This window comes from Camelina sativa, chromosome 2, assembly GCF_000633955.1.
Source record: "Camelina sativa cultivar DH55 chromosome 2, Cs, whole genome shotgun sequence".
Taxonomy (NCBI): Eukaryota; Viridiplantae; Streptophyta; class Magnoliopsida; order Brassicales; family Brassicaceae; genus Camelina; species Camelina sativa.
This window is the reverse complement of record NC_025686.1, coordinates 10,591,302-10,643,626: the sequence shown is the minus strand read 5'-3', so window position 1 is coordinate 10,643,626 and position 52,325 is coordinate 10,591,302. Positions and strand designations below refer to the sequence as shown.

The 52,325-nt window shown below is 34.0% G+C and overlaps 9 protein-coding genes across 11 annotated transcripts in view; 3 read left to right on the top strand and 6 right to left on the bottom strand.

The window, feature by feature from the left end:
• LOC109128426 (mitotic-spindle organizing protein 1B) overlaps positions 1 to 192 on the top strand; it is a 1,738-nt gene extending 1,546 nt beyond the window's left edge. Inside the window, exon 3 of one of the 2 annotated variants that reach the window (XM_019234700.1) lies at positions 118 to 192. The gene's annotated coding sequence lies outside the window, so the exon portion shown is untranslated. Of the gene's footprint in view, positions 1 to 114 lie in introns of both variants that reach the window. The other variant, XM_019234701.1, reaches the window with a different exon arrangement.
• LOC104721967 (receptor homology region, transmembrane domain- and RING domain-containing protein 4-like) lies at positions 948 to 3,354 on the bottom strand. The gene is made up of 4 exons (XM_010440053.2): positions 3,018 to 3,354; positions 2,550 to 2,795; positions 2,061 to 2,465; positions 948 to 1,979 (listed from the first exon to the last, which is right to left on the bottom strand). The coding sequence occupies exons 1-4, from the start codon at positions 3,142 to 3,144 to the stop codon at positions 1,417 to 1,419; spliced, it is 1,341 nt and encodes a 446-aa protein (XP_010438355.1). The 5' UTR covers positions 3,145 to 3,354; the 3' UTR covers positions 948 to 1,416.
• Positions 11,412 to 14,389, top strand: LOC104721938 (calcium-dependent protein kinase 4). Its single transcript, XM_010440018.2, has 7 exons — positions 11,412 to 12,062; positions 12,691 to 12,834; positions 12,917 to 13,069; positions 13,169 to 13,284; positions 13,486 to 13,653; positions 13,751 to 13,975; positions 14,065 to 14,389. The coding sequence occupies exons 1-7, from the start codon at positions 11,525 to 11,527 to the stop codon at positions 14,224 to 14,226; spliced, it is 1,506 nt and encodes a 501-aa protein (XP_010438320.1). The 5' UTR covers positions 11,412 to 11,524; the 3' UTR covers positions 14,227 to 14,389.
• LOC104721948 (uncharacterized membrane protein At4g09580-like) lies at positions 14,526 to 16,490 on the bottom strand. Its single transcript, XM_010440030.1, has 4 exons — positions 16,030 to 16,490; positions 15,343 to 15,613; positions 15,085 to 15,255; positions 14,526 to 15,014 (listed from the first exon to the last, which is right to left on the bottom strand). Exons 1-4 carry the CDS (start codon positions 16,326 to 16,328, stop codon positions 14,883 to 14,885), a joined length of 873 nt encoding a protein of 290 aa, XP_010438332.1. The 5' UTR covers positions 16,329 to 16,490; the 3' UTR covers positions 14,526 to 14,882.
• LOC104721960 (gibberellin-regulated protein 3-like) lies at positions 27,527 to 28,321 on the bottom strand. Its single transcript, XM_010440040.2, has 3 exons — positions 28,079 to 28,321; positions 27,888 to 27,942; positions 27,527 to 27,797 (listed from the first exon to the last, which is right to left on the bottom strand). The coding sequence occupies exons 1-3, from the start codon at positions 28,139 to 28,141 to the stop codon at positions 27,616 to 27,618; spliced, it is 300 nt and encodes a 99-aa protein (XP_010438342.1). The 5' UTR covers positions 28,142 to 28,321; the 3' UTR covers positions 27,527 to 27,615.
• On the bottom strand, positions 30,696 to 31,589 carry LOC104721927 (gibberellin-regulated protein 2). 2 transcript variants are annotated; one of them, XM_010440007.2, is made up of 3 exons: positions 31,437 to 31,580; positions 31,260 to 31,314; positions 30,696 to 30,980 (listed from the first exon to the last, which is right to left on the bottom strand). In XM_010440007.2, exons 1-3 carry the CDS (start codon positions 31,497 to 31,499, stop codon positions 30,799 to 30,801), a joined length of 300 nt encoding a protein of 99 aa, XP_010438309.1. In that variant the 5' UTR covers positions 31,500 to 31,580; the 3' UTR covers positions 30,696 to 30,798. The 2 variants fall into 2 exon arrangements, with proteins under 2 accessions (XP_010438309.1, XP_019087434.1); XM_019231889.1 differs by lacking the exon at positions 30,696 to 30,980 and adding an exon at positions 30,987 to 31,186 and having other exon boundaries at positions 31,437 to 31,589.
• On the bottom strand, positions 32,312 to 34,100 carry LOC104721917. Its single transcript, XM_010439997.2, has 3 exons — positions 33,878 to 34,100; positions 33,088 to 33,165; positions 32,312 to 33,001 (listed from the first exon to the last, which is right to left on the bottom strand). Exons 2-3 carry the CDS (start codon positions 33,160 to 33,162, stop codon positions 32,435 to 32,437), a joined length of 642 nt encoding a protein of 213 aa, XP_010438299.1. The 5' UTR covers positions 33,163 to 33,165; positions 33,878 to 34,100; the 3' UTR covers positions 32,312 to 32,434.
• LOC104721907 lies at positions 36,203 to 41,787 on the top strand. The gene is made up of 7 exons (XM_010439986.2): positions 36,203 to 36,803; positions 36,945 to 37,658; positions 37,742 to 38,097; positions 38,739 to 38,950; positions 39,281 to 39,537; positions 40,713 to 40,891; positions 41,301 to 41,787. The coding sequence occupies exons 1-7, from the start codon at positions 36,494 to 36,496 to the stop codon at positions 41,382 to 41,384; spliced, it is 2,112 nt and encodes a 703-aa protein (XP_010438288.1). The 5' UTR covers positions 36,203 to 36,493; the 3' UTR covers positions 41,385 to 41,787.
• LOC104721896 (probable magnesium transporter NIPA5) lies at positions 41,943 to 44,890 on the bottom strand. Its single transcript, XM_010439976.2, has 9 exons — positions 44,322 to 44,890; positions 43,880 to 43,936; positions 43,646 to 43,736; positions 43,327 to 43,487; positions 43,070 to 43,197; positions 42,856 to 42,993; positions 42,657 to 42,749; positions 42,417 to 42,537; positions 41,943 to 42,322 (listed from the first exon to the last, which is right to left on the bottom strand). The coding sequence occupies exons 1-9, from the start codon at positions 44,482 to 44,484 to the stop codon at positions 42,117 to 42,119; spliced, it is 1,158 nt and encodes a 385-aa protein (XP_010438278.1). The 5' UTR covers positions 44,485 to 44,890; the 3' UTR covers positions 41,943 to 42,116.

The following is a 52,325-nucleotide window of genomic DNA, read 5'->3' as shown; positions in this document are numbered from 1 at the left end:
TTTTTTTTTTTTTTTTTTTTTTTTTTTTTTTTTTTTTTTTTTTTTTTTTTTTTTATGCTACAACTCTTTGTGATTGGTATGTTAATGTTGTTACTACTTTTTTTGTGTGATTAGCAGAAATTTGTTTGGAGGAATTGTAATTTGTTTTATTTGTATGATTTAGCTTTGTGGATTAATTATAACTTCTTTTTATATGCATGAACCGTTCAAAAACGCCATAACAAAAAAAAAAAAAAAAAAAAAAAAAAGCTCTTAAAACCGTTTAGAAACACAAGCATGTACCACCACAGACTAGCTTACCAGTTTTGGAAAGCCTCGCCCTGAACCATATGTCATTCTCTCTACCTCTAACAAGCAAACAGTCGAGCTCAAACCAAAACCTCATTTTATCGCGATAAACATGTCCACCCACCACCCACCACCCCCTTGGGAATTGGGATGCCCAGTTTTTGTCTTTGGGTAGTAAACTTCTCCATAATTCTCGGTAACATAGTGCTTGCTGCTGCAGCCTCCAAACACAGATCTTACCGTAGATAACATTAACATCTGCGTCTTTTCGAAAAAAACACCCATCTTGGGGAGCTCTCCTGCTTCTTCTCTTTTCCTTTGCGTATCCGCCTAAATAAATCTCTGAACCAACTGAGACAACATTTGAGGAACTGGGATGTTGGTGAGGAAAGTTAAGTAATGAAGGGATTGGTATCAGTTTCGGTTTGCAAGCTAGGGAATGTTCGAACCAGGCAGGTTTAAGCAAACATAGAGACACTTCTCCCTTTTTCCTATGAAGGATCGTGCGGCCTCGAGGTCAGGGAATGCAAGGACTGATCGAAAAGTCTTGGAGACCAGAGATAGAGTTGGACAATGGGTTCTTGAGATACGAACCAGCGAGTATAGAACGACGTCACTGTGTTTTAGATTCAGAATCCTAGGCTCCTAGCCAATACAGATACTCGAGTGTTTGATTTGTTCTATTACTTGTGTTTCTTCAGTTTTTAACACTTACATACACTTGACCTTTGTGTCAAATCAGTCTGTGGTACATCAGTAGAAAGAAAGAAAAAATCACATGTTTAAACTTGTGAAAGAGAAGCGGAAGTATATATAGACAACGAACCAAAATGATATGCTAGTTATATATACCCACACTCAATGGTTGTTAGTTTATTGACTCACCAAAAAACACGCTTTACTCTTTCAAACTCACTCATCTCACATTCATCAATCTCCACAACTGTACAGCTGAAGAATACCACTCACACTGAACACTCTTTCAACTCTATTAGTTTACCAAAATCAGCATGGTCACGAATTAGAGCCGAGGAACATCCTCATTCCTCGAGGAGTCAACTGCTTCTTCAAAGCAGTGAGCACCGACGATGTAGCTTTTGGTTAGTACGGTGTTACCTTTTTACCTGTTTAGCAACCTGGTAGAGAGCTCGCAGACGAAAAGTGAGCAAAACCCCTGCGTGAGTCGTTTTGAAGAAATGAATGCTCGCGCTGGCTTGTTAACGACCCAACAACCCAGCTCCTTGATGCATTTCCTGGGCTAAGTATGTGTGTATATCTCGAGTGGAGGGAACGAGGCAAAGAACCCTGGCGGGGTGAGTTGTAAGATCTTCTGAGATCTGCTGAACTTCGGCTGACTGGTATATGCGGGGAACGCCAGTACGACCCATTTTGGAAGCTTGTGTGGGAGCGAGAGTGAGAGAGATACATAGGCACTGTGTGTGGCTGCATTGAGGTAGATGGTGAAGAAGATTCTACTCTGATAGATATTGGCAGCTCATAAGACGACTGTAACGGGGTTGTGGAGGATGATGATAAGAGAAACGATGAGGTTGGAGTCACACTAGGAGAAAGCAAAGGTGTGTGCTCTGACGCAGGCATATCGATGCTGTTGCTTCTTGCATCACGTTTACAAACCGGACAAAAGGATCTCCTTTGGCCAAGCCACAAGTCTACACATCCAACATGAAACTCTGCCCAAGACAACAACCACCATTCAGTAAAAGATTACGCATGAATTCTTTATACTTCAAAGTGAGTCTCAAAACACTTACTGTGATTGCAAGGCAGGACCCTTAACTTGTCACCTATGCGATAATCCTCAATGCATATAGCACAAGAAACAGAAGTAGATGCTTCATCGCAAACACCGTTAAATATTGTAATAGGCATACGTCTTAGCAAGTTTTTAGCCATACGAGGAAAGTCACTGCCACTAAGAGACATTATACGCCGCCGCCTAACTCGATGTCTACGGACGAAGAAGCAAGTAGCGAGCACAGCAGACATAGCGAGGAGAGATATGAAAGAGATAGCCATGATTGACCACGCTGAAGTCTCAAAGCTTGGCATAAGCCACACTTCAAAATCAGTACGACCAGCATACTTTTTAAGTACTTCCCCGGTTGCTTTGGAGACAAAGGTACCATAGATAAGTACACCAGCGGGGTTTCCTGCCACTACAATTAGGTTCACAAGATCATTAGTCAAATCAAAAACAAGAAAACAATACAAAAGCGTGAGGAGGAGAGAGATGTGATTACTTGAGACTAAGAAACCATAATCTTCATAATCATAAACAATAGCAGCTTTATAACCAGCCTTCTGAGCATTTCTAATCTTATCTTCGAAACTACAACCACCGCGAATAATTAACACATACGGAGGACGAGGAGAAACACTTGATCCATTTACAACAACAGTCACCGTATTAACCAAATCACAACAAGCATCAAGCGGCTCTGCTACGTACAACACACCACCTTGATCCGATCTCTTAATCATCGGAGCTGGAAAAAAAAAACCCAAATTTGAAAGATTCAAAATAAAACATAACTTGAAAAAGACAACAAAGTTTCACACTTCCAATACATACGATCAAAACCCTAATCAGCTAATTCCATAAATTTCATTTTCATTACATAATCTATGACTTTTCATGTTTTTTATTACAGTGATTGAAAAAACAGGACAGAAGTGGGGGATTGAATGGAACAGTAACAAGAACTTACTGAAATTGGATTCGATATCGTCAAAGGAGAGAGATTTGTTTTTCCCGATCAACAAAATTTTCGCAGAAGCCAAGTGTGAAATCAGTAACAGAGATAAGATTGTTGCAATCGAAGCGTGGCGACTCATCCTATAAGCTTTAGACGAAATCGAAGTAAAACCCCAAAAAAAAAAACGAATCGAGAAAGAAGGAATCGGAAGAAGAAACTGAAGAAAAGTAATTAGGGTTTTAATGGATGATGATGATGAACACTTGAGCTTCTTCTTCCATAGAAGAGCGAGAGAGGGTAAGACCAAAGACTTCTCAGAATAATATCTAGAATTGTTCCGAGTATACCATTTTTTAATTTTGTTTTAATTTTTTATTTTTATAAGAGTGTAACTGTTAATTTTGGAATTATTCGGAAAGGTACTTAAAGTATTCGTTTTTACAAAAAGTCCTAATTACAAAATTAAAAAAATATATCTCCAAGGTTGTAGATGTTACAAGTATTTTGCTAATTTTGTGATAAATATCTAAATGAGGATGTGGCGAGGATGTATAAATTAAAAACAAGACCTAGAAGAATGGTCTCTATTGACTACAACATCTAAAATCTTTATATGAGTTTTGAGTTTTCTATATCACTTGGGGTGGGGGACATCTTTTGGATTCTTCTCCGATATGCTAAAATAGTACAATTCAATGAAACCATTTTTTTGAGAACTATCCTAGTTATAGTTATAGTACTTTTAAGTTTTAAGTTACTTTTGTATTCAGTTTTGCACCATAATCTTTTAACTTTCATTAGTGAATTGCAAGTACCTTTTATAGTGGCTTACATAAATTAAAACTGACTCAACCAGAAAATAGAAAACAACTAAGACCACTAACCCAATTTAAGCCACTTGACTCTAACAAAACATTGACTCAGTAAACAACATGACTGAAGTAAATAAAATGCAAAAGCAGAACATAACGCAAAAACAGAACACAACAACAAAACAACTTAACTGACTCCAACAAACCCTCCCTTGAGCTTAACTCTCCGAGAGATTAAGTTCACTCAAAGTGATCATCCCAAATGCTGCTCTAGCCTTCTGAAACAAAACCAGCTTCAATGATTTCCTCATTGCATCTACAAGCTGCGACTCCGTGTTGCAGTAGACGAGTTTGATGACTCCTTGCTTAGTTAACTCTCTCAGGAAATGATAACACACCCGTATATGCTTGGACCTTCCGTGCATGACTGCATTCTTGGACAGTTTGATGGTTGAAGTGTTGTCGCAGAGAACCACCATTTTGTTAGCTTGTTCATGACCGATCTCTTCTAGTATTCTCCTCATCCAAATAGCCTGACAAGCACAAGCTACAGCGGCGACATACTCAGCCTCAGTAGTAGAGAGTGTCACAATGGGTTGTTTCCGTGAAAACCATGCCACAGCTCCTCCACTCATCATAAACACATACCCTGATGACTCTTGCTGTCATTTATATCACCTGCATAGTCGCTGTCTGTGTACGCCACCAAGTCACTCATTGTTCCCCGCTTGAACCAAATGCCACACTCTAACGTTCCTTTGAGATAGCGCAGAACTCTCTTTGCTACAACAAGATGCAGTTGAGTAGGTGAAGCCATAAAGCGACTGAGTAGACATACCACAAACATAAGATCAGGGCGTGATGCAGTTAGATACATCAGACTCCCCACCATTTGCTTGTACAAAGTTGAATCAACCTTCTCACCAGTTTCATCTCGACCAATCTTTTGACCAGGAACAATCGGATTGCAGACCGGATTGTGATGTTGCATTCCAAACCTGTCAATAACCTCAGCAGCATATTTTCTTTGGCAAATAAAGATACCTTTCTCTGATTGTATCACCTCTATGCCGAGAAAATATCTCATCTTCCCCAGATCTGTCATGTCAAACTCTTTCTTCATGGAACACTTGAACTCTTCTAGCAGCTCATCATTGTTCCCCGTGAAACAGCAAATCATCAACATAAACGCTAACAATCAAAATGTTACGTCCAACTCGTTTGATGAACAAGGTCTGTTCATTTGGACTGTTAGTGAAGCATTCTTGGACAAAGTACGCTTCTATGCGGCTAAACCAAGCTCGTGGTGCTTGTTTTAGCCCATAGAGAGCCTTGTGCAGCTTGTAGAACATTTCTTCCTTTTCTAGAACTTCATAACCTTGAGGTTGCTCCACATATACCTCCTCTTCTAGCTCGCCATGTAAAAATGCAGATTTGACATCTAACTGATAAACTCCCCATCCTCTATGAGCTGCTTCAGCAAGAATCATTATCACAGTGTCCATTCGAGCTACATGAACAAATACTTCAGTGTAGTCCACTCCATACTCCTGTGCATAGCCTTTCACGACTAATCTCGCTTTGAACTTATCCACCTCTCCTAACTCATTTAGTTTGGTCTTGTAAATCCACTTAACTTTGATTGCTTTAGCTCCATCTGGTAGTGCAGTGAGGGACCATGTTTGATTTTTCTCGATGGAACTCATCTCTGCATCCATCGCTTCATTCCACTTTTGATGTTGAGCTGCTTCTTGAAACTGTGTGGGATCTGAGATGGTCATGAAGGCAAGATAATCAGCATTGAAAACATTGACCTTTGCCATGTTGATTTCTTCCTCCGTGTCAGACAGTTACTCTCCAGAGGTATAGTCTGCAGCCTATACTGGTGGTCTTCGAACTCTGGTTTCTCCAACTTGAGGTGCTGCAACTTCGATGTTTTCATCCTCTGCATCATTCTGCTCAGCTTCTTCATTCTCATCACCTTCTTCATTCATCTCCTCTCTTTCATTGTTCTCCCACTCAAGTTCAGTATCCGGTTCAGCTGAATGAATCTGTTTCCAAATCCACTTCTTCTTCCAAATCCACTTCTTCTCTTCTTCGAATATCACATCTCGGCTGATGTGAATTCTTTTCTCCACTGGATCGTACATCTTGAAAGCTTTCGATTCACTACTGTAGCCTAGCAAGACACACTTCACGCTTTTGTCATCAAGTTTGGTTCGTTTGACATCAGAAATGTGCACATGCCCCAAACACCCAAATATCTTGAAATACTCCACTGATGGCTTCTTGTCACTCCATGCTTCCTTCGGAGTTTTGTCTTTCATAGCCACTGTAGGTGATCTGTTGAGAACATGAGTTGCCCATGCTACAGCTTCAGGCCAGAACGAACGTGGGATCTCTTTCTCTCGCATAACTGTTCTCACCATGTTCATGATGGTTTGATTTTTCCTCTCAGCAACTCCATTTTGTTGAGGAGTGTATGCAGTAGTCAGCTGCCTCATGATTCCATGCTTGTCGCAAAACTCCTTGAATTCTCCAGAATTATATTCTCCACCATGATATGTTCTTAAGCATTTGATGAACATCCCAATTTGTTTTTCAACAAATGCTTTGAACACCTTGAAATGATACAGAGCTTCTGATTTCTCTAAGGCAAAGTAGATCCATGTTTTCCTAGAGAAATCATCAATGAAACTGATCAAATACCTCTTCTGGCTGTTTGATGAAAGAGTGATCGGACCACACAAGTCGGAATGAATGAGTTGCAGCTTCTCGGTTGCTCTCCATGTGCTTTGCTTAGGGAAAAGCACTCGATGTTGCTTCCCTTTCACAAAAATTTCACAGGTTGCTTTGACTTGTTGAATCTCTGGCAAGCCCTTGACCATCTTCTTGTTATGCAGAGTGAGTAAACCACTGTAGCTTAAGTTACCATAGCGATGGTGCCATAGTTCGGTATTGTCAGGAGCATCAACTTGCAGACATTGCAACGCTTCTCCTTCACCCTTACTTCCACTTTTTTCAGCAATCAACACATACATCCTATTTGCAGTCATGACAGATTCGGCTATCTTCCCTCTTGTCGGATGAAAAATGCTACACGTCTTTTGTTCTCCTCCCTTGAATAGCAGATCCATCCCCTTTTCTTGAAGCTGTCCAACACTCAGCAAGTTGTTCCTTAACTCAGGAACATAGTAGACATCATTTACAGCATACGTTACTCCCCCCAAGAACAAATTTCACCATACCGACTCCAGCAACCTCCAGCTTGTGGTTGTTACCAAGTTTTACATGATGAGTGAAATTTGTGAACAGCTCCGAGAACATCTTCTTGTCTCCACACATGTGGTTTGAGCACCCAAAGTCCACAAAACACACATCACTTCGTTGTGCTCCAAGAAGCTCCACATACGCCATTAGTAAGACTTCTTCTTTCTCACCAATCTCAGCATAGTGTGCCTCGTTGTTCCACTTTGGACATTCGTATTGAAAATGTCCCAGACCATGACACTTGTAAAACTCAACCGTTGCTTTGTTGAAAACACGACCTCTTCCTCCTCTTCCCTTGCCTCGGCCTCTAAATGATCTTCTGCCCCTTCCTTGGACATTCACATTTAGAGCCTGCATTTCTTCTTCAAGAGGTGTCTTCTTGAACTTCTTTTCATGAACCGATAGTGAACTCTGCAATTCATCAATGGACATGCTTCCTGTGTCTTTGGACTCCTCGATCGACACCACCACGTAAGTGAATTTTTCAGTTAAGGTTCGAAGAATCCTCATTTTGTTTGAAACCGCCATGACTCTCTCAAAGTAATCATCGACAGTCTCATCCATCTTCATTGATAAGACCTCAAACTCTCTTCTCAAAGTGTTGAGAAGAGATCGCTTCACTCTCTCATTACCTCCAAACTTCTTCTTCATTGAATCCCAGATGATCTTGGACGTCCTCCGATCCAAGATCTGTTCAAACACCGTTCGATCGATCGCTTGAAACAGAAAATGCTTCACCTGGTGATCCTTCATCTTCAGATCCTCCTGATCTCTCATTTGTGCGGCGGTTGCTTCAGCCTCTGCTGCCATCTCGGTGTAACCGTCTGCTACCAAACTCCATAAACCCTTTGCTCTCAAAAGGTTCTCCATCAGCTCGCTCCAATGATCATAGTGACCATCAAAGTGAGGAATCTTTGTCAATGTCTTCTCGTCGCTCATCTTTCTCTCTCTCTCTCTCGCTGGGATTAACAGTTTGCTCAGCTACCAAATGTGAAATACAGTTTTGCACCAGAATCCCTTAACTTTCATTAGTGAACTGCAAGTGCCTTTTATAGTGGCTTACATAAACAAGAACTGACTCAACGAGAAAATAGGAAACAACTAAGACCACTAACCCAACTTAAGCCACTTGACTCTAACATAACATTGACTCGGTAAACAACATGACTGAAGCAAATAAAACGCAAAAACAGAACACAACACAAAAACAGAACACAACAACAAAACAACTTAACTGACTCCAACAACTTTTAATTTCTATACTAAATCGTTAGACGTTTCATCTGTACCTAGTAATTGATTGAAAAAATTAGAGATTACCTAAAGTCTAGTTCTTTTTTAAAAAAGATTTTAATAGTTTTTTTATTTGGGTTTGCCAAGAAAAAAAAAAGCAGGAATGGTGTTTTGGTATTTAACATATACTTCTCATTGGATGGTAGTACATATATGAGACTGTAGATACATTGTTCCTAATTCTTTGAAATTTCAAAGGAGAAAAGATTCAAATAATCCGTTAGAAATTAACAATTTGAGTGAGTAATAATATGCTCATACCTCATAGTAAAGAAAATCAGAAAGATTTACAAAATGTAGTCCTCTTACAAAATAATCCTACAAATTGCAATAATTAAATAAAATTTTGGGCCCTTTTGTTTTTGGGCCTATATAATCACATTAGCTTTACCCCTCCAAAATTGGGCTCTTTTGTTCCTATGCAAAATTTATTTTGTTTGTCTCCTGTTACAATTTTTTTAGAAATGCTATCATGCCACAAATTGAGTAATCTAACGAGTCTCTTGTTTTGTCGCGGTTCTGATTGTTTGTTTGATTCAAAAGTTCAAATTTGGTTTCGTATGTTGCAAGCATATTATAATGTATATGCATTATAAAGATTCAAGTTTGGATAATAAAGTGATACTAGTAAAACTTAATAGACTAATTGTCAAGGTCACGTTTGTGATATAAATCTTCGTTTATAATATTTAATGAGCATGATGATTTAACTGAATACAAGATAAATTTTATTTGAATGATATCATAGGCAACAAATACATAGTACTAGACTACTGGTAGGTTTTCTAATAATCGTCTCATTTGAAGAAATTAAATAATTCCACGTTTGAGTTTAATATTTCCTTTTAAATAAATAGATACATGATGCTTAGTTTGAAATGTTTAGATAGTATATGTTACGAGTGTAAATTATATTATATGGGACTTGTATGCATATACATAAAAAAAAAATTTGTGTTTTTTTCTCCTTTTGGCCTTTATTGGAAATAAATAAATGTTTGATAATTACTTCAAGTCTATTTTAAAAAGAAACCAAAATTAAGAGTGGTGTTCACGACGATGAAGTTTGCAACTTGCGGTCGTGCAGTGCAAAGCTGCCAAAGCCGTGTGAACTCAACCCAACTTAATATGATGAAAACTGGTTCTTGTGCCATTCGCTGGCACGTTTGCATGCATGTCGGTGAATTGTTTATATAGATTTCGATTTACGACCCTTCGATCTAAGTCTATCTCTGACGTTTTTTTTTCCTTTTCTTGGTAATATATCTCTGACATTTTCTAAATAGAATAACGAGAGAAAATTCATGTTCTTCAGTTAAAGACAATATATATTTGGTTTTATTTAATGTTAAACCCAGAAAAAAATAGTTCAACAATGTAAAAGATATATATACGGATATTTTTAAAAACAGATTATTGGTGTCTGGTACATTGCATGTTCTGATTAGTGAAGTAGTCAACACGTTATTCCTAGTATTCATAAATCTTTGTCTTTTTCTTTCTCTTTAGATTTTTTGTTTGATAAGTTAAATTCTTCGGGAACTACTTTATTGTATCGACACAATAATGTTTTTGATTGGTACTATAGCGGTGTATATCGCTTATTAAATTATCAATCATATTAAAAAGTAAACAACAATAGAAAAATGACATTTCCAAATTTTATACTGTTGTACCGCTATTTTATCGTATTTAACTATTTAATTTTATATACTTTTGTCATTTTTTTTTCTAGTTTATATTGTCTAAATTGTAAGATTTTTATCGAATTCATGGATTAATCTAACCTAATGTTATTGGCCTGTTTTCTTAAATCCGGCCATTTCCAATTTGTCTCTTCATTCTTTATTTGTTTATCACTCTTGCAAATGAGCTGATGACGTCTCCGATGGGACGACGAGGTTTCGTTTTAACTTCGAGTTTTCTTCTTATAGTTGTTTTTATATGTCAAATAAAATACCAAACGACGTGTTTTCCACTTGCCACATTGCTTAGTGTTTTAATCAAAAAAAAAAAAAAACTTTTGTTTTAAGTCTCGTGAAATTTTGCATGACCGATATAAGAACTCTAGACCAATAGATGATGAGTTATACTTAGTATAGATTTTAAACTAGTTACCTGCAGTTCTAGTTAACCCCGTAAACTAATATTGATTAGACACGTGAATGGAGGAGAAGTACTTGAATTGAAGAATAATTTTGGCTGGCTGATGCATCATGCATGTACGATCGATCCTTACTTTAAACGCTTTTAATTGTTTTGTGATTTATTCCACGCGTTTTCGTGTTTAGTTATTTTGAAACTTTATATGTCCTATGAGATATTGTTATTTTGTTTATAATTTTGTGAAAATGGCGTAGAATTGTGAATAAAAAGACTCACAAAATACTACTATTCGAGTGAGACTATACTTCATGTAATTTTGTGGGCCGCTAAGTCGAAGACAATCCCACTTTTGTGAGTCTTTCGGTTTGGTCTTTTATCCACACAAGACACACCCAATGTATATTATTGTTTATTTTGTTAAACTAATACTCAATTTTTACATCCAAATATTAGAGTCATTTTAGATCTCCAAATTTAGCCAATCCAACTAAGTTTATACAGTTTTTTTTGTTGTCATTTTCTGCATTACATATAAAAAAAACATCAAATCAGCTAGGATTTGCAATGAAATTATATTAGTACTTGTCTCATACTTTGGATCCAATTTGGTAGTATAGTGAATAAATTATTAGATAAATAGTATAAAGAAAAAACTGAAATTTTTTAAAATTGTAGCTCACAAATTATATCACAACAAAATTGTATAGTAAAATCCATAAATGGCTTGTCCCTTTCAAGTTTCAATTTTTTCTCTTTTCTCATCCGATTCAATAATTGAAATCTTTTCAGTAGATTTTTTTTTTTTTCTTCAATTCAATTTATTGTGATAGTATAGTTGGTAAAAACAAAATTAAATGTTGATGGTCACGGGATAATAAAAGAGCAATAATAATAAAATAATAATTGCATAAGACGAGTCAAACAACAACATAAAACAATGGAAGAAGACGAAGAAGAAAGGGTTCGTAAACTTCGTATCCATCTTCCTCCTCATTTGATTAAAAACCAAAAAAGCCAGAGACTTTCGAAACCAAGAAGATGGAGAAACCAAACCCAAGAAGACCCTCGAACAGTGTTCTTCCATACGAGACACCAAGATTAAGAGATCACTACCTCCTCGGCAAAAAGCTAGGCCAAGGCCAATTTGGTACAACCTATCTATGCACAGAGAAATCATCGTCAGCTAACTACGCTTGCAAATCAATCCCGAAACGTAAGCTTGTGTGCCGTGAGGACTACGAAGACGTGTGGCGTGAGATTCAGATCATGCATCATCTCTCTGAGCATCCTAATGTGGTACGGATCAAGGGTACTTATGAAGACTCTGTTTTTGTACACATTGTTATGGAGGTTTGTGAAGGTGGTGAGCTTTTTGATCGGATTGTATCTAAAGGGCATTTTAGTGAGCGTGAGGCTGCTAAGTTGATTAAGACTATTCTTGGTGTTGTTGAGGCTTGTCATTCTCTTGGTGTTATGCATAGAGATCTCAAGCCTGAGAATTTCTTGTTTGATAGTCCTAATGATGATGCTAAGCTCAAGACTACTGATTTTGGTTTGTCTGTCTTCTACAAGCCAGGTACTACTTCTTTGATTCATCACTTCTTGATTGGAATCAAATGGATTTTTATTGCTTCATTGGTTGATTTGATTGATTGCTTCTTTAAGAAATGTCTTGTTTGGTTTCTTGATCCAACAAATGGTTTGAATCTGTTTGTTTGAATGGTCTTTTTAGATTTGCCGCTTGAGCATTGTTACGAAAAGGTTTAATTTTTTGTAATCAGGTTTTGACATTTAGTTGAGAAATATGTATGCATCTATCAAGAAGCGATGCATTTGGTTCTTTGATTCATCCTTTAGACTATGAAATCAAATGGTTTTGTCTTCATTAGTTCCTTGATTGCTTTTTTGATACACTATCAAGAACTGTCTTGTTTGATGCTGAGAAACAGATTACTTGATATGCTATCTGCAGGATCTTTGTTGAATGGTCAATTCAATATTGCTGCTTGACCATTGTTAGGGAAACAATGATATCTTTTGGACTTATTTTTCTGAATCGTGATTCGACATTTAGTTGGGAACTTGTGATATATGAATGTGTTAATCGCAAGGTTTTGTTATATGTAACATAAGCATATGCAGCAATGCTATCAGAGCTGGGATGAGACTAACAAATCTGTCGTTATGTTATTTTGCCTCTTCAGGGCAGTATCTGTATGATGTAGTTGGAAGTCCGTATTATGTTGCACCTGAGGTTCTGAAAAAATGTTATGGACCAGAGATAGACGTGTGGAGTGCCGGTGTTATTCTTTACATCTTACTAAGTGGTGTTCCACCTTTCTGGGCTGGTAAGTTTATAAATCCAATTCCTTTGTTATTACCGAATCAAGCATATTGCTTGTGTGATTTATGCTTCTATGTCTTTGGCAGAAACCGAGTCAGGAATCTTCAGACAGATTTTGCAAGGGAAGATAGATTTTAAATCTGATCCATGGCCTAGTATCTCAGAAGGTGCTAAAGATTTGATTTACAAAATGCTTGATAGGAGCCCTAAGAAACGTATTTCTGCACATGAAGCATTGTGTAAGTTATTCGTAATGATTGTTTTCCTCTCACTACATGTATATTTGCTGTTAATTCCTATATATGTGAACTGAGTTTTTCCTCTGATGATATGATCAGGTCACCAGTGGATTATTGATGAACATGCTGCTCCAGATAAGCCACTCGATCCGGCAGTCTTGTCGCGTCTAAAGCAGTTCTCGCAAATGAATAAAATTAAGAAAATGGCCTTACGGGTAAGCAAGAAGTTGTAGCTCTTTATTCTCCACTCTCATTGCTTAATCTACTGGTTAGGAAGATTGATTAAGAAAATGCATTTCAAGAACTATCTTTAAGATATGAATAAGATTTAAGAAAATGGCCTTAGTAGTAAGAGAGTTGTAGCCCTTTAATCTCCAAACTCATTACTTATTATCAAGAACTGATTCCTTTGTTAGGTAATCGCTGAGAGACTCTCAGAGGAAGAAATTGGTGGTCTGAAGGAATTGTTCAAAATGATAGATACAGACAACAGTGGAACAATCACCTTCGAGGAGCTTAAAGCGGGTCTGAAGAGAGTCGGATCTGAACTGATGGAATCAGAAATTAAGTCTCTTATGGATGCGGTATTATAACAAAACAAAAACCATCTTTTAGAATTATCTATTTCTCCATACTAAAGATGTTCTGCGGTAATCACAATGCATAAACGGTGTTTGGCAGGCGGATATAGACAACAGTGGGACAATAGACTACGGCGAGTTCCTAGCAGCGACGTTACACATAAACAAGATGGAGAGAGAGGAGAATTTGGTGGTTGCGTTTTCGTACTTTGATAAAGATGGTAGTGGTTATATCACCATTGACGAGCTTCAACAAGCCTGCACAGAGTTTGGTCTCTGTGACACTCCTCTTGACGACATGATCAAGGAGATTGATCTTGACAATGTAAGAAGCCTACATGATCTGTTTTCTTTTGTCTTGTTTCTTAGTAAGTTTGAGTTAAAACTGATGGTGCAAATGCTTGGTTTGGTTAGGATGGAAGGATTGATTTCTCAGAGTTTACTGCGATGATGAAGAAAGGAGATGGAGTTGGGAGGAGCAGAACGATGATGAACAACTTGAACTTCAATATAGCTGACGCTTTTGGGGTTGAGGAAACCAGCAGCACTACACAGTCTGATGACTCACCAAACTAATTATAATACATTTTGGAACTAAAAAAAATGAGAGCCCACAAAAGAAATACTGAATCTTTTATCTCTCTTTTTGTTTTTGATTTTATTTTTGTAGATGAGCAAACTCTCAGATTTTGTAATAGTATGGATAATTTTTGCTCCATAATTTTCCTTTATTAAGTTTCCTAGAAACTGTCTTTTTAGTGTAAAAGAATAAGAGAAACTCACAGGACTAAAAAATTACTCTCTCTCAAATATCTGATTACCTAACTGGACAATGCAGCAAAATGCAATGAATTGGATTACAGGCATCATAAGGATTTGGTCAAAGCAATGTCTTCAAGCATATACATAATCATGTATTCATGTTACTACATAAGCCAATAGGCTGCAGAGTCAGATCTCTGAATCAACAACATTCAATATACAAATCCAATCTTTTAGGAGATTTAGTAAAACTAGCTAGAAAAAAAAGTTGCTACAAAGGGAATGAGGAACTACAAAGGACGGCTTTGAATCGACGACAAAGTAATAAACCAATCAAAGCCAAAGTTAGTGGTTTTGGAAGCGATCTTCTTCTTTTAGCCTGAGCTCATATACACCATAAAAATCCTGCCATCTGACTGTATGGTGCTGCTCTTCAGTATCTATATAAATATATCTTTGGTATTCAGTCTTCATTCGTATACTCTCTTTCTCTTTAGGAGGGCAGGGAATATGGAGATGGATCCAATGAGGAACAGCACAGACAAAGTCTTGAAATCATACAGATCTTTTACTGATCTGAGATCCCCAAGAGCCAGACCAGCCTGTATACATGAAATAAAAGTTATGAAATTTGCCTGTTTAGTGTGAAAGAACCACAATAATAGGACTCACTCTGACGGTGATGTAAGAAGCTGGCATAAGACCGACTAAAGTTGCCAAAAAGAAGACGTGGAAGGGTATGTCAACGATTGGAGAAGACAAATTGATGAAGAGGTTTGGAAGTGTTGGTGTTATCCTTAAGAACAGCATGTAGTTTAGCAGCCTATCTCTTCTCTTTGCAATCTGATCCAAAGCAGTAATGATATCAAGGCATTAACCCTTAAGAACAAGCGATGTAATGTATGCTAATATAACACAAAATGAACTTACCTCGGCCTGGAAGAACCTCAACTTTTCGGGCCACAACCAGTTAACCAGAGGCCTACCGACAAGTTTCGATAAGAAGAAACAAGAACATGCTCCAGCTGTTGCATTGAGGACAACAAGGAAAAAACCTCTAACCACACCAAAGAGAGCTCCAGCAAGCAATGACATAAATATTGTTCCAGGTATCATAAAAGTCTGCATAAAGATATACGTCGAGCAGTAACCTAGAATGAACCGTGCTTGGTACTCACTTGCATAAGACCCAAGATTCTCTCTGCATATATTCACATAAATGTATCATCATCATATAGTAAGACCAACCAAATCACATTTACATTTCAAATCAAGTCTTCAAGCTAATGTTGCTGCTCTCTAAACCCATTTTTTCAGAATCTTCGAAAGATCCAACCTTTCAATTTGATTTTAGAAATTAGGCTCCAAATTCAAGAGATAACACTACTAAAAGCTTAAATTGAATTCTCAATCAATAGAACAAGAGAACAAGCTAATCACATACAAAAAAATGAGAATGCTGCTTTTGAAAATCATGTCTTTAAGCTAATTTGCTGCTCCAAAGATCCAAACTTTCAAACTGGGTTTTTGAATTAGGATTCAGATTCAAGAGAACACACAACTCAAAGCTAAACACTTTCAATTCAAAAAAAAAGGAAGAAGCTTTTATAATCTCACTTGAGCAATCGAAGATCAGAGATAGTTCTCGGGACTTTGAGCTTGCCGTATTCAGCGGCGGGCATGGTTAGGTAAATACACAAAAGACCGGTGGTGAAGACGAGGAAGACGATGAAAAACACGGCGAATTCCCACCGTGACAGAGGAAACCGCTCCGATTTGGTGCGTTTGCCCGTGGGCGAATCATCGTTTACGAGTCCTCCTTTAGCTGCCGACGACGCTGCGGCGTTCTCTTCATCTTTCACGAGCTGCTGTTGTCTTCCTCCGCCGTCACCTGTTATATTCCGAGGTGCCGCCATTACTGTAATGCTCTCTCGAGAAAACCCAGTTCTCAAGGAATTGAAGAATTTCACCAACAAAATCTAATAAAGGTTTCAACTTTTTCTTTTTTCTTTTTTCTCTGCTTTTTGGTTATTGTTTCTTACATTTTAGTACTAATATATATATATTTGTTGGAAATGTACAATTTCAGTTCAGACGCAAAGATTAAGAATAAAATATTTGTGATTCACTGCAACCATAGGATATGCCTTCTTCAATATTTGTCTTTCCCTTGTCAACTCCGTTGTTCGCTAATAGAGAAACTTCTATTCTATACAGAAGGTTCGCTAGTTAGTTGATCTCAGAATTGTTTTTTTTCTTTCTTCTTTTTAATTTGTTATTAATATTTACGTTACTAGTTCTAGGAGTATTAGTAGAAGAAGAAGGAGTATTAGGAAAATAACTCAGTACAGGGCCGGCCCAATAAAATTGGTGGTCCAAAGCGAAAATATAATGTGGCCTTTTTTCATTATTTGTTTTAATAATATATTTTTATATTTTAAAAAAAAAATAGAATTCTAATACATTTTGTAAACAAATACTGAAAAAACAAGTAACAACAAAAGAAATACCTAAAATACAAGTATACAAGAGGATCACATTACATCTTAATAAAGTTCAAGCTGTTTAAAAAAAAAAAAAAACAAGTATACAACTAAAACAAAATAAAAATATGTGGTCATACAAACATTTTAAATAAATAATAATACTTTTTTTGAAAAAATATATGTATCCTACTATATTAATTGGGAAGTACAAATATGAAACTAACTTTAAAATGTGTAAAAAATTACATTTAATTGCTATTAGGAAAGTTTAATTAAGATTAATTAATTAAATATAATTAATTAAAAATAAAACACGTTGCAGATAAAAATAAAAAAAAATCTAGAAAAGTAAAAAACCATCTACTCAAATCAAAACTAATTTGTACTTGACAAAAATAAAATAAAAAAGAAAAATTAACAGCTAAGATTTTTTAAAAATACAAATAATTATTAGTTAACAAAAAAAATTATTTCTTTCTCTAATAAATTATCGACGAAAATTACTAAATATTTTTTAGAAAAACATATAAACCAATCAGAATTTCAAAACTAAGATTTTATATCCATGTAGAGAAGTAGACAATAAAAATATTTTTAATAATTAGATTTCAAAGATTTTATTAAGATTTTAAATTATTATTCTCCTATCATCTTTTTTTTTTACAAATTGTTTGGAATTTTCATATAATAATTATGATTAATAAATATGCAAAAAAATTTCTGCATATGTTGTGATTTGAATTTTTAAAAACGAAGATATATTACTCAATCTATGAAAAAAAATATTTGTCTTCATTTTCACATTGGCGGGTTGGTAAAACTAAATTTACATAGTTGATAATTAATAAATTTTATTTGCTCATAATTATAATATTAAAATTACTACTTCATATTTCACAAAATATTGATGCAAATAAAACAAACAAACAATATAAAACTTCAATATACATCAAAAAAATAAAATATTATAATATTCTAAAATAATTAGTATTCAAATAAACATATATAGATTTACAGATCAATTAAAAATAAATATTATTCAAAAAAATAAAAAGAAATATAACAATAATTTAAGTTATTATATTATATTTTTTTTTAAAATGTTAACTCGTGCTTAAAGCACGAGATATCTTCTATTTTTCTAATTAAATAACACTACAAATAAATTATATGGTCTTGATTACACAATAAAAAAAATATGTGGCCTTGAAAACTCCAAAATTAGTGGCCTTAAGCCTAGACTTAGTCCGCCTGTGCTATGGGTCGGGCCTGACTGAGTATCAGATAAAATGCTACAATGATGATTGAATTATATACTAATATACATGATGAGAAATATTATTCATAAATTAAGAGATAAATGCTTATTTGTGTAGGTGAATTTATATTTGATAAATTAGTTTAGATAAGCACTATTAGTAGCTTTGCATATATCATCTTCTCTCAACCAAAAAAATGTGTTCCACTTTTTAGATATACACGAGTAAGACTTTGTTGGGTAAAAGAGACATCATGTACCATCAACACGACAATATATGAAGTCTTTAGCTTAAACTATTGGTATTTGGTAATAGGTGTGCTTTTTATTATTAAATACTATATATTAGGTAGGTTGTTATATAATTGTTATATTTTTTGAAGAAATAACATAAATTAATATGTTACTATTATTTTAGTTTTTCTTGTAAACATCACAAATTTTACTTATGTTTTTTTTTATATTTTACATAGATTTTGCTTATTTTTTTGTTAATATACTTTTCGTATTAAAATATATATAAGAATTTGAACTTAGGCCATGAGATTATGTATTTGTTAAACCGTCTTAAATTTGTTACGGTTTTAGCATAAATCTAATATATTGCATTGATAATGATATCATGCATTTTAAATATTTGTTTTTGTGGGTTTTTATTATGTTTTAAAATATAAGTAGAACAATATATGAATTTAAAAATCATAAAAATCACATGTTTTGATGGTTGTGTTTTAGTAATAGTTTATGTTTAATATTTATGTAACTAAACTTACAATCACATGTAGAATTCCATGGCCCAAAGCAAAGCTCCACCAAAAAGACATGCCACCAAGGGTAGAGAAATCAGTACACATCGATGAAGCTCATCAGAACACAAGTGGCAACAAGGAGAAAATAATTGTTACTTACATATTCCTAATGAGAAATGAAATGACTTTGAGTTTATGCGTATATCAATGCCTAATTGATTTTAATATTTTTGTAACTAAATTTAATTATTATTTTCTCCTTTTTAAATAATTTTAGTTTTATTCGTAGCATATACTTTCAAACGGTTCTATTACTTTCAAATAATTTTATAATATATAAACTAAGAGATAAATGCTTATTTGTGTAGGTGAATTTATATTTGATAAATTAGTTTAGAACTAAAATTTGTTAAAAAAGAGAAAATAATAATTAAATTTAGTTACATAAATATTAAAATCAATTAGGCATTGATATACGCATAAACTCAAAGTCATTTCATTTCTCATTAGGAATATGTAAGTAACAATTATTTTCTCCTTGTTGCCACTTGTGTTCTGATGAGCTTCATCGATGTCCACTTAATTTCTCTACCATTGGTGGCATGTCTTTTTGGTGGAGCTTTCCTTTGGGCCATGGAATTCTACATGTGATTATAAGTTTAGTTACATAAATATTAAACATAAACTGTTACTAAAACACAACCATCAAAACATGTGATTTTTATGATTTTTAAATTCATATATTTTTCTACTTATATTTTAAAACATAATAAAAACCCAAAAAACCAAATATTTAAAATGCATGATATCATTATCAATGCAATATATTAGATTTATGCTAACACCGTAATAAATTTAAGACGGTTTAACAAGTACATAATCTCATGGCCTAAGTTCACATTCTTATATATATTTTAATACGAAAAGTATATTAACAAAAAAATAAGCAAAATCTATGTAAAATATAAAAAAAAAACATAAGTAAAATTTTTGATGTTTACAAGAAAAACTGAAATAATAGTAACATATTAATTTATGTTATTTCTTCAAAAAAAATAACAATTATATAACAACCCACCTAATATATAGTATTTAATAAAAAAAAGCACACCTATTACCAAATACCAATAGTTTAAGCTAAAGACTTCATATATTGTCGTGTTGATGGTACATGATGTCTCTTTTACCCAACAAAGTCTTACTCGTGTATATCTAAAAGTGGAACACATTTTTTTGGTTGAGAGAAGATGATATATGCAAAGCTACTAATAGTGCTTATCTAAACTAATTTATCAAATATAAATTCACCTACACAAATAAGCATTTATCTCTTAATTTATATATTATAAAATTATTTGAAAGTAATAGAACCGTTTGAAAGTATATGCTACGAATAAAACTAAAATTTGTTAAAAAAGAGAAAATAATAATTAAATTTAGTTACATAAATATTAAATCAATTAGGCATTGATATACGCATAAACTCAAAGTCATTTCATCGATGAAGCTCATTAGAACACAAGTGGCAAAGTCTTAATTATTTTCTACCTCAATAATTAGTTAATTAAGTAAAAGTGTAAAACACAAAGAGTTAAAGAATGAACAACTTACATGTCCCATCAAATGATTATCTCTATTGGTTTATATGCCATCCTCAACCCTCCTGCCATTTTTTATATCTTAAGTATTCATTGAAATAGTAGTTTCGTTTGGCTTTGGAGGGCATTCATTTTATGTTGAATAATTGATTGATTAATTTTGGTGTTGTCTTGCCTAATTTCTATTTCACAGTTACATAAATTGATTACCCGTCTCTTAAAACTAAACCAGAATTTTGTTTTTTCTCAGTTTTTCGAAACAACATGTCTATAATTTTGAAGAAAGACATACACGCTATAAACATATATGTAGGTAGACACACACATCAGTAGACACACCAGATAAGAAAGAGACTCTGGAGAAATATATTGATACGCCCAAATTTGAGGATCATTCAGCCGGATTAGAGAGGATAGAAACTCGCCAAGGTGCAAGGTGCAACGAGGGAGATTTAATGGATTGAGGGGTCGCACAACAGTTGCGAAAAGCTGCTGATATTCCCAACTCCAATTGCTGCTAGATATGACACACTAGTCTAGAAAGAGGATGTTATTGCTTGGATATTACACACCAAAAAACAAGGAAGTGTTCTAGACAAAGAACAAAGAGATAGACTCATAAAATGAAAAGGAAAATTGATTGATGATTCTCAAATGAGATTACATGTGTTTATATAGGGATAAGAAACTTGGTAACAAAGCCAAGTATTAACCATTCTTGAAACTAAAAGACAATTAAGATAGATGGTTGAATAAAGATTCAACTCTTAGTGCATGTATCCCTTCCTCCAAAGTGACTCTTGGTGCATGTATCTCTATTTTCGCCACTCCCCTTTGACCATAAAATAAAGTGATTATTTTGGGCTTTTTTGGATTTGTATTAGGCTCAAAATAGACTGCACTTGATAGACAACATCTCCAATAGAATTTCTCATGCTTTATTTGGCCATAAGCTCTTGAAGTGACCCATTAAGTGTATCCTTGAACATTTTTTCTCTTTGACTCTTTGGTCCAATTTGCTGATGAGAAACAACATGGGTTGTATGATTTCTTCACCTTGGACTTAGTAGAAACAAATCCTGGTTGCATACATAATTCTGGAAGCACATAAACCAATTGAACCTAAAACTCTTTAGGTGAAGAACTAAGTTGACCTCCTTTGGAAAATGAAGTGTACTGTGGGCAAAATCTTATGTTTCTGAGCTTGTTGGAAACATAAGAGATCCATTAACATCCTCCAAGTGGTTTCATGTCTAAAATGTTGCTGAGTTGATCTGTGTAACATGATCTTTGGCTCAGACGCGAAATTGGGACTAGGATAGATCCACTAACTTGAAATATTAATATCTTTCAAGTATGAACTGATTTGAATGTGATTCCAATTCTCAGTGGTTCTGGAATGGATCACGATTCTAGAACAGTTTGGTCATAGCTTGATTCCTTCTAACTTGGTCGGAATCCTTCTTTGAATGTTCATAGGTCCAAATCGCATAGCCATGAGTTCACCTGATTTGTAAAATGAATATCTTCTTCATACGAATTTTGATTGGACTGATTCCATTTTGAGATATACTCTAGATGTGGTAAGAAAGTATCCCAAATGGTTGTTTGGCTTGAAGAATTGATCTTCGACTTCGTTCGTCTTAAACAAGACTCAAGGATTCTTATTGGATGGTCTCATGATCATATCATATATAGAAGAAACACGATTGGGATTGAGAATGAGAAGGAAGACTCCAACATTGTATAGAAAAGACACATCTACTGGGATTGAGAATGAGAAGGAAGACTCCAACATTGTACGTAGTTGTTGTGAGCTAAAACTAATGTTGTTGTGAGCTAAAACAACCATATCGATTCATCAAAAAACCCATAAAAGCTCTGTAACTATGTGGATATGCCAACCAAGTGCTAGATTTGGCTGATGTATGACTCATTCTAAAAATAAGGATCAATAACTTGAATTGATTACAAATAAGAATCATGATCAACATGTTGGTATCATTTATTTAACTGATATTTAATTTGTATCATTATATTAAATAATGTAAATTATTTTGAAATATTTTGAAAGTGATGTTAAATAATGTTAAATATTTTGACATTGATGCAAATTAAAATAAAATTATATCACTTTTAATGAACCGATGTTAAATTATTTAATTACTACATCAATAATTACAATTGAAACTAAACCACATATTATGTATCATTTATTAATAAATCACTAGATTCGGACCCGCACATACGTGCGGGGTTGATTTCAAAAACTAAGTTTACTAATATGTTTGTAAACAATTTTTTAGGAATGTCATTAATTTTCAAGATCCACACTCTACATCGTTTAGACAAAAAGAATGATCGAATTTGTTTTTGTTATCAATAAAAATAACTACATTAAAAAAAAGTAGTAAAAGAAAGCGGTATATATATATATATTTTTTTGTTAACCATTGGGCCACAACATGATAGTCCATTAGCCAAATCCCTATATTCGTAGGGAGCAGGACTCGATCCCTGGTGTAATGGTGCCTTGTGCATTAAAGACTTACCATGTTTTGGGACAGAAAACAGTATATTTATTCTGGGACAGAAAATGCGTCTCTTTCCATATATGTTAATTAAGATTTTTCCATCGCATAACTAATGTTTTAATAATAATTTAACTATTAGAGATCTTATATTTCAGTCCAACAAATAAGAAAATATGTAAGAGATTTAGAACTGCATATATGTACGACGTTTTATTGGTAGATATATTTATTTGATATGGCATTTAGAACATAAACTTATATTGGGTTGCTTTCATAATATTGTTATTGCTTCACCATAAATTTTGGATCAATAGTGAACCCTGATCGATTGTGATCTGGATTATTGATCAGCTAGAATTCTGTTTAACTCGGTAACCATCAAACCAATTAAAAACACCAAAAAATTTATGAACCGGATGACCTAAATATAGTTGTCAAACAGGTTAAACCGTCTGCTATATAATAAATTACATTATATTGATCCACAAAAAACTCGTCCCATGTAATCCACATAAGTAAATGTTATGTATGCATCTATCATGCTTGAATCCGTGTTACCCAAAATTCTCATCCTCATATTTTCTCCATAATAGTTTAGATAATATATTTGTTTTCCGAATTACATGTTTCCTTCCCTATAGATATTAAATTAGATGGTCATTTTAGAAATATCAAATAATATGTTACCAAAATTACATAAGTTTCCATATATACATTATCAATATCAATAATCTGATTAGTTATGAACACTTTTTAAAACGTTCATAAATATTGGCTACTTATCAAGTTGTTGATTTAATTTCAATTATTTTGTAATTTGTAAAGAATGATCCACAAGTTTATTTGACAAGGATCCAACGGGTCAAAAATTAGCTGGTCTTTACAACCAAAAAATAAAATTATCTTTTTGATATTTTATCTTCCAATCAAAAATATTATACCCGTAAAATATGAAAAAAAAATGTAATATATTAATAAACAATTTATTTTTTATACCACACATATATATCTATTACAGAACTACATGTTTTTTTCATCTATATAACTCTAAAATACAGTAAAATAAATCACAAGTAAAGTATACTTCACGTAAGAAGTGCCTTAATTTTACTCCTCCGTGTTTACTTTAGAAAATACAGACATTACAATCGTAAATCATTTTTAAAAGTCTTTTAATCATGCAATTTCAAAAAATTGATTAGACTATGGGCCAGATAGTTTAATCATCCAAGTTCTCGTTTTTAGGAAACTAGTATAACCTTCTATCCTAATGTTCACTTGTACTTAATCTTATATACAAAAAGTAAAACAATAACTTTAGTTTACATATAATTCTGAGACTATAATTATGAACTTCCCTTACAAATTCTAAGCTAATTATGTGGGATTAATTTAGTTAGATTATTTATGGTAGGTATTAATATGAGCCGATTTTTATGTGATATGTATATGTTAGATATTAATTACTCCCGATTTGGAAGTCATGCGCCGAAGATATTGCCATTTGGGTTATCTAATATTAATTGCATCCGATTTGGTTCGGTTAATATCAATCTGTTTGGTCATAGATTAATATCAACCTGTTTGGATACACAATTTATATATTCTTATTCTATTTTCAGTGGCATTTCATGTAATAATCTCTTAATCTATGTCTACTTATTAAAAATGCTTTCCTTTTAATAGTATAGATATATTTTTTTGATATGGCATTTAGAACATAAACTTATATTGGGTTGCTTTCATAATATTGTTATTGCTTCACCATAAATTTTGGATCAATAGTGAACCCTGATCGATTGTGATCTGGATTACTGATCAGCTAGAATTCTGTTTAACTCGGTAACCATCAAACCAATTAAAAACACCAAAAAATTTATGAACCGGATGACCTAAATATAGTTGTCAAACAGGTTAAACCGTCTGCTATATAATAAATTACACTAGATTAGGACCCGTGCTAGAGCACGAGTTGAAATTTCTTTTATTTATATTATAATTTTATAATAAAATACGATTCTGAAGATCATGATTAATGCTAGATTAGGACCTTAAAAACTTTTAAAATCAATAATATAAATTATATTTTATTCTAAAATTATAATATAAATAAAAGGAATTTCAATCCGTGCTCTAGCACGGTCCTAATCTAGCATTAAGATTTAATTTTTAATTTCTGAATACGATTCCCGAAGATCACGATTAATCTTGTTAAATTAGCGAGATTTGATTACTTTATATGATTGTGAGTATATTTTTATCCCTTTAATAACTTTTTTTATTGATGTGGTTTATCAATAAAATCTGTGGAAAATAAATTGGTAATATTATGATTCTAGATATTTGGAACCATATACGTGATCTTCCGAAATAAAGTTTGGAATATCCATGAACTATCAATTTAGAATAACCCGTTTAAGATTTTCTGTTACTACTAAGGTTTTATTTGTTACAATTAATATATGGATTAATTTATAATATATGTATAACCTATTTGTAACCATTTATTAAAATTATAAAGTCTACCAAAATAATGTTGTGTACTTCCGTTTTATTATAAAGGGGATTTGACCCGTGCTGTAGCACGGATTATAATCTTTTTCATTTATAATTTAATTTTTATTTAAAGTGTTGTATTTTCAAATTTTACTTTTTTAAAAATGATCATGTATGTTTGTTGTTTGTCTTTTATTTTTATTTTTATAATATTTTAAAACAATCATAGTTTTAAAAATATGTTTTCTCGGAAAATGTTTAAAATGTGGATATTTTGTATATTTTTTCTTCTGATTAATAGGCCATATGTGGATTGAAAGATACTAAACAAACGATTTACAATGCCATAGTTGGGCCTATGTTATCGTAGAAGCCTATTATGTATTACTATTGTTTATTATAATATATTATCCGATTAAAAAACCGAAGATATATTTGCTCTACGATTTATGGGATTTATGGATTTATTATTTGTTATTTATATATGAAGAGTTGTTAATTTATGATTAATGTATATCTTTTATATAACCTATTTGTATGCATTTGTAATCATTTATAAAAAATATAAAGTCTACAAAAACTAAGTTGTGTACTTCCCCTTTATTAAAAGGGAGATTATATTGATCCACAAAAAACTCGTCCCATGTAATCCACATAAATAAATGTTATGTATGCATCTATCATGCTTGAATCCGTGTTACCCAAAATTCTCATCCTCATATTTTCTCCATAATAGTTTAGATAATATATTTGTTTTCCGAATTACATGTTTCCTTCCCTATAGATATTAAATTAGATGGTCATTTTAGAAATATCAAATAATATGTTACCAAAATTACATAAGTTTTCATATATACATTATCAATATCAATAATCTGATTAGTTATGAACACTTTTTAAAACGTTTATAAATATTGGCTACTTATCAAGTTGTTGATTTAATTTCAATTATTTTGTAATTTGTAAAGAAAGATCCACAATTTATTTGACCAGGATCCAACGGGTCAAAAATTTGCTGGTCTTTACAACCAAAAAATAAAATTATCTTTTTGATTTTTTTATCTTCCAATCAAAAATATTATACCCGTAAAATATGAAAAAAAAATGTAATATATTAATAAACAATTTAATTTGTATACCACACATATATATCTATTACAGAACTACATGTTGTTTTCATCTATATAACTCTAAAATACAGTAAAATAAAACACAAGTAAAGTATACTTCACGTAAGAAGTGCCTTAATTTTACTCCTCCGTGTTTACTTTAGAAAATACAGACATTACAATCGTAAATCATTTTTAAAAGTCTTTTAATCATGCAATTTCAAAATTTTGATTAGACTATGGGCCAGATAGTTTAATCATCCAAGTTCTTGTTTTTAGAAAATTAGTATAACCTTCTATCCTAATATTCACGTGTACTTAATCTTATATACAAAAAGTAAAACAATAACTTTAGTTTACATATAATTATGAGACTATAATTATGAACTTCCCTTACAAATTCTAAGCTAATTATGAAAGATTAATTTAGTTAGATTATTTATGGTAGATATTAATATGAGCCGATTTTTATGTGATATGTATATGTTAGATATTAATTACTCTCGATTTGGAAATCCTGCGCCGAAGATATTGCCATTTGGGTTATCTAATATTAATTGCATCCGATTTGGTTCGGTTAATATCAATCTGTTTGGTCATAGATTAATATCAACCTGTTTGGATACACAATTTATATATTTTTGTTCTATTTTCAGTGGCATTTCATGTAATAATCTCTTAATCTATATCTATTTATTAAAAATGCTTCCCTTTTAATAGTATAGATTTAAATTAATATCATTTACATTTGTGATTTAAATTAGCTTGGTGTACATTACCAATGACTCTCATTGTACTCCACATAAGTTGATTTTTCAAGGAATCTTTTCGTTGGTTTTTTTTCTTCTATTTTTTAAATTTTCTCGTTAATCATAAGGGCCGGGTTTTCAGGAACCATTAACTGTAATTATTTCTTATACATTTTATCTTTCAAACTATAAAACAGTACTATGGCTGCGGTGATACATAGAAATTAAGGGCACTTGAGGCGACCACCACGAGTGGTAATGGAGGCATAGCACGGGCAGAGGTGGTGGTTTCCGGCTGTGCCTGGTGGAACACAGTTGCAGCGGGAACAACAGCTGTTGCATGCTCTCAAACACAGATTCGGCCTAGACGACTTGCTGCATCTACCTTTGCATCTCCCATCACAATCTACACACATATATGATGATAGTTTCATACACACATGTCTAGTTTCAAAACTCATCAAAAGTGAGTATCTATAAACAGCAAAATACGTACCAATTTTCACTACGCCTTCACCGACTTGTGCACCTTCAGCAGCGTGAACATGAAGCTGGAGAGAATGATCAAATAATTATCATGCATTAATAGCTAGTGATTCATTATCATTGATCAGCGTATGATTCAAGTATAGTATGAAGCAAATTACATTATGTGGTTCTTATAGAAATAAAGACAAAAATATGAACCTCATAAGTGATGTGACAGAAGAGGATAAGCAATAAAAGCAGTGTACTTCGGATAATTGCCATGTCTACGAAAACATGCAGTTTTTTTTTTTTTTTTTTTTTTGTTAAAATGAAAACATGCAGTTTCGTGCAAGATATAAAAAATATTATCTCTGATTCTCGTTTTGGTATTTCGGCTATGATTATATAAACCTAACACCTCTTTGGGTATATTTATAGTGCAAATCCAAATATTTTATTGTTACAACTTTTGTATTTTATAACAAGGTGGACGATCGTGCGTAGTTTTCATTTTTTTTAGCTAGGTTCGATAGTGAAGACATGTGTTCGAGATATAAGTGAGTGTGGTGAGTGTTCTCACGTTTACATGATGATGTGGAAGGATATGAACATGCCACCAAAGTAGAGTCCACATGCCACCCAATGGCAACGACCATCTCGTTGAAATTGGTAATGTTCTTTGCAAATTTCAATTTTAATAAGAAGATTTGGTGGCAGCTGAAGAGCAAGCATCTTCAATTTGTTAAATCACATAATTCGATTCACGCATTCTCTTTTACACGCGTATATTTTACAAGGTATGCATGTATAGTGTCGTCGTTATAGCCATTTTGATAAATGTGATTTTCTTTATAAAATTAAAATTTTAGAAAAAACTTGTAAAATTATTTTGAAAAGTATAATATAAAAAAGAAAGAAAAAATAAGTTTGAAGAAATTAAGTTGATGATGGTGAATATTTTTTGTGAAAATGTAATAGTAAAGTTAATTTAAACTAAGGTGTGATAACTGATGTGACACCACCACGTACGATGGTTCGGTTAACCATAACCCGGTCCAATGCATCTTGAACCACACGCTCTGACTCGGCGTCTAAAGCATTCGTGGCTTCATTAAGTAGCAACACTTTAGGGTCTTTAACAATTGCTCTGGCTATGGCTCAAGCTTTGGCTCTTCGCCAAAAAGATCGGATGAAGTCTCCTGATTGAGCTTCAGGATTTCACATAGAATTGGTGACCATCAAACCGTGCGTTTCCTCTCTACAAAACACATACAATTCATTAAACTTTCTAATTTCGTGAATGCTTATTGACACGAAGTTCTTACATTGTACTTGTTGATAAATACTAATTAATTCTAAAAGACATTCGTGAAAATTCTATCCTGCACATAAAAATAATCAAAACAGTAAACATTGCAATATAGAATTGGAATCAACATGTAAATACAGTACAAGCAGTTCACTCTTCTCAGCATTATCTTGCTTGCCTATCTAAGCCATGTAACTTCCCAAATTGATATACAATATAGTGACTTGTGGCATAGATACCAAACCAGACAATCATATTCAACAAGTAAAAGACATAGATAAAGGTAAAAGAAATGAGAAATTATATTAACAGTGATAAGCGACTTTTTGAAAACAACATGGAGCTTGCCATGAACCCTAACTAAGGTCGTGCCAAATAAGATTTAGTAATTATAAGAGAAACAAAACGACTCCAGATAATTTAAACTTTCACAATCAACCAGAATCAAAATCGAAGACGAGTGTTTTTGCTGAGATAGAAAAAAATATAAAAAAGGATACGTAGTTTGAGAATACTTACTCATAGAATTAACAGCCAACGGATTAGAGCGGATTATAGATTGAATGACGCTACATCACCAGATCTTGTCGTAGAGTGAAGATCCGCTGATGATACTCCCTTCCCCGTTTATGTTTTTTTTAGAGTACGGCTGAGTCCTCGAGACATGGTGAAGCGGAGAAGGAGAATGGGAAAGGTTAGATAATTTGAACGATGACATGTAATCAAAATTGAGTTGATGTGTATTAATTGTTATAATTTTATTGGTTATTGGTTTTTACTAATATGTCAGCTCTTCCTTTAACTAAAAAACTGATATGTCAGAAGAGGAGAGCAACACATTCTAGTTTTATTGTATTGATGAGTGAAACACGGCTCTATCCATGTTACATATACAAATTTTCAACAACACGAGTGAACCAACATTTACTTACCGTACCTAACGCGTAAACTTGTTTATTTTGGCAAGTCGTTTGCGGTCTTGGTAACATATTTATTTTATTTTGAAGGTGTTTTGTATATAATATCTACATATATATACAAGAACTTCCATTAATGGAGATACCATTTTGATTTAGTAGAATCACTCCTAAATTTAGTACACACTCCGCTACTAAATGACATTGATATGATGTGGCATTGGCCTTCTAACCAAGAGATCTTTCACCACACACGTGAGTAAATCAATCTCCGTACCAAGAAATTGCAAAAATGCTTTTCATGTTCTTCATCTTTATAATTCTTTGTTGTGAAAAAATTCACAGACCCAAATCATCATTGTTTAACACCTTAGTAGCTGTAAATTACCAAAATTTAGAAATCCCAAGAGCTTCAAAGGTTTTCATCCTACCATTTCCTCTCTCATCTTGGAATATTTTGTTGCTAATTTCCATTGTTATAGATGATCCATTTTTTTGCAGTCTCTAATTATTTTGAAATTTTTCAGGGTAGTTATACTTACAAGTTACAACAAGACGGGAATTTTAGTTGTCCGAAAGTAACGTTACGGTTTGATACGACTCATACCAATTCAACAACCATATAACTTCTCATTAGTTTATAGCTACACGTACATATACGTTTGTCTTTTAAAACATAACACATGCTATATATATAGAGGTAAATATAGAATTTAAGGGCATTTGAGACGGCCACCGCGAGTGGTAATAGAGGCGTAGCAAGGACAAAGGTGGTGGTTTCCGGCAGTACCAGGTGGCACACAGTTGCAGCGGGAACAACAGCTGTTGCATGCTCTCAAGCACAGTTTCGTTCTCGACGATTTGCTGCATCTACCTTTGCATCTCCCATCGCAGTCTACAATCAAACGTACACACATTCAAAAGTATAATCCGCCTTAAACTCACCAAAAGTATATATTTGGTTTTTTGTAGCAAGGGGAATTCCAAGTATTAGTCCATATAGATTCCTTCGTCCAAGACCATTAGCTTGTGATAACATCTCACTAAAAAGCGTTAAATGTTTGTCCATAAAGAAAGATAAAACTAATTGGGAAGAGAGTACTGAACCCATCAGAAATGTTAAGTTATGTACAAACATTAACATAAACATAGTTTACAAGTTAGGGTTACGTACCGATTTTCACTACGCCCTCACCAACCTTTGCGCCATCAGCAGCATGAACGTGAAGCTGAAGAGGATGATCATTCATCATCACCTTTATCAGTTATTTCTTATACATATAATTTAAACATAATATGATTCAAGATACATTAAGTGATGCTTCGATATATAAAAGACTAAATTATAAACCTCATAAGTGGTGAGACAGACAATGATTAGTAACAGAACCAGTTGACATCTTAAGCTTGCCATATATGCAACTTCTAAGAGTTTTGCAAGATATAAAACTAATTTTCTCTGATTCTGGTTTTGGTATTACGGCTATATATGTAATTGGCTTTGACATTTCTGGTATATTTATAGTGGCTAACCAATTATTATTTTATTGTTTACAACTTTTGTATTTTATATCACTGACAACTATAACTACTAATAATCCATGTATGAGTTGGATGGCCGTAGTTGTCTTTGTATAAGATAATGAACAACACTATATATGGTCATGGGTTTTTGAGCTAATAGGCTAATAATGTCCGAACACTCATGAGTCTTTAAAATATTTTGATATAAAATTAGCTTATTTTGCTTAATAAGATTTTTAGTTCAATATTTTGATGTTAAACTCATGCTATATTTTAATGATATGATTAACTACAATTAGTATGGACTTCTCTGCGTATATAGTATGGTATAATCGGATTTAAAATATGGTCTGAATGAAGAAGACAAGTGTTTGGAGATGTAAGTGTACTTGTGTGTGCTTCCACGAGTAGAAGATGACCTGGAAGGATATGAACATGCCAGCAAAGTAGAGTCCGCATGGTACCTAGTGGCAATGCTCGTTAATTAAAGAGGTAATGTCCAATACAGAATCATAAGATTTGGTGGCAGCAAAATAGCAAAACTCCAATTTTTAAAAACATACATCATACGATTCACGCGTTCTCCTTTTACACGCGTATGGTACTACACGAGGCATGTGTGTTCCACGTTGAATCACCCGACTCTTATCAAAAATATATGATTCAAATAATTTTTAGTTAAAAGTAATAACAATTATTCACTTAAACGAAGATCAATGATTCTTTATTTAATTCGCTGATACAAATCAGGTTTTGCTCTAATTCTAAGATAACAACACTCAAATACTAAGTACAACAATATCAACGATCACTCAGTTTGAAACACTAAAACCGAACCCAACACCGAGTGCATTGAGCAATACAATCTCCTTTACAATCCACATTGTATCCCAACACTTTCGGATTCCGAAGCAACAGGTTCTTTAGTTGCTTACCCGAAATCCCCCATTGGTTTTCCAAAATCCCAATGTTTGGTTTCATCTCCTCTTCTAAGCTGCAACCGAGTACCTCCGGAAACTTCTTCATCACCTTATGTAGATCTTCGTCCGATAAACCGAGACTTCTAAGGAACTCAAGTATTTGATTCAAAGTTTCCACCTTTGGATTCTCTTTCGCTCGCTCTTCAGTCCAGTACGGCGAGTGGACATGACCAAACGCTTTTCCAAGTATCTTGTCTTTCTCCTCTACGCTGAAATCAAAACAAGACAGAGCTTCTTTGCATTCTTCCCATGTCTTTGGATCTTCTTCCTTAGAGGTTTCCACTTGTTTTGTTGAACAAAGCACTACCCATTTGTTTCGTGAAACAAGAGATGCCCTTACTCCTCCAATGACACCATGATATGACGTGTTCATCCTCAATGGTAAAACATTATTGTATGTTACAAGATCAGACTGCAAAACAAAAGCAATGTATTATGTACCATGAGATTTCAGAAAAGACCATTAGTGCATAAGGCTTTGGTCAGCGAATATGTTACATATACAGCAGAGTGGCGGACGCATTTCGCCGAACCCAGTGTTGCCAAAGGTGAAGCTAAAGAGTTTCCTAGCATCTCCTGTTTATCAGCAAACCAAGTAGTAACTATGATGCAGAAGAAACCAGCAATTACATCCTAAACAATGTTTGTATCAATTAACAAACAAGACTATCATCGCATACGCAGCTCTAGTTCTCTGATAGTGCATTAAGTTCGTTAATATGTAAACCTCTTTCATTAATTGTTTTTAAAAGACATTCGCGATCAAACAAAAGCAACTATCCAATACAAACAGCTCTTCTAAACCTCTCAAACTAACTTCATATACATATACATTCATACCCATCAAGAACACACTGAAGCTAATACTAAATAAGTAATAGCCTCCTGAATACAATACGAGAGAGTATCATAATCTTAAGGACAAAACCGTGAGTGAATTTGTTAAGTAACTTGACAGGAACAAAAGCATCAGCTTGGTTTTTGTAGTTTCATCTACTCTAATTTGAGAAGACATACTGATAACCTCAACATCGCAGAGAGTTGATGAACAGAATCATAATGGAACTATATATTCTTCTCAATTACATATAATCTAGACAAAAGCAAAACTCAACTCTTCTCCCACAAAAAAAAAAACACATAATTACTTGTCCATAAACCAATTCAAGAACCCCCTTTATAATAAAAATCCCAAATTTTGCATAACCCTAATCGAATTCGAGAATCTAATTCATAGGAAACTACAGATTGGGAAAATTAGTCGACAAGGTATAGAGAAAGGTGATACCTTTAGTGCGAACTCCGTCACCGGAGAATCCCGAACCACAGAGTCAAGAAGATGTGTAACCGAGTCAAAAGTTTCACGAACTCTCTGATACTGCGATTCAGATATAGGAACCAACCATTGTTCGTTTTAGAGATGATGAGGCAGGCACACACACAAGTCGCTTTCATTAATTTTGCGTCTTTACGTTGTTTCCAACAGTCAGTCACGGATTTGTGATGTTCGTAACTTAACCGGACCCGGCTATTTTCAACGGTTTCAACTGCGATTCATATGTCATACCGGGTGATTAAATTTAGGTGAATTATTTTGCAGGCTACAAAATGACAAACATATGGCTATAGCCTATAGGCAACCAAAAATTTGGTGACATAATCTCTTAAGAAAGTTTAGTTATTTATATTTTAAATAATTATTGTAACATCTTGAACTTTCAAAAAAAAAAATATTTATTGTTAACTTTAAAAATGAATAGAAATACTTATAAAACCAGGGAACTTATCTTTATCATCATTTTTGTTATTATACAATAAATTATTGTAAAATTTGATAATTTGATTTTTTTAATAGCATATGTTGGATTTTCCTTAAAAAGGTATGCTTAACTCCACATTTCTTAGGAACATTGATAAGATCGTCATCAATGTTGCAGATAATAAGCAAATATATCCTTGTATGAATTTGGTTTGAAGTTTGGACCAATGATAAGAAGAGGGTAATAATATTTTATAAACTTGATGGTAATGACGATGAGTTATATTAAATATTATGTTACTTCGTATGATTAACTTACATTTTTTGGAGATGAATAGTGAAATTACAAAAATTGGCAACTTAATAGACTTTTTAATTAATTTTACGATAGCTTTAATTGATAAGTTATTATTGGTCAATAAAAATGGTCTTAATTATTGATTTTGTCTGAACGAATTAATATTTTACAATTTGTTTAATTATATGTATAAAACACTGATAATTAACACATGTACAACTCAATGATGTAACATTATGAAAAAAGAAAAACAATAATTAAGAAGTCTAAAGTAGAAAATAGTTCTAACTTATTTATGAACATTTATAATTCTATAAATTAAACACCAGTATTTAAAAGACCAAATATAATTATTAATAATCTGCACATGAATCGTTGACCATATACACATACACATGCATGTAAGAATCAATAAGCATATAGAAAATAAAGGATGTATGTAAAATTTTGAAAACATGGCATATAAGACTTCTTAGTTTCTACTTTCTACTAGCTTTCTAGTGTTTAAATTATTAAATTATGTTAGTAATGTTTTATAATTTAATTAATTTTCCTGACATAATTAATACATATATGTATAGAGGGAGAGAGGAATTCTCCAACATTTTGAGATAAGTGTTCATTGTTCATCATTTCATGTGAACTAGAGTCTAGATGGCGCAATACTTGTAGATTTCTCGAAATAGTTGGTCACCATATAATATAAGCATAAGGTCGCTCATCATTCATATAATCATATATGTTGACACTGATGATTACAATTATTTGTTGATTTATATATTTTCCCATGTGTCGACACGCCAATATTTTCATCTACTGATCTATTACTATTTGTTTTGTTTATAAACTCTTGTACACGTTTTTTACCATCATAAACATAATACAACACAATTGCTATGTAACATGAAGTTCGAGATTGACGTACAATCCAAGTCTAGCTAGTATAACACAGGGACTGATATACAATTTGGTTATAACTACACAACTTATAGACTATAGGTATGGATCTACTTTGAAATTAATCATCGTATCAATACTTGTTAATGATCGATTGTTGATTATTATTGTGTTTGATGGTTACTGACTTAACTCAATATTCTACAATTACTTTTACTTCGAATCATAAGGTGTATGAACATTATATTTTTTTTGCACTAAATGCATTATTTTGTCCATGAAACATATATGATACCAAAGTATGTATATGCGATATTTTTGTATTTATCCTCTAAAATTTATAAAATCATGCAAGTGTATCAATTTTTTTTTAATAATACAATGTAAAGAAAACTCGTAAAATGTTTATTGATTTACCTTGCTATTATTGTAAGAATATATAATACACCACTTGGTACCAAACAATATATCAAATGAATGCAATGATTTTGCTGATATTTATAAAACCTGTTTTTTTGGGAAAATAGTTAGGTTACCCATACACACCCACCCATCATAATGCACCCACCCATCATAATGGGTCGGATCCAAAAGGACAGTCTCGTGACTGCCACGTCATAAAAACAAACCGTTGCTGATCCAAAACTCACACACACACGCCGTCATATTACCCCGGAAGCGCGTGATATTTCACGCGCCTTCATCGCTCTCTCTCTCTCTTACCCAAATCAGATCGTTTTTTTAATGGTTGTTTAATTTTAATCGATCTTCTTCGTCAAGCATCTCTCAAAATCAAAAACAAAACAAGTTTGCTTCATTCATACTTCAATATTACTCCTCACATTCTCCACTCTAATACTTGTGTATGTAAAGAAGATTACGACGGAGACGTAGAGAGAGAGAGAGGCGGCGACGGAGAAGGAGGAGGAGGCTCGTTCGACAATGCGAGAATGGCTCAGTATAGGCAATCGGGAACGGAGAGATTTTTGGGAGGTCGAAGCGGTTACAATCCTTATGTCAACGGCGGAGCTTCGTCGGATCACGTAGCGATCGGGATCCGTAACGGCGGTGGTGGTGGTAATTTCGGAGTAGTTACGCAGCACGGAAAAGCTAGTCGATGGCGGCGATCTGCTCGTTTGGATAGGAATCGTCGTTTCGGTGTTGGCTCTTTGGTGTTTCTTCTTTGTGTTGTGCTTGTTGTTTGTGTTTCCGCTTACTATTATTTCTCCGGTTATACTAATTTTGGCAGAGATGATAAAGGTCAGTTCGATTTCTCGACTTTGAAAGTATGAACGATTCACTTAGCTAGATCCTGGTTTCGGTTGATAAGGAATTGAGAAATTGATGTTTTGATAGGATAAGGAAGGGAGCTGATGCGTTGTATTGCGTTTTTTTTTGCAGGAATTGATACATCTGAAGGTGATTTTCTCACGAATGTGTCAAGAACTGATCCTTTCAAAATACTTAAATTTGGTCATGGTTCAGTGTTACAAGGACGAGACTCGAGATATTGGGATAAGGATGATAGAAGACGGGATGAAGATTATAATGAGGATGATGTAGAGGTAGCTTCTGAGAATAAATCTGTTGCTGAGGAGAGGTCATTAGTGTCTGAAGTGAAGAAGGATTCATCGCTGCGCAATCCTTTCAAGGGTTCAGAATTGAAGGGGGTTGGTTTTTATAATGAAGCTGGACGTGATGAACTCAAGAAATATGAAGTGGAGTATCAGGCGTCTCTTATAAAAGGTGGTCAATCATTGAAAGAAAATGATGGGCATCATCAGCCGTTTGATACAGACCCTCATGGGGATGATTCAATTGATTCTCATGATACTCAAGGGGATGAATACGTTGATATGGGGCATGAGGGGGACGAAAATGAAGAATCACACAAAGATAATCATACGCACAATGAGGATGGTGCTGAAGAATCTCACAAAGAGAATGCATCCGTGTCTCTTCATTCCATGACCAAGCATCATAAAAATGAAAAGGTTAATGGAGCTACATCGAAAAGGTCACGTGGGAAGTCTACTCTTGTTGGTACGAGTGGTAAGTCTGGGAAAACATCACAACCTGATACAAAAAGACGAGCTCGAAGTCACAGATTTTCAGGTAATGTCTTCTAATTAGCTGGGTTGAAGAACATACTCTGGGCTCTTGCTTCTCAGAATCCTCTTTTTGTTTTAATCTTATAGGCGTATCTTGTGAGATGAAGCTGTTGAATTCCAGTCAACAAATACAAGAGCCATTGAACACTCAAAATTTTGCTACACCCTCCTTACAATACATACAGATGGAGGATAAACCCTATGGAGAAGAACAGTGGGAGCCTAAATTTGCAGGTCATCAGAGTTTACAGGAACGAGAAGACTCTTTCTTGGTTCAGAAACAGAAAATACATTGTGGCTTTGTCAAAGCCCCCGAAGGATTGCCAAGCACTGGATTTGACCTGACAGAAGATGATGCTAACTATATCAGTAGATGTCACATTGCTGTGATATCTTGTATCTTTGGAAATTCTGATCGCTTGAGGCATCCTGCTAATAAAATGGTATGATAAAGTAAGCCCTTGATGTATTTTCATGTTGTGTTTTCCTTCTTATTTCCACATCTATAATTTGAAATTCCTAGCCACAATTCTCTTTTAGCATCGGGTTAGATACATGGAAATAGCCCAACCTAGAGATTTAAGAAATTTTGTCGCACTTAGATACTCACTAGCTGAGATTTTTCAAGCTGAATTTGACGAATTGTTGAACCTGACTGGATGAGCAGTGAACTAATTTTGTCAACTAGATGAGTAGTTGACAGTTATATTTGAGTGCAAAATACTTTTAAAACAAAATTGGTCGCAGGAAAATATTGTGATGTATTTATAATTGCCATAGCCAGACGTACAAATGCTGAATTATGAATAGTTGAATGAACTCATATATATTGTTTGATGGGTTTTTATGTAATCATGAATTCAACCATCTCTTAAGCTCTATGCCCACCAGGAAATTTACATTGGTTCCCGTGACTTGTTAGTAGCTTCTACTGCGTTCATTTTGGCATGATTATAGTGCAATGAAAGCTAATAAACACAATAGTTACATATCCCTTTTGTATGTGGTTTCCTTTGATTACACGCTGTTATTATCAAATTTATATTCATTACTTTGCTAACCTGAGATTTCTTCCTTCGTTTAGGTGAGTAGTTTGTCAAGAAAAGATGTTTGCTTCGTTGTGTTTGTGGATGAGATTACCATGCAAACACTTTCTGGCGAAGGCCAAGTACCTGACGAAGCTGGATTCATTGGTCTGTGGAAGTTGGTTGTGGTGAGGAATCTTCCTTACGCAGATATGCGGAGGGTAGGCAAAATACCAAAACTGTTACCACACAGACTTTTCCCTTCGGCAAGGTGAGACTCATGTCGTAAGGATAGGTTTCAATAGGTCTAACTAGCACAATTTCTCCTGCAGTTACAATTAGCCAAAGTTAGAGGGACTAGACAAGCATTTCTCGGATTAGTATGAATGAATAAGAATCTACTGGAGAGGATATTAGTTTTCTAGCATATTGTCGCGGACCGATTCCGTACTAGTTTACGTATTTATAGTTTCCGTACTAAGCTACAAATGCAAGAGCCAAAATGGGAATACGTTAAAGTTTAGATGTTGGAAGTTATTTTGGTTACCCTCCTAAAGCTCTACAATTCAAAACAGAAACTCATCCGATGTATATTCTTTAGGTACTCAATCTGGTTAGACAGCAAGTTACGTCTCCAGTTGGACCCCCTAGTCATTTTGGAATACTTTCTGTGGCGTGAAGGGCACGAGTATGCTATTTCCAATCATTACGACCGCCATTGCCTATGGGAAGAGGTTGCACAAAACAAGAAGCTGAACAAGTACAATCACACTGTCATTGATCAGCAGTTTGAGTTTTACCAGACTGACGGGCTGACGAGATTCAATGCTTCAGATCCCAACAAGCTTCTACCCAGCAGTAAGTTCTTTTTGATAACTGCAATACGACATGATCAAAGCCCCGCTTAGGAAGCTTTGTCTGTAGTTTGTGGCCATAGCTGCTTGTGTTTGCTTACAACATGGACGATGAATGATTAGAAAGAAACTGGTCGATAATAATTACNTGCAGTTACAATTAGCCAAAGTTAGAGGGACTAGACAAGCATTTCTCGGATTAGTATGAATGAATAAGAATCTACTGGAGAGGATATTAGTTTTCTAGCATATTGTCGCGGACCGATTCCGTACTAGTTTACGTATTTATAGTTTCCGTACTAAGCTACAAATGCAAGAGCCAAAATGGGAATACGTTGAAGTTTAGATGTTGGAAGTTATTTTGGTTACCCTCCTAAAGCTCTACAATTCAAAACAGAAACTCATCCGATGTATATTCTTTAGGTACTCAATCTGGTTAGACAGCAAGTTACGTCTCCAGTTGGACCCCCTAGTCATTTTGGAATACTTTCTGTGGCGTGAAGGGCACGAGTATGCTATTTCCAATCATTACGACCGCCATTGCCTATGGGAAGAGGTTGCACAAAACAAGAAGTTGAACAAGTACAATCACACTGTCATTGATCAGCAGTTTGAGTTTTACCAGACTGACGGGCTGACGAGATTCAATGCTTCAGATCCCAACAAGCTTCTACCCAGCAGTAAGTTCTTTTTGATAACTGCAATACGACATGATCAAAGCCCCGCTTAGGAAGCTTTGTCTGTAGTTTGTGGCCATAGCTGCTTGTGTTTGCTTACAACATGGACGATGAATGATTAGAAAGAAACTGGTCGATAATAATTACAAAAAAATGATTAGTGTGCATGGTAAAGTAACAAAATCTTATCAAGCATGATAAAGTAGAATTCTTTTGCCAACGATTTGCATATAAAATTATGCTAATACGTGCATTGTGGAATTTCACACAAAAGCTTTCCAATGCTGTGCATTTGTGTTTGAATCTCATGTGAAAATTGGTCACATGTATCTGATTGCTGTCAACTGCAGTTCAAGTCTTCAAATTTAAGTCTTCATTGTGGGTTAAATGCTTATTGGCTCCGAGTTATGCTATGGTCGACCAATAGATGTATTCAACACATTCATATGTTTTTCTTTTCTCACTTTGTGACTATAATCCTCCTTGTGTATGTTGTTTGCAGATGTTCCAGAAGGGTCTTTTATTGTACGGGAACATACCCCCATGTCAAACCTATTCTCCTGTCTTTGGTTCAACGAAGTTGAGCGCTTCACTCCCCGAGATCAGCTGAGCTTTGCATACACCTACCAGAAATTAATAAGGATGAATCCGGACACTCCATTTAATCTTCACATGTTCAAGGTAAAAGGTTCATGTTTCAATAACCTTCAATGAAACTGTTAAGAATCAAATATTGACCTGCTTATAGGCATATGTGAATTTGCATTGTTTCCACATTCAAGCTGGGTTTAGGATAGATAGAGATCTTGTACTTACGGATTTTTGCAAAAGTGGAGTTGGTATAGTATAGTCTGTAAGATATAAAAACTAGTATCAGAGCTGAATATATGAAACTAGTATCATGAGTTTGTAGAAAGTGATGAATATGAATGTCAGATGGGTTACTTGAATCAAATCCCTTTGTAGGAATGTGTCACAATGCAGGTTTGGCTATATTTTCGAGTTATGTTCATATCATGATCCTGACCAAAACGCGCGTATCAAGAAGAAAAATTCTAAGTTTTTTTTGTCCCTTCTGTAATATTTTCAGGATTGCGAGAGGAGAAAAATCACGAAATTGTTTCGTCACAGATCAGAGGAGAAGCGAAACCTTATACAAGCAGCAACACAATAACACAGACCATTTTTTTCTGAATGCTGTATATTATCGCGGCTGTATTGACTGTGAGTAAGAGTAAAACACCACAGTTAATTTTCTCTGAACTAACATTGTTGTGAGAAGATCAAGAACACCCACGTTTCAGGTGAGAACTCGTTTAGAGGTATACACATGTGATGTGATTTTAAGAGGGATGGAGGAGGAGAGGTGTTTCATTGGTAAAAAAAGGCCGATTCAATTCATTAACAGTCGTCTCAATGTTTAATTCAATTCATTGCTTCTGTAGGCTTTGTAGTCTGTATCAGTGTATGATTTCAACGAGAACCCATAAAGTTCTGATTGATTATCGCGAAAGCAGTTTCAGGTTTGGGTTCTGATATGGTATTGGGCATAAAATCCATTGAAGGTATTTCTATGATTTCAGTGCGTTATATTTATTAATGTCACTTTTGGTAAGGCCGATATTAATTTGGGACCAAACTTCAAACTGAGCTACTTGTATGGTACACTCAAATCCAACGCAATACGAAATGTTCCCGAAAATTTTGTTCTGTATGATGACAATGGTTAAGGTGCTCAAGACAAGAGTACACATTCAAGAAGCCAATTTTTCAGTATAACAAAAATATTTTGTGGAAAAATGATCAGCTAATAATAAGAATGCTATTTCTCTACAGCCGATGATACTAAGGCACTGAAGACCTTGAGGTATAAGATTATATTTACGCATATATAGGCAAAACAACCTTATGAACGTGATGAACTTTCTTGTCTCCGAAGTGGTACAGCTGCTTCAAGATCCTCTTCTTGTTGCTTGACCTGACGTGCAGGCCGTGGTGACTTTGCTGACTCTTGGCGTCTTAGACTGAGAATGATGCCTTCTTGTGCAAACCCTTTACTGTCTTCTGAATGTTTTGGAAGTCGCAGAAGCAGATGATTCTCCGATGATAAATCTGCATATTTTGTCGCGGTTGATTATTTGATTATGAACAAAGCTTGAAATGAACTTATCCTGCAAACAATCAAGAAACAAAAAAAATTGCTTACTTCCTTTAGACTCGCCATCAACCATATCTGCTGTTGTGTGAAGAAGAAACGTTCCAGATAGGATTGTGACGAACCCACACAACTCTGTCATGATCTGTGTTCCGTTCTGCCCATCCCAGTCCTGTTTAGGCATTGCAATCACCAGACAAACAAACAGATCATACCATTGCTTATGGCCAATTGTTTTGTAAACTGCAATGTAGAATATGATATATAGAGAGACAAAGAAACAAGTAATACCTTAAACATAATGATACTAGCCAAGATCGTCAATGATGTGAACATAACATAATATATGGGCGAAACCACTGCTGTATTGAACGTATCAAGCGCCTGCCAGAGAGAAAAAGCGAGAACCCGAAATAAATCTTCCTAAACCAGCATTTCATCCAATAACATAACCAAAGACAAAATGTGTAGAACTGGCACTTTCACTTACCTTGTTTAGATAGTTCATTTGTGTTAGAATGCACATAAGAACTATCACAGTGAAGACCCATGTTTGCGGGTATCCTAATTGATTCGTTCCAGAAAAAGTGAGCTTCAATGCTATCCCGAGAGCTTTCACGCTCATAACCTGTTTGGTAAACAGTCACGAACATTGTCACTCCAACAAGGGTAAGCCGTAAGAGATTTATAGAGCGATCACGTACCGATAACGATCCTATGAGAGAGCAAACACCGATATATACCATGACATGTGACTTCCCATAAAGTGGTACAAATTGAACTATAAGTAAGATGGCCGCTCCTACCACACCCGCGGCGTAGAAGAGAAAAGCTGTTAAAGAACACACAATGTGTCATGAAACTATCATATAATCTTAATGGGAGATGTTTGGACTTTGAAAGGGAGAGAGAGAGAGAGAGAGAGAGAGAGAGAGAGAGAGAGAGAGAGAGATGTTTGTACCAGGTTCTGTTGCAAGATTCCATACTTCTAAAACAGAATCAATATCTCGTTCTTGTGGAGCATGTAATGCAATTGTTACCGAACCAACAATACATAAAGCACAACCAAGGATCCCGAAAGTGTGTAGCTTTTCATGTAAGATGATATGTGCAAGCGAAGCGCTGCAACATAAACACAATAAAAAAGCTCAATGATTCTATATACAACTTGGATGGATAGGTTATGAAGCTATCAAATATAAAACCCAATCTATAGCAAAAGACTACCTAAGCCTAGGGAACAAACCGTTGTTATGCGAAACTTATGAGTTTATTCACACCTGATAATAATGCTAAGCGCACCGAGAGGGGTAACTAGAATGGCAGGTGCAAACGCATACGCGGCAAAGTTTGCAATTTCCCCCACAATCACTACAAAACAAGCAACATTGTATCTACCATAAATGTCATAACAATCTTCCAAGAAGAATAATAATGCCAACACCACAGTCACCAGCTAAGTTCAGGGTAAGAAATGTCTTAAAACAAAAACAGTAAGAATCAAGGTAACTCACTTGTTATCATGCCTATCCACCAGAGTGGCTCAAGCAAGTATGAATAACCTCCAGACCCTACACAAATGTCACCACCAAAAATTAGCCAAACAGACATGAAAGAAACACCAACATTGTACAAGATCTACGAGACTTGAGATCATTGCAATGAAGATTTTGCCATGTCCTCTACACCATTTTGCCATTGATCATATAACTCCCAGGAATTACAAAAGAACTAACAAAATCCACCAAAGAAAGCTGCATTTGAAAATTGAAAATTCCAGACACCTTCCAGATTAAATCAATAGCAAACAAAAAGTTTCAATTTTTGGCACTCAAGTCTCCATTTCAACACACATTTCAAGTGAAGCAGACACTGATTGACCAATAGACACATTCATAAACCCAAATTACCAATAGCAAAGTTTAAACAGCGCAGAAGTAGCGAGTGAGAATAGACCTGCTCTGAGACCAGAAGCACCAGCCCTCTTAAGTCCTTTCTTCTTCACAATGAAGCTGGCACCAATGAATAAGCTTGAAGATAGAGCCAAAACTAAACCCTTTACATTATCCGAGGACATTCCCCTATACGCATCTCTCCAACTTCCACCAGAATCCACCATTGCTTCTAAAGCACAAAACAAAAACCTAAAACTCCTAAATATAACCCAGGAAGGCCAAAAGCACCGAGCTTTAGCTACTGGGTATGCTCGATTTTGCGATTGACAGTGAAATGCCAGAAACTTTCAGATCTTGGGTGGCTTTGGATAAGAAAATGATATGGGTGTTGGAGAGCAAATGTTGTAGATTACAAAAATAAAAAAGTGACAATTGAAGAGAGAAGAAAGAGAGGGAAGGAAGGAAAGAAGTGAAGAAGAAGTGTTCAAGCATCTAAGAAATCCACACAACAATGCAAGCATCCAATAGAAAAAAGGAGAGATGGAGATGCGTATGCGCAAATTGCATACTGTACTGAACTGAACTGTGAGAAATGTGAGAAAGGTGAATCCTTTTGAGGCTTTCTCTTTTTAATTTGTCTTTCTCTTTTTAATTTGTCATTCACTTTACACATTTCTTCGGTATTATTACTTATAAATAATAATGTTTGTGAAATAATTTAATAGTAATCTTTTAGTGTCATTTCAGATTTTTGGTAGAGTTTGTGAAATTAGAAGTTTTAGATCTTTTATCTCTACTTTTTTCGAATTTTGTAGACACTTAATTCTTTACTAAATTTGAATCAGCGGTACACAATAATTTCTTTTATAAATTATAATTTCAATATATTATACTTTTTTCGTATTTTCATTTTTTATAGTATCATATTTTTATATGATGTGTCATCAAATTTATCTTAACTAAATTAAAAATTCTATTACTTATATCAAAGTAAATTGGTATTATTTTTGTGCTATTTTAATTAGTCCACATTAGTGATTTTGGTTTTCTTGTATCGAAAATTTTTCACAATAATTATTTAATAATCATCGATAATACTTCTCTCCAATGGTTCGATTCTCTCTTTAGTTTTTCCAGAGCATGTTTATCAACTGTTTGATTCTTTTGTAATCTCACTTCCAACTCTGTCCAACGTAACAAACAAATGATATGACCATCAGAGCTTTCATGTTCTTTCAGCCTTTTTGAAAAATTTCTCCAATCATCGTATCCTGTGGTTGCCAAGTAACAACCAGTTTTATCATGCCTGAACAACTTGCAGCAAAAACAAAAGGTTTTATCCAAAGCTTTTGAGTATATTAACCATGTCTACCTTGTTTCTCTCCATTTACCATATCTCTTATGTAAAATGATTGAGAGAAATGCCTACCAATAACATCTTTAGGAAACCGATAATTGCTCGATAGCCTTGGTGTAGGACCAGCTTTTACCAACAGGTCTCTCAATCTCATATCAATATTTCCCCAGTTCCCAGGATCGGAATTATCAGACATATGTTCTCTTTCCTCCTCACTTTTCTCCTTTTTCTTTGCAGTTTTATCTTGACGAGTCTCTTCACGTTCACTTGGTTTCTCACGCTCAAACTCAACATTATTCTGACCAATATCATTAACGTCCTCATCTTCGTTTCTTTCAATATCAATGCCAGAACTTTCAGGTTTTTCAACTCCCTTTATATATTTTAAAAGAGAATTAGCTTGAGACTTTGTAAAGGCAACTCGTTTCTCCTTTTTCTTTCTATTAAGTGCTCCTGAAGTCCTGATGGTTGGCTTTTTATTATTCCACATGGTTTGCTCTTCTTAACTTCAGATTGTTTATTGCTTTTCTTATCTCGAGATTGAGATGGCGGCATTTTTCTAAATAAACAGAAAAATAGATGAATTATACAAAAAATCTAATCAATCATGAAACATATATGTATATATTTAAACTTCTTTCACGTGACAAAAGGCTTACGAATTTAAACCAACAAGAAGCAACAATCTGAATCAAATTTGATTTCTACCTTGATGCTTTTATATTATTTTATTCGCACAATCACAAAAACAAGTATAATAATAGTAATCATAGTCATAGATTCATTCATTATTATTAATCCAACACCAATCTATGTATCTAAACACTAAAGCTAAGTCTAGAAACTTTTTAATCAAAATCCAGCATTCAATTCAAGGTACGTACCTTGATTTTGTAGAAAATTGGAAACCCTTGATTTTGTTGCTTCAAAGTTCAATCGATCGAAGTTGTTTAGGGTTTTTATTTAAAAAACTAAAAATTTTACCAAACAAAAAAGTTTCTTAACAAGATATTTATATAACATTTTATAATAGGCTTAATGTCCATAAAAAATGTAAAAAGAAAGCCCAGCAAGAAAAGAATTATAAAAAGGCTTAGATAATTGTTTTAGCATAAAAAGCCCTAAAAAAAATTCTAAAATATGCCCCTTATATTTTCATGCCCTAATCCATAGCTTCAATAGATTGTGTCATGGACCGGGTCTGCCCCTTCATCACATGGTCTAGAATATTATGAAGTTATGTAAACTCGGTCCACTCAAGTTTGAACCATCAATCATAGTTTTACAGTTTAACTCCTAAATATAGCCTAAAGGCCAAAAGCACGGAGCTTTAGCTACTGGGTATGCTAGATTTTGCGATTGACAGTGAAAAGCCAGAAATTTTCAGATCTTGGCTTTAAGAAGATGATATGGGTGTTGGAGAGCAAATGTTGTAGATTACCAAAAAAGAAAAAATTGACAGTGGAAGAGAAAAGAGGGAGAGAAGGAAGGAAGGAAGGAAGGAAGTGCATAAGAAGTGCGGAAGTATCTAAGAAGGNTCTTATCTCGAGATTGAGATGGCGGCATTTTTCTAAATAAACAGAAAAATAGATGAATTATACAAAAAATCTAATCAATCATGAAACATATATGTATATATTTAAACTTCTTTCACGTGACAAAAGGCTTACGAATTTAAACCAACAAGAAGCAACAATCTGAATCAAATTTGATTTCTACCTTGATGCTTTTATATTATTTTATTCGCACAATCACAAAAACAAGTATAATAATAGTAATCATAGTCATAGATTCATTCATTATTATTAATCCAACACCAATCTATGTATCTAAACACTAAAGCTAAGTCTAGAAACTTTTTAATCAAAATCCAGCATTCAATTCAAGGTACGTACCTTGATTTTGTAGAAAATTGGAAACCCTTGATTTTGTTGCTTCAAAGTTCAATCGATCGAAGTTGTTTAGGGTTTTTATTTAAAAAACTAAAAATTTTACCAAACAAAAAAGTTTCTTAACAAGATATTTATATAACATTTTATAATAGGCTTAATGTCCATAAAAAATGTAAAAAGAAAGCCCAGCAAGAAAAGAATTATAAAAAGGCTTAGATAATTGTTTTAGCATAAAAAGCCCTAAAAAAAATTCTAAAATATGCCCCTTATATTTTCATGCCCTAATCCATAGCTTCAATAGATTGTGTCATGGACCGGGTCTGCCCCTTCATCACATGGTCTAGAATATTATGAAGTTATGTAAACTCGGTCCACTCAAGTTTGAACCATCAATCATAGTTTTACAGTTTAACTCCTAAATATAGCCTAAAGGCCAAAAGCACGGAGCTTTAGCTACTGGGTATGCTAGATTTTGCGATTGACAGTGAAAAGCCAGAAATTTTCAGATCTTGGCTTTAAGAAGATGATATGGGTGTTGGAGAGCAAATGTTGTAGATTACCAAAAAAGAAAAAATTGACAGTGGAAGAGAAAAGAGGGAGAGAAGGAAGGAAGGAAGGAAGGAAGTGCATAAGAAGTGCGGAAGTATCTAAGAAGGCGCACACAACAACGCAAGCATCCAATAGAAAAAAGGAGAGATGGAGATGCGTATGCGCATGTTTGCAAATTGCATATTGAACTGAACTGGTGAGAAAGGTGAATCCTTTGGAAGCTTTCTCTTTTTAATTTGTCTTTCACTTTACACGTCTCTTCGGTATTATAACTTGTAAATAATAATAATGTTTGTGAAATAATATAATAGTAATCTTTTGGTGTCATTTCAAATTTCATGTAGTGTTTGTGAAATTAGAAGTTTTAAATCTTTTATCTCTACTTTTTTTTGAATTTTGTAGACACTAATTCTTTACTAAATTTGAATCAGTGGTATACGATAATTTCTTTTATAAATTATATTTTCAATATATTTTACTTTTTCGTATTTTCAGTTTTCATAGTATCATATTTTTATTTGATGTGTCATCAAATTTATCTTAACTAAATTAAAAATTGATTACCTATATCAAAGTAAATTGGTATTATTTTTCAATTGTGCTATTTTAATTAGTCCACATTAGTGATTTTGCGATTGATAGTGAAAAGCCAAAAAAATTTAGATCTTGGCTTTGTATAAGAAGATGATATAGGTGTTGGAAAACAAATGTTGTAGATTACTAAAAAAAAAATTTGACAGTGGAAGAGAAAAGAGGGAGAGAAGGAAGGAAGGAAGGAAGTGAAGAAGAAGTGCGGAAGCATCTAAGAAGACGCACACAACAACGCAAGCATCCAATAGAAAAAAGGAGAGATGGAGATGCGTATACGTGTGTTTGCATATTGCATAGTGAACTGAACTGGTGAGAAAGGTGAATCCTATGGAAGTTTTCTCTTTTTTATTTTTCTTTCACTTTATACGTCTCTTCGGTATTATTACCTGTAAATAATAATAATGTTTATGAAATAATATAATAGTAATCTTTTGGTGTCATTTCAGATTTCATGTAGTGTTTGTGAAATTAGAAGTTTTAGATCATTTACCTCTACTTTTTTTCGAATTTTATAGACACTAATTCTTTACGAAATTTGAATTAGCGGTACACGATAATTTCTTTTATAAATTATTTTTTCAATATATATTTTTTTTTTCGTATTTTCAGTTTTTATAGTATCATATTTTTATTGAATTTGTCATCAAATTTATCTTAACTAAATTAAAAATTTATTACCTATATCAAAGTAAATTGGTATTATATTTTAATTATGCTATTTTAATTAGTCCGTGTGGCCATTGTAGACGCCATAGTTGTTGTTCAGTAAGATTTTTTCCACAGACGATGATTACATTTATTTTGTTCGTTGCTTCATTAGACAGACGAGACAAGAGACGTGATACGAACCTTTTCGTATAAATTACGAGAAAGGCCCCTTTGATATATACTGTTTCCAATTTTTACCCACCGTAATTTATTTATTAGTTTTTTTACCCACACATCATTTATTTTACACTGTTATTGTTAGAGATACACTTTAGGTAACGAGTGGAAAGCAATAACAGATAATATTTCTTATACACCATTCTCTACATGAAACACCAAAAAAAGGTGTGGTTCAATGTTTTGAAACCCGGACCGGACCGGCCGGTCAAACCGGTTTAACCACGAATCGGAAACTATTCCGGTTCGGATGTCACTTAAAAATCGGATACTAACAAACCCGGATAAAACCGGAAAAACTCGGTTAAAACCCGCAACCGGGTGGTTTAACCGGCGGTCCGGATCAATTTCAACACTTTAATAAATAATTTAAACGAGCATATATAATAAGAAATCATGTCCTGCTTCCTCCCTTCTCTTCCGATGTGAGACAAATTTTTTTAACCCGTGCTGCAAATTTTTTTATGAAATTTGTAGTTATATAGATTTTATTCGATTAGATTTTTAAAACCTTAGCTGTTAATTTTGTTTTTTAAGTACAATTTAGTTTGGATTCTAATAGATTTTTTTTTACTTTTCTACAATTTATTTTATTTGATGAGTCCCCGATTTTCGTTTTTAATTAATTAATTATATTTAATTAATTAATTAATTAATTTTAATTAAGTTTTTCTAATGGCAATTGAATGTAATTTTTACACATTTTAAGGTTAGTTTCATATTTGTACTTCCCAATTAATATAGTAGGATGTGAAAGATAAGAAATATTGTTTTTATTAATATTCTGATATTCTCTAATTGTTCTTATTTAGATTTAAAATAATAAAAATAGAATAATATTGCTCCAAAATATATACTAATCAATAACTGATAGATATGACAAATTTTTGTTTGGATATTCATAAAACTAAAGTATGAACATATATATGTATATGATATATATTAAAATTCAGTATATTAGTGACCCACGGTCGGACCGGGTCGACCTGGTGATCCAGAAGGTTGTCCGGCTTGCTTTCCGGATCGGGTTTAATGAGTCTTAGTTGGCTTCATGTCCACTTCCAGTCCATGTGCCCACCTTCTTTAATGGGTCTCACGTCCTCTCACTAGGCCTGTGAACCCATCCATATCCGACGGTCGGTTTACTACGTCCGAGAAACTTAAAGAATTGTTTACCGTCCCTACAAATCACCACATGATCTTTTCCTGTGTTTTATCCTCACTCGCACAGTTCCGACAATTACTTCCCGGAAGGTCATCCATCCTGAGACTACTCCACTTCAAACACGCTTAACTCTGGAGTTCTCTTAGCACCCTTGACCGAATATATAAGTGCACTTTTGTGACATACGTGGTCAAATCAATTATTTTAAACTTCTCCGCAAATCGGGGTGGCACAATTCACCCCCACTAACAGATCGCACCAAAACCATCACCCCCGACGGTGTGAGTCCACTCGACTCCACACTCATCTGGGTTCGGCTCTGGTAACAAAATGAAACTACCCGACCAGTTTTTTATTAATAATAATAAATAATAATCTAGTGATCTCATACTCACTAACAACCTAACTCCAATCAAACAACAACGGATAACAAAAACGATACCATTAAACCAATGAATTAACTTATAATCAAATATCCAATATTAATTTCATAACAAGTTAACCAATAAACCAATCCAACATAAATCAAAGAACCAACAATCCTAGACAACTGAAACAACCCTACCCGTTTTTTAATTAATAATAATAATATATAATTAAGCATCTCATACTACTTAATTAAACCAACGAGACCACAATTCATCAATAAACCAACAACAACCAATATGCACAGCGGAAACATAACAACAATACAAAACCAACATATCATCAATACAATAACATTCCTAACCATTCTATCTAACAACCAAACATAATTGTAGATACTGTTGTTATTAGATCAAGATTTTAAGGTGATGTGTCTGCATTTTATAGGGTTTTAACTATAGTTTTTACACTTGTTTTGAGTCTTTTGTTAGGTTCAAGTGTGCTTTTAGAGTCTTTTTAGTCTTGTGTGAGTCTTTACAGGTTCTAGGTGACTTTGGAAGGAATCTGAGCGTTTTGGGGGTGAAAATATGCATCTGGAGCTAAATTGGTTGAAGACTGATCGAGCTAGTCAGCATATGGAATGAGAGCAGAAAAACGTTCCGGATCGACTGATCCTTTCGAGATTGACCATTCTCGTCCCCGACGCAAGTTTTCCTTTTTTGTTTTAAACCGACTTTTAGGGTTTTATTTTGATATTTAAGTTAGAGGCACGGCCTCCAGAGACATAAGTTTTATTTTTCTGAGACTATTTTGTATTGAGAGCAAAAGGGAGAAGATCTCTAATCCTTCTTGACACTTTGGAGAAGATTTCTAAACCCTATTTTCTATTCTTTTGCAATTCAATTATGCTTTCTTCATCTTTGATTTGCTGTTTCTGTTTCTCTATGGCTGAGTAGTTTCACTGTTGGGTTTAGGGTTTCAGAAAGGGTTTTTATGATTTATTGATGCTAGATTTGTTAGATTAGGGATTGATCTTATTGTTCTTCATCTATAGTTGTTCTTAATGCTTAAGCTAGATTGATCACCTAGATTAAGATCTTAGGTTTAATTCATCGGGGCACCAAAAGTGTTGTTGAGTTGCTTGAAAAGAACATAGGTGAGCAAGGTGATCCTTAGCCAACGACAGTTGAAGTTGAGGCACCTTGTGAACATAATCAAACTTGAACTTATTGCTTGCTAGGATTGTTTAGATTCAAACGA

Bases quoted from the DNA above. Each gene is read 5' to 3' on its own strand.
- LOC104721960 (XM_010440040.2), bottom strand. From the start codon at position 28,141: ATGGCAATTATCCGAAGTACACTGCTTTTATTGCTTATCCTCTTCTGT. The intron at 27,943-28,078 runs GTTCATATTTTT...CATTCTCTCCAG, and splicing joins TCTGTCACATCACTTATGAG to CTTCATGTTCACGCTGCTGA. The intron at 27,798-27,887 runs GTACGTATTTTG...ATATGTGTGTAG, and splicing joins TGAAGGCGTAGTGAAAATTG to ATTGTGATGGGAGATGCAAA.
- LOC104721948 (XM_010440030.1), bottom strand. From the start codon at position 16,328: ATGGCGGCACCTCGGAATATAACAGGTGACGGCGGAGGAAGACAACAG. The intron at 15,256-15,342 runs GTAAGTTCATTT...GCTTTGGATCAG, and splicing joins TGAGGTTCTTCCAGGCCGAG to ATTGCAAAGAGAAGAGATAG. The intron at 15,015-15,084 runs GTGAGTCCTATT...TCATGTATACAG, and splicing joins CTTCTTACATCACCGTCAGA to GCTGGTCTGGCTCTTGGGGA.
- LOC104721967 (XM_010440053.2), bottom strand. From the start codon at position 3,144: ATGAGTCGCCACGCTTCGATTGCAACAATCTTATCTCTGTTACTGATT. The intron at 2,466-2,549 runs GTAATCACATCT...ACCTAATTGTAG, and splicing joins TTATGGTTTCTTAGTCTCAA to TGGCAGGAAACCCCGCTGGT. The intron at 1,980-2,060 runs GTAAGTGTTTTG...TGTCTTGGGCAG, and splicing joins GGTCCTGCCTTGCAATCACA to AGTTTCATGTTGGATGTGTA.
- LOC104721938 (XM_010440018.2), top strand. From the start codon at position 11,525: ATGGAGAAACCAAACCCAAGAAGACCCTCGAACAGTGTTCTTCCATAC. The intron at 12,835-12,916 runs GTAAGTTTATAA...TGTCTTTGGCAG, and splicing joins TGTTCCACCTTTCTGGGCTG to AAACCGAGTCAGGAATCTTC. The intron at 13,976-14,064 runs GTAAGAAGCCTA...TGGTTTGGTTAG, and splicing joins AGGAGATTGATCTTGACAAT to GATGGAAGGATTGATTTCTC.
- LOC104721917 (XM_010439997.2), bottom strand. From the start codon at position 33,162: ATGCTAGGAAACTCTTTAGCTTCACCTTTGGCAACACTGGGTTCGGCG. The intron at 33,002-33,087 runs GTAACATATTCG...TTTGTTTTGCAG, and splicing joins TCCGCCACTCTGCTGTATAT to TCTGATCTTGTAACATACAA.
- LOC104721907 (XM_010439986.2), top strand. From the start codon at position 36,494: ATGGCTCAGTATAGGCAATCGGGAACGGAGAGATTTTTGGGAGGTCGA. The intron at 36,804-36,944 runs GTCAGTTCGATT...TTTTTTTTGCAG, and splicing joins TTTTGGCAGAGATGATAAAG to GAATTGATACATCTGAAGGT. The intron at 40,892-41,300 runs GTAAAAGGTTCA...TAATATTTTCAG, and splicing joins TTAATCTTCACATGTTCAAG to GATTGCGAGAGGAGAAAAAT.
- LOC104721896 (XM_010439976.2), bottom strand. From the start codon at position 44,484: ATGGTGGATTCTGGTGGAAGTTGGAGAGATGCGTATAGGGGAATGTCC. The intron at 43,198-43,326 runs GTACAAACATCT...GTTCTTTAACAG, and splicing joins GAATCTTGCAACAGAACCTG to CTTTTCTCTTCTACGCCGCG. The intron at 42,323-42,416 runs GTAAGCAATTTT...CAAAATATGCAG, and splicing joins TGATGGCGAGTCTAAAGGAA to ATTTATCATCGGAGAATCAT.
- LOC104721927 (XM_019231889.1), bottom strand. From the start codon at position 31,499: ATGGCAAGCTTAAGATGTCAACTGGTTCTGTTACTAATCATTGTCTGT. The intron at 31,315-31,436 runs GTTTATAATTTA...CATCCTCTTCAG, and splicing joins TCTGTCTCACCACTTATGAG to CTTCACGTTCATGCTGCTGA. The intron at 31,187-31,259 runs GTACGTAACCCT...TGATGGGTTCAG, and splicing joins TGAGGGCGTAGTGAAAATCG to TACTCTCTTCCCAATTAGTT.